Source organism: Zootoca vivipara, chromosome 3 (genome assembly GCF_963506605.1).
Source record: "Zootoca vivipara chromosome 3, rZooViv1.1, whole genome shotgun sequence".
NCBI classification, from domain to species: domain Eukaryota; kingdom Metazoa; phylum Chordata; class Lepidosauria; order Squamata; family Lacertidae; genus Zootoca; species Zootoca vivipara.
The window spans coordinates 32,593,280-32,665,368 of record NC_083278.1 but is presented as its reverse complement, the minus strand read 5'-3'; the positions used below and the strand labels follow the sequence as shown (position 1 = coordinate 32,665,368).

Here is a 72,089-nt window from a genome sequence, read left to right as displayed (position 1 = left end):
CTTGAGCATGCAGGCACTTCAAAAAGAGGCTCAGTGGTTGTTTTTCTTCATGGGCATTTATCAGCCTTTTCTGATATGGCATCCTCTTCAGTACTAGCTGACCAGCCACTCCCTACACAAACATACTTTGCGAAAATCTCAGCGACACAGTACCTTTCATTTTCTGATGAAAATCAGGCTTCAACTGTAATAGATGGTACTTCACAGCAGTATTTGAAGTGGACTGATAGTACAGATGAAGAACGTATGGCAAGTTCAGACATCCCCTTATCACAGTCACACAGCATGTCAGTAGTAGCTTCAACTGTCACCCCTTACCAGCTGACAATGTCTGGTGAGTTGCTGCTTTTTTTTCCCTTTTCCCTTTTACTTCTACTTGGTAGATATATTGTGGCCTGAAGGTTTATGGCTATCTCTTTGAGATGACGGTTCATATGAAAGTGTGCATAACATATACAGACCTGAAAGATCCGGTCATGTTTAAAATATTGGGTATTTTATATGTCATGAACAGTCGTTATTTTAGAGCTGCCATTTAAACCTCATTGTCATTCGGAGTAAACGTGGTACAAAACCAGTGTTTGGACTGTACTAATTTATACTTCAGTTGAGGGTTCATATGCTCCTACATAATTAGAAAACTAGACCTCAGACTTATGAATCAGTGGCAAAATATGCTAGAGCTGGATGGGAGTGGATTAACCTGGGTTGAGCACAAACTACTCTTAATGTAAACAATTTTTAAAATGGTAGAAAATGGCTCCTTTTGCAGTGATACTCCCCGTCCCCAGTATGTTTTGCAAATATATATACTTCTTTGATGTAAAGTAACAACACTTGCAATAAATTATATCTGAACCAGCCACATCGTGGGGATAGGAAGACAACCTAGTCTCCCCTCAGTGATTCCTACCTTATAGTAAATACTTGTTTGTAAAATACAGTAGATTGCTTTCTTTCGGGCTTTGGATTTCCTCCTGTTTCTTCTCCAAGTTTGTTAGTCCACATATGAGCTGGTGTGTGCTAATGCCTCCATTTTGGCAAGCCTGTACTCAGAATGGCTTGGTTTGCCCCAACTGATAAACTTTAATTTTTCTTTATTCTTCCAACCAGCAGACTTCCTAGACTTTTTCTTTCTATGCACCACTGCAATATATTCACCAAATGCCAACAAAACCAACTTCACTTCCCATCTGTAATGCTCATTATGTGTCCATTCCTGATTGGCTGAATCTCATTATATTGCAACCCCATCCAGTACATTATCCCTAAATATGTAGGATCTTCCAGGCAACAGTAAGAGTAATAACAATATGATAAAACAGTGGCTTCCAGGGAAAAACAATACCCTTTTGTTTCAGACTACATGTAAATTTATTACTCAGTTGGGTGGCCACACTGGTTCTACGCAGAAAGTGGATATGGTTGTTAGAAATTAAATGAGTTTGTGAAATAAATAATGGAATATTTCTTTATGTCTGCATTTTTAGGTGGGAGATTTTCACCTGCGCTTGCATTTTTATTTTTATTTTATTTGCAATTTAATCTTCAATAGATCCAAGTGTGAACCTTTAGATTTTGCTGCAAAGTTTACACAGATGGTGAAATGAGCACTAAGCAACCTGCTTAGCTCATCATCTAATAGCTGAGCTGGGCACTATATCACATGCAACAGTTTTTAGAAAGAATAGCAATACTTACTCATGGTGACATTGCCCGCTCCAGGTTTTTTGGCTCCCCCGCCCCCAAAGTAAAGCATTTTCAGAGTAACCGCCACCACTGCTGCTGATTTAGCTCAATCCCTACCAATAACATCCGGAGGGAGCAGGCAAAGTAAATGAGCAGCAACTTCTGCTCCACGTCCTCACTGCGATCACTGAGCAAAGGTGAATGTGCAGTAATGGCAGTGAGGAGGAGAAAGGCATTGGCATCTACAAGCTTACTCTCTTACCCTCTCAAAGGACAATGTGCCACATTGCTTGTGTTTATCTTTTCTAGCACAGTGTGAATGCTCTCTGTGTGTGTTTGTGTGGCAGAGTAAAGTTAGTACCTCTCTTACCGAATCCAAAACATTCAGCTAAATCAAACATTTGCAGCATCCTTTTGGCCCCAGATGTCATTCAACTACCATCATCTTCACCCAGCATGGTCAGTGGGCAGGAATTATAGGCGGTTTGGTCCAACAACATAAGGGGACCTAAGCTTGGGGAAGGCTGCTTTGAAGCAAAGATGTGATTTCTTGAATGTAAGCGTTGTAGATACTTTGCAAACTTATAAATAACAGAAAACTTCACAGCTCCGCCCATTCCTTTTGTTGTTCCTAGCTGCGGATACAGTTTCAGATTTTCATTTCTTCATGTACAAGTATTGTATGTAAAATATTCTGGGCAGAGATTTATAAGGGATATTTTCGCTTCAGTGACACCTTTGCCTTTTAATGCTGGTTTAACGCATGTTTTGTGGGAGTCAGCTTCTTTTATTACAGCTGCTATCACACTCGTTAGTCATTTAAGCCTTGTCTTTATCAATGCTGCCAGGTATGTCATTATTATTCATCTCATATTTAATTTTGTCTCCAGGAGCCATGGCCAGGTGCTTATTTTAAAGCGAGCCTTGTGTTACCTATGCTACACTGGCATTTAAATTCATTAATTGCCAGGATCAGCAGACAGCGTTTGCCTACACAAGTGATCGCTTTCACTCCCACCTGTCTCTGTCTCTCTGAGCTTGGCTTGGGTTTCTGGATTTCAACTTTGTAAGTTGGGTCATGGCCTCAATGTAGTAGGTTTACAGACCTCACTTGGAGCAGCCAACCTCCTCCGTGATATAGTGAACAGCTGCCACAGCAAAGAATAAAGCACTAGCCTAGCATGCTTTTACTTTGATTTAGGGAAGAACCGCTGCCCCAAAAGGCTTTTTGATGGGTTGTGGCTTTGAAGCACACATCACACTTCCACTGCTTCATCCTTAGTCTCTCTCAGTTTTACAAAGGACGCAAGTGTGGAAAACCATCTGATGCCCTTTGTTAACTATGGCCATTACACTAAAAATAGGATGTTTTTGCTGTTTTCAATTTTGAATACAGCCTGGCCTCATTTTTTGGGGGGAAGCACTCTTCTGCTTAGGGCCCCTCCAGGCTGGTGGGTTTTTTAATTTTCATTCTGTGTGTGTGAGAGAGGGGGGTATTATGTAGCATTTCATTGATATAACATTAGTGCATTAGTGATGGCCATATACTGGACGCTTCACACATCCTGCAGCTTTATTTGCCGGTTTGAGGTGCATTCCCAATATTACTGCAACGTTATTGTAATCTGAAAGGGCACTCTTGTGCTATAGTGCAACAGTAGTAGGACAAAGAAACCCATAACATTTGCATTACGAAAGCTTAAAAGATTTCAACAGGTTACAGGACAGGACATGCATCGATTGGAAATGAAGCAGTATGTCCACCCTGAAATATTTCCAGGTGGAAACAGTATTGGAAGTGGGACTGCATATAACTGTCCCAATACTATCATGAGCACAAACATCATGAATGTACAATGGAAAATATGTTTAGAGGGTTCCTTAGTTGAACTGTGTCTTCCTGCCAAACAGGCTTTGATACATTCAGAATTCAAGATCAGAGAGGCTTTATAACCACAAAAGAAATGTAGCTGAGCTTCTCCTTAGCCAAATATGTCTGAACATTTCATAGGTCATATACATGTGCACAATTTTTAAAGAGCAAGAATTTTATATGGAATATAGGTTTCACATGACTGATACACACCCAAGTACGTTCTTTGGTTGATTTCGTTAGCTTAAATTATTCTGTTTCTCCATGTTGCATGTGGACTGACATTTGGTGGTGTTTGGAAGATATGTTTGTAGTTAAATAGATACCCCCCCACATACAAAATGGATCAGATTTTCCCACTGTTGTCATTTATATGTTTAAATGTACCATTGCTCAAAGACCATTCAGCACATTGCAAAATCAATCTTCTGTTTTTACAGATTATATATATATATATATATATATATATATATATATATAACATGAAATATACAGAGTTCTTCTTTCTTCTTTTTGAGATCTATTTTACATTACCAGTGCTCTAGCCAACTGCACAGAAATCTAGCTCACCACTTTTCCACAAGCCTGTACTGCATACAAAATATTGTCTCACAACAAATGTAATTGATCTGTAGAAAACACAACCGGAAAAAGAGACAACACATGTGCTTATTTAAAACACAAAAATCTTTAATAAAAAAATATTTTTTTTTTTATTTTTTTTCAAGAGGCGAAACTTTGATTAGAGATGCTACTGAGTTCTACCACAGACAGAATTTAGTGACAAATCTTGGGTCATTCTGTTACAGTTCTGCAATTAATTACACTTTGCCACCTATATGCGAAGGCCCTATGTACAAAAGTGGTATCATCTGTTCTTGCATGAGATCCACAGTTATCATGTTGGCTCCTGGTTTGGAGATTTGAGGTGAGAAGCACGAGCATGAATTTTGTGGACTTAGGCACATAAGTAGTGAGTTAATCAAGAGCATTACAAGAAGTAAACCCAACAGCTAGATTGATCTATCAATCCCTTCACTTTTCCAGATGCCCACCTCAAAAACCTAACTAGGCACACCAGGTCTTCCCATTAGTCTTTTGAAGCCGTCTGGCCAAGTCATGCCCATCCGCCCAACACCTGATGTCAGATGCGGGACAAGTAGATATGTGGCTGAGCCAAAAAGTGGTTTGCTCAGGACTGGCATAGAACTATATGTAGTGCTTTGAAGCCCTGGCAATCAGCTGGTCAATGGGATGTCAGAGAACAGCTCAAGTCTATTTGGAAGCTCTGATGATCAGCTGATTGTTGGATTGCACAGTGATCTGAAGCCTCAGCAATGCTTGTGGTGCCAGGTAATCGTCAAGCTTGTCAAACATGGCCTGTGGGGAGTGCAGGAAATACTGGCTGGATCCACTTCCATACTCCTGCCCTATAAGAACTAAAAAGAGAAAACTCAACAAATGAAATGATGCATCACACTTCCCCCTACCCGAATGTCATAACATTCTCTTTGGTTTTATTATTTTATTTTAATCAGCCAGCGTGAGAGTATGCTATGTTCTTCAGTAAAATTAGGTCACTTTACCTTCACATCAGAAAAATATCCTTCTCTGGTTCTTTTTTATATATATATATTTCATTGAACAGAACAAAGAGCAAAGCACATCCAAATGGCACACAGTCATGAAAAGATTCCATCCGCCACATCTCTAGTATCTGTACAAATATTTAAAGTCCTTATTTGGATTGTTTCTCTCTCGGCACCTCTCTGGTGCTGGAGCTGCATTAAATATTTCCTTCTGTTCAAGGTTTTCAAGGTAGTTATTCAACAATGTTCATCACCAGCAAGAGGATGTGAATGTAGAAATATTTATTATATTAATTTTCTTGAGGATGGTGATGCAAGGGCAGGCATGCACATGTGTTTCCCCCAAAAGAAATAGAATGGATTGCTACTAAAGACAAATGAGGCATTTTCTGGCATAAAGGGAGAGAAATTTAGACTTTACAAGGAATGATAAAGTCTATAAACAATTGTGAGCACAATCCATCTAAAAACAGGAACATACGAATCCTATGAATCATATGATCAGTCTTTTCTGATCTTGGAGTACTGTCCCCATGCAGGGATAGGTCATGTGCTAAATTTGCCAGGACACGGCACCCTCCAGGTCTTTTCCTCTATTCTTCACCTTGGCTTTTATCCTTCCTTCCTTTGTCCTTCCCTTTTCTTTTGCTCTGTTCACCTCCTCATTCCTCCTTCCCCTTCATCTTACCCTTTTTATCTTTTCACTACTCTTTCCCCCCCCTCTCTGTCCTTCCGTCTTTCCACCTTTCTCCTCTGCCTCTCACTTTCCGCTCTTCTTTTCAGCCACTGCCCTTTCTCTCTGTGTACACACATTCTCTTCTCCTCCAACCAACAAAACATTGCCAGAGCTGACTGTCCTCTCCCACTTCTCCAATAAAGTATGTGTATTTACATTATTTTAGATTTGCAAAGGGACACCTGCATTGTGACTGTCTAGTCCAGGGGTTCCCAAACTAAGGCCCGGGGGCCGGATGCGACCCAATCACCTTCTAAATCTGGCCCGTGGATGGTCCAGGAATCAGCATGTTTTTATATGAGTAGAATGTGTCCTTATATAGTCCGGCCCCCCACAAGGTCTGAGGGACAGTGGACCGGCCCCCTGCTGAAAAAGTTTGTTGACCCTTGGTCTACTCCTTTTTCTGATCTTTGTAATCAACTGTGGAGGGGGGGAAAGGCAGAAGAGACAGTGTACAGGCCTGCTGGGGATCTTGCATACTGACTACTAGAGAATGTACAAAATTCAGTTGATATATGCACATTTCCCAAGGTCTGTTGGAGATTAAGGATATTGACCAGAAAATGTGCACAATTACATCTTCATGGAAACATGATGTGCACATTCTCCATGAGGCCTGGTAAATGTGCACTGTGGTTGGTTGTTATACACAATAACTACTCAACTTATTCCCCATACACACAGAGGGATGTATATGTGCATACACACATAAAGAGATATATATATTCCTATGGTTGTAATTCTGTGAATGTTTACTTAGGAGGAGTAAGTCCCACTGAAACAAGTGGCGCTTGTTTCTGGGTAAAAATACGTAGTTTTAGGCACACCCATGCAGTACTAGTCTGAGGCCTGAGGAGGGACTCTTAGAATAAAGTTATAAACTCAAAACTGGGGTGAGGTGGGCTCTGAGGCCTGGGCAAGTGTACCCAGCTGCCCCCCCCCCGGGCCTGGGTTTAGGTGATACATTTCATTTATCCTACTATTGTATTTTAAGGCATTAAGTGTCAAAAATTCTATTCCAGACTTCAAGCTTCTTTCAATCTCCACAGAAAATAGTAAGATAAAGTGAAAATATATTACCAGTGTCCCACGGGCATTTTTCAGGCTAGTCTTATAAGTTCCTTTGAATTTCCCCCCTCTTAACAATACAGTACTTCAATTATGTGTAAATAAGTGGAAACAAATGTGAACCTTTTGTGCTTGCGTTACAATATTATCTCCGTAATAAGGGAAATTGTCAAAACAAGAAGCAGCATAGGATCGTTTCTAAACTTTAATATTTCAGTGATACACGATCATTTACAATAAAGTCTTTTGGTAAATAATTTATGAGGAGAGCTTAACTTTACACCATTAATATTAATAATTACTTATACAGCAGCAAGCAAACAACCAGACTTCAAAGCAAATGTGTTGTTCCTCTCCATTTTCAGCTGAGATCTGACCTAGATTGTAGGTTAGAGAATGCTGTCAACATTAATACAAAACTAGGGATTCCAATTTCTACAAAGCAGCATGATGATCTACCATCTCCCTTGAAAGTCTGAAATAGAATACTCCAAGTGATGCAGAACCAGAAGGCAGTCTGTGGCTTATTATTACTACTGTACAGGAAAGGGCCTGAAATATGTATTGCTTCAGCTGGACCACCAAAGTTTTCATCTAGTGCTACGTGTATGTAAGGCCCAATCTAGCAGCTCCCTGGATCTTTCAGGAGCTTCTGATGTGTGCATGGAACCAGGAGTGGTGCATCTCGTTTTGCTACCTGAGGCAAAATAGGAATGTGTTGTGCCGCTGCTGAAATCTCTCTTACCTGGGTTATGTGGCAGCACCTGCATAACAACAATGGCGAAAGTGGGTTCTGCCAAGATGTCATGTGCTGTGCAAGATTTCAGTGACATCTTGCCAAAAGCTGCTGCCAACACTGCTTTGCCACCGGTGGAGGAGGGGACAGGGGTGCCACTTCTGGAGCTCCCACTGCCCAAAACCTCACCCCACTTCCTTGGCATGGAGCTTCCACTTATGGAGAGGCCTTTCCATTCACTGCATTATTAAGTCACCATCCAGCCTGCTTCAGTGCCTGAGCTCTTTGGTGAAACATGGACCCAACTGCACAGCGTGCAACAGGCATTGGGTTCTCCGGGGGGGGGGGACCTGCCTGGAACCCAAAGAGCCCCTGCCAGTCATTGAAGGCATTTCTGAGCTAGATGGGCCATTGGTCTGATTGGCAGTTTTATTTGTTCAAGGCAAGACTGCCTTGTCTGGTTTGGCTCTGGACTTCACGGCCACCCATGACAACAAAAGGGCTGTCCCAAAATGTCATTGACCCAACACACATGGCTGGAAACCCTTTTGATAGAGGGCAATGAGCATGTTGAAGCAGGCTTTCATGTGCATTGTTTTCCTGTATTAGGAAATGAGAATACAGTTGCACCTGGATCTCTGCATCTGGAAACTCAGAGGACCATAGACACAATTGGGCCTGTTGGAACCGGTTCACACCGGTTGGAACTGGACAAGACTGGTTGGAACCCAATTAAGACTGGTTGGAACCAGCCAAGACCGGTTGGAACCAGTTCAGGCCGGTTGGAACCGCTTCCGACCGGTCTTTGCCGGTTCCAACCGGTTTGAACTGGTTCCAACCGGTCTGAACTGGTTTTAACCAGCCTGAACCATTTCCAACTGGTCTTAACTGGTTTCCAACCGGTCTTGCGTCTGAACCAGTTCCAACCAGCCCAAGCCATGATATTACTATTTCCATAATATCCTTACAGTGGTACCTCGGTTTATGAACACAATTGGTTCCGGAAGTCTGTTCATAAACTGAAGCGTTCATAAACTGAAGCGAACTTTCCCATTGAAAGTAATGGAAAGTGGATTAATCCGTTCCAGACGGTCCGCAGAGTAACCGTTCATAAACTGAAGCGAACTTTCCCATTGAAAGTAATGGAAAGTGGATTAATCCGTTCCAGTCGGGTCCGCGGAGTACTTAAACTGAAGCGTTCATAAACTGAAACATGGGTGTAATTGGTTCCGGAAGTCTGTTCATAAACTGAAGCGTTCATAAACTGAAGCGAACTTTCCCATTAAAAGTAATGGAAAGTGAATTAATCTGTTCCAGATGGGTCCGCGGCGTTCATAAACCGAAAATTCATAAACCGAGGTGTTCATAAACCGAGGTTCCACTGTACTTCTTTTGCAGCCTGACTAGAAAAATGTGTTTAGGATCAATGGTGAACGGTTACCTGCCTCCTAATTTCTAAATTAATTAATGCCCAGTTTTGAAACTAAGATTTTAGAAGCTGGCTAACTAATAGTATAAAATTGCTGTGCTTTTATAAATGTATAGATAGGTATATAGATAGATGGTGTTTCTTTTTCTAGGAGTATTTATTTAATAGTAACTTGATTTCAATTGAACTTTTTTAAACAAAACAACAACAAATAATTATTCTTAGGACTATGGCTTAAAAGATAAGGCTAGCTTTTGGGTAGCCCATTCAATAGCTTATTGTTTTGTTTAAATAATAATAATAATTGAGAACTCAACAGTAGACAATGGAATGTATTGAGCTAGTGCATTTTATATGAATTCATGTATGGAACTGAATTGCAGGACTGGAGTGTGCAATTGCAATCCTGTTCGATTGTTCTGAAAGTCCCCTTCTTGTTTGCAATAACATCTGAACATTATGATGAAAGAGGGAATGATTTTTTGGTTTTACCAACATCAAACTCATACTTCATGAAATCACAAAAACTTAAACACAAAACAGCTTCTTTCCCTTGTACTACACAAAGACTGCTATTAATTTCACTCAACTATAGATAAATCATAAGTGAAGTAGAAATAAATATGATTCTAATGTTTGGGAGGTTTTTTATAAAATTAAAAATAATCCACATTTGATTCTCTCATTCTTGGTTATAAATGAAGACATTAGAAACAATTAAATACACTTACTATCACCACAAAACACCCATGCTTTCTCTTCCTGTCTTCATAGAAATGGTTTCTATGGCAATCATGTAGTGTTCCATTTGAAGAGGAAGTACTGAAAAGTGTACCAGTGTCTTTGCATTCTCCTCTTTAGAAATGCAAGAAAATTAAATATATTGTGTATGGGAAGGGCTGTAGCTCAGTAGTCGTATGTCCGCTTTGTATGGACAAGGTCCCAGATTCAGTTCATGGTTCAGTTCAGTCCATGGCTGTTGTACATATGTTGGTGTTTGCTTGTTCATATCTATTCTAAATCACTCCACTGAATCTGGAACTTCATGTTAAAGGACAACACATGGTGCCACATTGTGTGAAGGTGCTATGGAATATTTGAGGGCTCCATATCCTTTATCTCTCTCATATGGGGCAGCTGAGGGATGGAAGAGGAAGAAGTTTGAGTATAGCAAGAAGGGAGGGACATTGACATAATCCTCTTCCTTTCCCCCAAAAGGCCTACCCCCTCTCGCTTCTCCACAGCACTGCAGAATGCCCCCTTTAACTCCATCTTGTTTCATCTGCCACTCCCCAATTGCTCCTCCTCTCCAGCTTTCTTCCCCACAGTCATCTGAGCTCTAATTCTGTCTCTCTCGTGCACACCTCAGTTATGTCTGTCAACAAAATCTTTCTGCCTGTAAAATATTGTGACAAATAGGGTCACACCCAATGGTGTCCAGTGCAGGCTTCTATCGGTGAACAGGAAGGCAGGCGACCCGTGTGAGTTGCATGCAACACTGTTTCTGCTCTGCTGCATTTTGGCTTTCAACAAATGCTATATTATTTGCTTTGCTGTCCACTGTGGCAGAAAAGTTACATTATTATGTAACTGCATTACTTTTACAATATTCTATATCATTCCTTTTTTAATTTTTAATTTTAAAATTGAATTTTAACATTGTATTAATCCGCATTATAATCTAATTGTTTCTTTTATACTTGCATTGATATTTTTGTTGTTAGCTGCCCTGAGCCCGGTCTTGACTGGGAAGGGCGGGGTATAAATAATTTTATTATTATTATTATTATTATTATTAATGCAAAAGAAGCACAATGCAAAGGGGGGTTCATCAATTAGGTAGCATTTGTGCACTGAAAATAATAATAATAATAATAATAATAATAATAATAATAATAATATATTATTTATACCCCACCCATCTGGCTGGGTTTCCCCAGCCACTCTGGGCGGCTTGCAACAGAAAAATAAAATAAAATAATCGATTAAACATTAAAAGCCTCCCTAAACAGGGCTGCTTTCAGATGTCACTAAAAATCTGGTAGCTGTTTTTCTCTTTGACATCTGATGGGAGGGCATGCCACAGGGCAGGCGCTACTACCGAGAAGGCCCTCTGCCTGGTTCCCTGCAACTTGGCTTCTCGCAATGAGGGAACTGCCAGAAGGCCCTCGGTACTGGACCTCAGTGTCTGGGCAGAATGATGGGGGTGGAGACGCTCCTTCAGGTATACTGGACCAAGGTTATTTAGGGCTTTAAAGGTCAGCACCAACACATTGAATTGTGCTCGGAAACGTACTGGGAGCCAATGTAGATCTTTCAAGACCAGTGTTATATGGTCTCGGTGGCCGCTCCCAATCACCAGTCTAGCTGCCGCATTCTGGATTAGTTGTAGTTTCCGGGTCACCTTCAAAGGTAGCCCCACATAGAGAGCATTGCAGTAGTCCACGCGGGACAGAAAATACCCATGTTATTTGCTGGATCGGTTTCCATTACAGATATGGGATGAAGAAGTGAACACCAGCAATTTCTGCTTCCTTTTCAATCAGAGTTCTCTGGACACAATTATGACCCATGTTACATTTAAACATAATATGCCCTGCCACATGGACACAAAAGAAAAGTGGTGGGAAAACTTCTTTCTTGTGTTACCCAACACATATAGGCTTTACATCAGCAACTGCCACTTTCCCTTAGATTTAGACTGAGCAATTGCAAAACGGTTTTCTTCCTTACAAGAATTCTCCATTAGGGACCAAGTTGCTATTGAAGCTTCATTGCAATACATACGGTTAACTGTGAATACTTGAAATGATTTCAACAAAGGTACCTTTTTTCCTATTTAAGGGTAATTACTAGGTTGTTGCTATAGGGATTGCTAAATGTATTATGCACCATTTGCAGTGTAACTGACTGTGGGTACCATACAAATGATACAGATGTTCTTGTGCCTAATTTGAAAAAGAAGAAGAAGAAAACCTTGCTAAAGCACCGATTCCACTGACAATTTTAGGATATAAAGTGTACATTTTATATATGGAGGGTGTGTGATTAACATTTAATCTGCTGTATTGGTAATGGGAGAGTAATCAGAAGTTCCATTCCCTTCCAAACTCTAATGGCATAATTTGAGAGCAAGATAATGTAGTTAAGGGCACAGTGTTTTTGAAAGAAAGACAGCAGAGAGAAGGAATGGTCAAACATCACATCCCTCCCCTTTCCACCGACAGAATCCATCACTCCAAATGATACCAATGAATGCAACCCATAGCCCACATCTCTACTGCACTGTTGCCACTTCTCACACTGTTCTGAAGATCCCCTACCACTCCAGAGCAGATTTTGGGGTGCACTGGAGCTGCAAAGGGAGAGGAACCAGCAGAAACCATCTGCTTACATGTTCCAGTGACAAAAGTTCCCTGTCAGTACAAGACATCACTGGATACAACTATGTTTAGGGAGGAATCTGGCCTGTTCTGCGTTTTGGGGTGAACTTTCTCATTTCACCCCAATTTGAACTGTGCATGGATTGGAACAAAGTTTGGCAAATTAAGTGACTTAGAGCCCTGCTGGATCAGCAAGTGGCCTGTCTAGTCTGGCATCCTGTTCTCACAGTGGTCATCCATATGCTTGTGGGAAGCCCACAAGCAGGATACAGGCACAACAGCACTCTCTCCTATTGCAGTTTCCAGCTTTGGTAATACGGCGCCCTGAGCAAGGACAAAACTTGGCGCCATTCTCCAAAATATTTACAATTTTCACAATTAATTCCTTTTGGTACAGTTGCTTTTTAAATGGATCTTCTCAATAGGGCAAGCTTTGAGTTGGTACCTGTATAAATATAGGTGTTTGTTGTTGTATGCACCCCCACAGTTGGCGCCCTGTGTGGAAAAACCGCCTGTACTGCCCTAAGTCTGGGACTGTTCAGAGGAATACATAATGAATTGCACATGCATACACACAGACACAGACACATATAAAAAGATTGCTGATTGTATGTAAAATTCCCAGGCAACTTAACTTTTCTCTCTTTTTTCTAATATCCTTCGGAAGGGGGATTAGGATTTAAAAAAGAACTGGCATGGGACAGAAATATGCCAATCTGTCCATCCCTAGCAAGCCACAGCCAGTAACTCTATGGGTTGTTGTTGTTGTTGTTGTTGTTGTTGTAAAGTAGTCTGGACTAACCTGAAAGCTTAGATCTCTCTCGTGCCCTCCTCAAAATTCTCAAGGTGTAGATTGCATGTGCCTTAACAGCTAATGTCTTGGGCAACCCTCACTAGCTTTCTTCAACGTTGCACCTTTTATAAAATTTAGTCCAGGCATCCCCAAACTCGGCCTTCCAGATGTTTTGGGACTACAACTCCCATCATCCCTAGCTAACAGGACCAGTGGTCAGGGATGATGGTTTGGGGGTGCCTGCCTTAGTCCCTCCACTTCCTGTAAGCTCTTCCCACTTCCAGCATTATGTGAGCAGCCAGCCAGCAGTGAAGCAATCCCTTTTAAGGCTCTCCTATGTCACAAATCAGAGGGACACGGGTGGCGCTGTGGGTTAAACCACAGAGCCTAGGGCTTGCTGATCAGAAGGTTGGCGGTTCGAATCCCCGTGACGGGGGTGAGCTCCCGTTGCTCGGTCCCAGCTCCTGCCAACCTAGCAGTTCGAAAGCATGTCAAAGTGCAAGTAGATAAATAGGTACCGCTACAGCGGGAAGGTGAATGGCGTTTCCGTGTGCTGCTCTGGTTCGCCAGAAGTGGCTTTGTCATGCTGGCCACATCTGTACGCCGGCTCCCTCAGCCAATAAAGCGAGATGAGCACTGCAACCCCAGAGTCGGTCACGACTGGACCTAATGGTCAGGGGTCCCTTTACCTTTATGTCACAAATATATTACAAGACATGAACATGACAATGCTGAAGGCTCTTCAAAAGCTGTCAAATTTATACTTACACACTGGGGGCATTGCTACACTAAGTGGATTTTTTTGGGGGGGGGGGGCCTTAATTATCCTGTTGTTTCCCCACTCAGCAGATCTTTAATTCAGATTACTATATAAAGGTGGCAGGGGAGCATCCTTAATAATTCTGTGTTTGACGCTTTTCATTTAAAAGCACTTGATGGCTAACACTTAGCATTGTCTTCAGGGATTTCAATGAGCTTCTGGGTTGGCCTTAGGTAGAAGCAATGCAAATAATAGCTTTTAGCGACTTGTTATTTCCATGGTAACGCACTGGGAGCATTGACATTTCTTTTTAAGCCACGGGGTGCTCCCATTGCCATGGCGATGATGGATGTATACATTACCTGGAGAGATCAATATACATATTCACCCAAACTCCCTATGAGCAATAGGGATGGAAGGTGAGGCAGTTCTTAGAGCCTCATTTCCCAGAGCCCTAAAGGCCTGGGAATTATGATGCTGGCCACAAATGCACAAACCTATTTTCCCCCGGATGCCAGTTTGCAAGGCTGCTCACCTCAGGCATTCAGACTCTTGTGCCCTGAGTAAATCAAGCAGAAGTTTGACCATCCTAAATCATTGAAATACACATTGAGAAAAACTAGGTCTTTTAAAAGCTTGCTTTCTTGCACTTTCAAGACTTCCGAACTACAGACATGTTATATGTGTAGGCCTTGCTCAGAACTCATGACAGTTAGGGAAATGGCTTTGAAAAGTTTGCAGAACTGCCTGTAACTTGACCAATGCAAGTGGAAGGTCTCTTTCCATTCAACGAGAGAACTGGGATCCAGCAGAAGTGCATAAGGTATCCTCATTCTGGATCTGAAGTGCAGCAATCTTGCCCCGCTGAATGCCATACCCGTACACTATAATGGTTGGAATATCAGACTAGGACCTGTGCTCCTATCCCCACTCTACCATAAAACTCATGTTAATCCCCTTTAATTGTACTTTAATCTGGTAATGCACTTGAATTCCTCCTACAAAATACTGACAGTCTGGAGGTGACCATGATGGTGAGATGCTCAAGCTGAGTCAAGGCGCTCCCTTCCTTATTCATTCCAATGGGGAAGAACGGAGCACTGATTTCAGTACCACACCCTACTTCTCCAAACATTGCTGACCATTCATCATGTGTTGTGCATATAGTTCCTATCTGGTACTAAGGACACTAAATAATTGGATTCAAAGAATGTCATTTTCACAGTTTCCAATCCAGCAGTGTTTGTCTTCATAGAAGCCTGCTGCTGTATCAAACCTGGACAACTGGGACAAAAAAATGTATAGTAATAGTGATGCTTGGGACCATAGCCTGGTTATCTCAAGTTGGAATACTCAAAGCCCAGTTAAACAGAAGCAGACTATGTGTTTCATTCGCATATTAAAACAAAGTTATGGTAAGTTAATTATATATTCAACTTGATTGTTTAAAGCTGGGTTTTAATGGATATGCAGATTATAAAACCTGGCTTCTACAGGACAATTATGTGAAAATTTCTTTTATTATTGACGTAAATTACATTGTTATTGGTACATAAAATTTGCAGTATTTTTAATGTACTTAGAGGGGATATTTAGCCATTTAATTGGTATAAACCATTATTGCAGTTATAGTTAACTTGTACTATCAAATTCTAATTCTATTAATTTATTTATTGTATGCTCGGTAGTGTTATTAGCAATTTATTTAATTAGCTTGTTACAAGTATCCCGCTAAATCCCAGTTAAATATCTGAACATTCCACAGAGATTAGATGTCTTTTCGGGAATGTAATTACATTGTTAATTTACTGCTTATGTAACTTTGGGGTAATTAATTGGGAAGTCTGTTCTTTCTTATATTTATCTAATAAAACCTTAAGCAGTAACATCCCTTCATATACAACAATGTTAATATCCGAGTTTGAGGCCTTTGATAGCACTTATCAAAAGTTGGGTATACTTGCCCAAGTGTTCTCTCACTTTGAATCATAGTGTTTTAAGTGTAATGTGAAATCTGTCATAGTTTACAGTTGCTTGGAAAACGGGAAGACAGACATAAAGTGTTATTCCCAAAGTTTCCCGTCTTCCAGTAGAAAGCTCTTCCTCCAGCAGAAGGGAAAGTTTAAATGTAACCCCCCCCACACACACACACACAGAGAGAGAGAGAGAGAGAGAGAGAGTCACAGCATTGCAAGCCCATCTTTGGAGGTGACCTGACAGATGAGAATACCAAGCTTTCAGTATTTCCCCACCTTGCTTCCTCACACCTTTAACTGCTGTGACCACCTCCACCACCAGGAATAGCTCTGGCTTGAACAAGTTAATTAAAAACAAGCCCACACAACAACAGAGCACTTTAGCTTTCCAGCCAAAGGAGGAACAGGTAGGAGGAGGAGCAAACTGAATCAAAGGCAGGTGAGAAAGAGGCATGACTACTCCTTTGATCCAGTGTTTGATTCTCTGGTATGCTTGTATTTCAGTTTAATTGTAAAGATGGACTGAAGAATGCATTGACAGCTCTATTTTGATATTCCTCAGTCCTGGATGGCACTTGGCTCTTTGTACTGTATTCACCCAGTTAAGAGTGTATCAGTTGTCATTATAGGAGCTTGGGTCCTGATTTTTCCCCCCTCATGCAACTTTATAGAATGGAAGTTTATGAAGGTAATCTTGCATTTTGCTCAGGGCCGTCTTTACCTGGGTGTGCAAGGGGCGCGGGCCACCAGGGCGCCAAGTTCTGGGAGGCGCCCGTCGCTGAAGCCACCTAAGCTCTTAACTATCTACCTGTTATGAAACTATCTACCTGTTATGATCAAGCTAGAAAAACAAAATACATATATACCTAGGTATTACCAAAATACGGCAGTGTTTATCATTCACAACGGTGGTGCTTGACTCAATAACAGCGCTTGTCATTCTCAATGGTGCTGTGCACGCGAAATTAACTCTTACATCATAAGAGTTAATTTTGATCATAATAAAAGTTAATTTGGGGGCTAAACTAAATTTGGGGGCGCTGGGAGAATCTTTGCACCCCAGCGCCCTGCATACTAAAGACTGTAATGATTTTGCTACATCTGTTATGTAAGATCTGATTCCTAGTACAACTTGGCTTAGGTGAACAAAAACACATAGAACATTTTGCATATTTAGAAATGCAGTTCAGTGAAATCCCAAAGGAAATTCCCTAACCCTACTTTATTTATCCATTTTTTTAAAATAAAATAAAAATAGATACAAGGGAAGCAGGGGGTCTTGGACCTGGTGTACAACTTCAGTTTGTATAAATATTTTATGGATACACTGTGCCCTGGGATCACCAAGATGAACAAATGCTCTAAATAAATGACATATAAATACTAGCAAAGATTTTTCAAACATACCCTATAGCTTAAGCTGCAGAAACTGATTTTGGTGTTCCTTTCCTTGCCTACTTTTCAGTAAGACAATACTATACATAACAAGGTGGGGATAACCCATATTCAGTTCTTTCAAAGTTTTCATTTGTCAGACTTTTTTTTTTAAAGGAGGTAAACCATCTGTAGGTGTTTCAAATGTGGCAGTATAAAAAGATTTGGGGGTTTTGTGTGCAAAAAAGAAGCAGAGTGCTTTCCCTGAGCTTTAATGCACTCCTGAAAGAGCATGGAAATACTGTGTTCTATACCAACTCAAAAGCTCAGCTCAGTCCCAGGAGGAATTGAGTCTCTGTTGGCTCACATTGTGCTACATTCCACTCTGTGTAAACACAAGAGCACAGAAATAGACGGACAAACATAACAGCTTCTGGTGACAGGATGAACAAAACATTCCAAAGCCTCCAGCCTAGAGGTTTCTGCTATGGCATCTTCACCCCAAAGTGCAACTAAGTATATTCAGAAATGGGTAGTGAACACCACTACCTTGGCTCTTTGCAGATACGGGATCCCTTTACTTCTAGTTGTCATGCCGCTGCATTTGCTAGCTGAGCTCTTGTTCTGTTTAGAGACACCAGGATTTACATGCAAGGAAGTTCTTAGAATAGGACTCAGAATGCCATATTCTCTAGCATTCCCCACCATTCTTATTTCATGCAATTTTGTAATTGAGAAGTAGAACTTGGTGCAAGCAGGAAGAGCTGAGATTTCAACGTATGATTAAGGGCACTGTTGGGCATTGCTGGGCACATGAACAAGGACCCTCCCACTGCATGGCCATAATACCACAAGTCATCGCTACTTGGCATCAAGTAGTTTCCTGCTTGGCAGGGAGTTGGACTGGATGGCCCTTGTGGTCTCTTCCAACTCTATGATTCTATGATCACCACCTGTTTCCTCATCCACCTTTTTCCTTCAGTGATAGAGGGAAAAAGCAAGTGTGGACAAGGGAGAACATTTGTTGTCATCTGCTCATTAACTTATTGCCTGTTGCCTGGACAGGTGAGTAGGCAATGGTGGTTGGAGAGCAACAGAAGGAGGTGGTGGGCATGTAATCAATCTATACCCAACCTGAAATAATTTACTGAAAGTTTTTTGGGGGGCACAAGTCAAAGAGCTCTCTCCTCCCCACTTTTAACAATGAATAAGGATCCTCAGGGGAAAGCTCAAGATCCCTTGTTTGAGGAGCCCCGGGAAAATGAAGTTAAAATCAGGATTTGGCTAGGAGGGGTTGGAGTCAGGATAGGCAAGAGGAAGAGAATCATGGTTGGGGCAGAGTGTGACAGGATTTGACAGGATATGTGCAGATTAGGAGCTCCAGGGTCAGTCACAAAACAATAGACACTGCTTTGTGAAATGGACCGCCTCTCCCAATATGAACTGACCTGGACCCTGCAATTATCATCTAAGGCTGTTCTTTGTGTGCCTCCTGCATGACAGGCCCGGAGGGTGGCAACAAGAGAACTGGCCTTTTCCGCAGTGGCTCCCCACTTGTGGAATGATCTCCTCAGGAAGGCTTGCCTGGGTGCCTATATTTCATATCTTTAGGCGATGGACAAAAATATTCCTTTATAACTAGACCTTTGGCTGATTAACATTCCACAGCCTTTTTAATATGTTTGTGGTAGTTGGGTTGTTGGTTTTTGTTTTATTATGGTTTTTTTTTTGTATTCTCATTCTATATTGTTACGTTGTGAACCGCCCTGTGATCTTTGGATGAAGGGCTGTATAGAAATTTAATAATGAATGAATGAATGAATGAATGAATGAATGAATGAATGAATGAATGAATGCTCTCCCTAGGGAAACATTCCTGGCACCCACACTGTCAGCCTCAGAGACCAGGCTAAGAAAGATGTTTAGGTAGGCTTCTGGTGAATTGACTGGGGTTGCATGAAGTCTGTTTTCCATGGTGTTCATCTCTTAGCCGAGAGGGGTAGGCTGTGTACTTTTTACAACGTTGCTGGGTGAGCACCTCCTAGATGAAATCTGTTTGTTTGTTTGTTTGTTTTTATTGTATTTTTGATGTGTTTGCTTTTGAATATTTGTAAGCTTTTTGTGTATTACAGTGGTACCTCAGTTTATGAACACAATTGGTTTCGGAAGTCTGTTCATAAACTGAAGCGTTAATAAACTGAAGCGAACTTTCCCATTGAAAGTAATGGAAAGTGGATTAATCTGTTCCAGACGGGTCTGTGGAGTACTCAACCTGAAGCGTACTTAACCTGAAGCATGGGTGTAATTGGTTCCGGAAGTCTGTTCATAAACTGAAGCGAACTTTCCCATTGAAAGTAATGGAAAGTGAATTAATCCGTTCCAGATGGGTCCGTGGCGTTCGTAAACGGAAAATTCGTAAACCGAGGTGTTCATAAACCAAGGTTCCACTGTATAAAAAAGCTTTGAGACTTCTTGTGAGGAAAGCCACAAGTGAAATTAATAATAATGATACTATTAATTATATTTGTAATGTTGAGTCTAAAGATGGCAACCTTTTCTTCTCTCTTGACACCTTTACGTTGTGTAATTTGCCTTACTAGGTTGAAAGCCTGCTGGTAGGGCCAGGTCTGCTTTAATTTTTGCATGTTCAGGATAGTGCACGGGGTAATGATGGCATTGATTTTCAGTCCCTAGCATGGGCTACCTGCCAGAATGTGGTTTTATTAGTCAAAATAGCAGAATAATAGCCAGTGAGTGCTCCTCCTGGCCTTTCCCCCTACACCAGTTTGAAATTGCCTCTGCACTGTTATGCTCTGAGACGATCGAAAATCTATCTCATAATGCAACTTCTGCAAGAAAATAAAATATGAAACATTCTCTCAAGTGTAGAGCTAGACAAAATCTTCATACAAAGTGCCAGGTGGCTGCAGTTTTAAATTACACAAATTAAGCAAAAAGGTTAGGTTCCCCTGCCCTTTCTGAAGACTGCAGATTACAGAGTAAGTTTCGCGAAATAATACATCAGAAATAATACATGATAATGCTGCCTTCTTTTTGGAGTGTGCTTTCGTTGAAGGCACTTTCGAGTCTGTGTCATAATGCTTCCAGGAGAGCATAACAGGTTGGTGTGTAAAATCCTCAAGACAGTGTTTCATCACAGTTCCCATCAGCTAAATGTTTGTGCAGTTAAAGTAGCAAATACCAGTATCTTCAATATACAATGTTCCTAGTGGGCAAAGTCAATTACTTAATGGTCTAAACTGTATCCTACTGGTTTTCATCTCACCCATTGAGCTTGGTGACTTTCTTTTTTCTGGTAGGCTTCGTGTGCCTTGAACAGTTTTCTGACAAGCAGACATCTGCCTAGTGAACTCCATACTTGGCAAAAGTATTGCAGAATTAACATACTCTTCTGATGCCTAAGAGCTAAGACCATCCTCCCCTGCCCCAGTGTTGATGATTGGAGAGGGGTTTAGGATGCAGTACTGTTGCCTCTGCCAGCCTCCATTGACTGAGATTAGCACTGGTGATATGGGAGCTCCACTGTGGCAGAGGCCCAGCCTCTGCCTGAGCAGGCAATAATCTTCCACTTCCAATAGTCAGTGGAAAGCTCCAAAAGGGAGCATTTAAGGACAGGGCACTGGTACATGCCTTGGCCAGCAGTGATAGCAGTTTGAAAAAAACCTGTATGTGCCAGATATATGTAACATTGCGATGGGCTCATGTTTCCAGTACTGTTTTCTCGCTTCCCCAGTCAAACTGAAGAATACATGTTTGTTGTTGCAAGCAAGAGAAAATGGCATAGATAACATACATTGTTGAGAGTATTGATAAAGAGCTACTGTGTGTGCTGGTTTCAAGGCCTTGTAGAAACCACAATGGGGATGTTTCAGATATCTGAAACTTGCAAATGTCCTTTCTGTAGAACTGCCTGTACTGAGTTTGTATCCTTTGTTACACACTGAAAAAGCCTTGTACATTCATTGTTTTGTTCCCTTTGGTCTTAACAGTAGTAAGTCAAGGCCTAGGCAAACAGTTTTTCTGAAAACACTCAACGAAAATACAGTTCAAATGAACCAAACCTGGCCTTGGAATTATTATTTTTAAAGCCTTTGTTCTAATGCATGGTAATAAATACCATTAATTGATATTAGATTAACATTTGCTATGATGGTTTATTTTGTTCAATTAACTAGCACAAAATACAAAATCTAGAATCTAATGTTTATTTTCTTCTTAACTAAAAGGATTTTGGTCAATATATTGAAAACTTGCACAGTGCTAAAAAAGAGCAGTACAGGACCATTACTAATTAACTGATCAGGAATAGGACTGCATAGCCCATGTTCTGGTTGTTGTTGTTGTTGTTTAGTCGTTTAGTCGTGTCCAACTCTTCGTGACCCCATGGACCATAGCACGCCAGGCACTCCTGTCTTGCACTGCCTCCCGCAGTTTGGTCAAACTCATGTTGGTAGCTTCGAGAACACTGTCCAACCATCTCATCCTCTGTCATCCCCTTCTCCTTGTGCCCCCAATCTTTCCCAACATCAGGGTCTTTTCCAGGGAGTCTTCTCTTCTCATGAGGTGGCCAAAGTATTGGCGCCTCAGCTTCACGATCTGTCCTTCCAGTGAGCACTCAGGGCTGATTTCCTTCAGAATGGATAGGTTTGATCTTCTAGCAGTCCATGGGACTCTCAAGAGTCTCCTCCAGCACCATAATTCAAAAGCATCAATTCTTCGGCGATCAGCCTTCTTTATGGTCCAGCTCTTACTTCCATACATCACTACTGGGAAAACCATAGCTTTAACTATACGGACCTTTGTAGGCAAGGTGATGTCTCTGCTTTTTAAGATGCTGTCTAGGTTTGTCATTGCTTTTCTCCCAAGAAGCAGGCGTCTTTTAATTTCGTGACTGCTGTCACCATCTGCAGTGATCAAGGAGCCCAAGAAAGTAAAATCTCTCACTTCCTCCATTTCTTCCCCTTCTATTTGCCAGGAGGTGATGGGACCAGTGGCCATGATCTGGTACTTGCGGCCAATCTGAACATTATGTTAAATGCATGCTTTCAAAAATGCACATGGCATCTACTAGGCTAGGACAAGAGGCTAATAATTATCAGGATCACAGTATGCAGGGAGAGAAGATGTAACCAGATAATCAGGGAGAGAAGATAATCAGATATTGGCACTAGTGGATGATTTCCTCTCAGTTGAAACAGCATCTTCAGGGAACAAATTTCCTTCAGAATTGCAGCAGAGGAGGAAAAGATCAGTTTCCCCCTTTGGGTGCAACATTCATTTTTTAAAGCATGCACGTTAATTGCAAAGTAGAAGCATGCACATTTAAATACATGTGAAATCTAGTTTGGCCCTTAGTGTCTTGGCTCATTAAAACTTAGGCAGTCCTCTCTTAAGATTGGTCTTTTTTCCCTTTAGAAACTGAATGCCATCTTTAAGGAAGTGTAAAACGCTGGGAATAGCACACTGGGAAACAACACGGCCCATTTCCAGTACTTGACAAATCTTTAAAGGTTGTTGTTTCTAATAAGAGAAGCCTTGATTAAAGACTATTTCTAAGTTTGTTTTAAAAAGGTGAGACACACCAGGGATTTAATTTGACAAGTGAATGCAATTAATCCAGGAAATGTTGAAATGGAATTATTCAGACTCAATTGCAGCAAATCTTCAGCAATCTATAAATTTTGAACACACTTTTTTGTTCATTCTGACATTATTTCATAATAAGAGAAGTCAAAAATGTGCCAAAGGAAAAGGAAAATAAAATAAAATATGTACATATTATATCAGAAAAACCTAATGTTCTGGTTCATAGAAATGTAACTTCTAAAGCGTCTTGTCATTGTTAATTTATCAAGTAGCTGTTGTACCAGCATGCAAATAAGTTACTATTCTATAGTGCAGGTATATTCATATTTCCATCTGAATTTTCTTTGCTCATTGTGAAGCCATTATCTCAATTCAGGTTAGTTGCCTTTTAGGGCTATTTCTGCTATTTGTCCAGGGTTGTTAGCTTCCTGTTGCTCTTGTTAATTTCTTAGGAAACCAATGGAAATCTGTATTTTCATTCTTATGTGGAGAAAACAAGGATGTATCCTACATACGGTACATTTATTGCCCAGGCCTAATGTCTAAACATGAGTTTTAGTATTGATTCAAAATCCAGTAGTCCATGTGCTTGAACATCTAAATTATAATAAAGTATTGAGTAATCTTGTAAATTACCATCAGAATTGAGATTATCAAATTCCGGCTAAAGATAGATGTTTGGTTCTTTTTAATTAAACAAGCTTATCAGCACGCATAGCTGATTTTCCCCCTCCTTAACGGAACACCATATTTTCTGAAACCCAAATAAAAATATAAATTAGTCAAATGGTTGTTTTGCCATCAGATGAATACATTTGGCACATTATATGTCTGGTCACATGGCATTCATTTCTAAATGACAGAATTTGTTTTCTTGCCAGCTGAAGTGCACAACTTTGAGCAATAGTATTATGCCTATATATATTTATATTTATACCAGTGTGACAAAACACTCAATTCAGTGGTCTTTCTGCTAATTAAACCAGTGTGGGAGAGAGCCACAGCTCATTTTGCATTCTCTGGTAGGTTTTGGCAATATTCCTGGGGAACTGCTGCTAATTAGTGTCAACAACACCATTGAGCTGGTTTGGATTTGGTAGCTTTCTAGGTTCATATGTATGTTGTGTTTCAGAGCTTTTTTTTCTTTTTCCGTGTTTGTGTTTTTTTCCCATGGGTGCGGGGCGGAATTAGCTTTCATTTCATTCAACATTTCTAGTCAGCCTCAATTTGAAGATAAGCAAAGGTTATTTGCTTGACAAAAAGGCGAGCTTATGTGGCTCATTTCTCTGAAATGTACTAGAGTAGCATGGGACTGGGCCATAGCTGTCAAGTTTTACCTTTTCTCATGAGGAAGCCTATTCAGCATAAGGGAATTTCCCTTAAAAAAGGGGAGAACTTGACAGCTATGGACTGGGCCATAAGTAAAAAGCTGCCATGCAGACCTGGTGATGTAAGAATTGGGTCTAGGAAGACAGAAATTAAGCTTAATTGTTACATCAGTATATACACACTAAGCTGAGACTAAGTTCCATTGAATATAGTGGGACTCAGTTCTGAATAAACGTACATAGGACTACTTACCTTTTCTGTTCTAAGACATGTTTACATGCTTAATTGTTATACAGCACACTATGTTTAGCTCTTTATCATGCAGACAGCCTTAAAAAAGTGAAATGAGAAAAATAATAATTATTCTGTGCTCTAACACTTAAACTCCAGAGGTGACCTGGCTGGAAAACAGATGTGGAATGGCTACAAAGTGAAGCATTTGACATTTTCTGCACTATTATCGAGCAGTTTTCAAAGTATTTCTGTTTTCATGTTGAAAATGTCATCTCTTCAAGGTTGACATTTCTGACATTATGCTTAGGAATAAACGGCGTACTTTTAATTTTTCAAACAACAATATCTGCTGATCATAGCCACTTTAAGCATTTAGCTTTGTATAATTATCCCGGTCTGTGCTACCTGATCGTGAACATTTGCCCTACTTAACCCACCTCCAGTGCCACCATTATGACCCCTGCAGAGTCATGGCTGTTGTGCTGGTGTCGCAGTTGAGGTTGGTCTATTCGGGAGAATATAGTTTTGTGAAATAAAAATAAGAAGTAAAATAACAGACCATAACCGAAGTTTCCATATATTGTCATAGCAGATCTTATAGTTAGACCAATGGCACTGATCAGGAACTTCTGCTGTTTTAACAGTTGGCTATGTTTTGTTATTGGATTAGATTGTCCTGCCCCCTTCTCTTAAAAGCATCATCTATTTTAAGCCAGTCTTAATTCCTTTAAGGACAAAGGAAGAGTGTTAATGGACTACTCCAAGTGTTTCATGCTGCTCCAAAGCACTTTTTCCCCTCTTCCACCAACTGTAGCTGGGCCAAGTACAGGTAGAATCTTAACTTTGTGTATTTTCAACACAGCCAACTTTCTATATGTCACACTAGGTCACTTCATGCACTCTCAGATGTGGCAGATTCAGTGGAGGTTAACTTGCCGCCTCAGTAAACAGGTACCTGGTTTGGAGGTCCCCAAGGGATGGAAACTGTAGATAGCCCAGTTAGGAGAAAGGAGCAGATTGATAACCATCTCATGCATGGCCTGTGTTGCAACAACGGCCTGCATGTCCTATACCTGATTGCTCCTAAGCCTAATAGAGTGAACCCAAACTAACAAACCTAGCAGCATTCTGCTACACGCTGGAGACTTGTGGGGCATATAGACACTGTTTGCAGCTTTGCCCTGCTTTGTCGTTCACTAAATCTGATGTATTATCGATCTCTTCACATTCATACAAAGACTGTTTTCTGGTCTGAGAATCTCAGTGGGAAGCTGATGAGAGAGACTCAGGCAATTGTGAGTGGAAGTAGAACATTTTTTTTAAAAAAAAGAGAGTTCCAAAGCACTTCTTAAGGTGGAAATAAGGTTTGCAGCAGCCCCCTCCCCAAAATCTTTTGGAGAGGAGGTTTCATTTTGTCACTACTCATATAATTAACGTTTTAAAAAACCTTTTTTTTTTGCAAGTTTCATCTCAGCAAAGCCTGCTGGGTCAAGAGTCTCCCTTCAGAGTGGAGAGACTTAACTGGATGCAACCCAGCAGTCTTTATTGCCTTGTTAACTAATACAGCACTTTTCTTACTCTAACTTCAGCAACTCTTGAGTGCTCCAGAGAATTTAATTCTTTATCAAGTTTCTTGACTGAAAGCAAGGTACACATTCCTACTGAGTGGCTATATATCATTTAGTCATTTCAGTGAAAAACAGCCATTTCGGCAAGATTTAAAATTAAAGAAGTCATGGATTCAGGAACTTTGTGGGCCTCCCCTTTGTCCATAATGGATAAGAAAAAATGACTTTCTGATCTAGATGGAAGCACTAAAAATAGTGCTTTGTGCAATGGAAATTGTATAGTTATATATCTCCATCCTCTGACTGACACATTCAATTAGCTTGTCAGTTCTTGGTAGTAGATAATTCACCAATGAAAGCTTTATATTGGCCATGAGACATTTTTTCTTCTCTTTTGCTTTTGTGTACTTGTAAAAATATTAATAGTTTTCAGATCAATTAATATGTTCAAGTGCAAGATACACACATACATATCCTGTGGAACAAAAAAACGAAACTGTGCCATTAGAAGAATATACGGGTAGCTATAATAATATTGAAACATAATTATCCCTAACATGGTAGTTGATAGTGATGTTGCATGCAATATAAAAATGAGTAAAAATGTGCCACATTATTCATCTGCCTAGATCTGAATCAAGGACTGCAGTGATGAAAAATACTTTCAGAATCTCTTTCGGTTCTTAAGTTCCCTTCCCGAATTTCTTAGGAGCATTTATTTCTTTGCTGCAGATGGATATGTTTCAGCAGGGTGTAGGATTTATGGGGCTGCATTCTTGCACTGTATTAATATGGGCTTTTGAGAAATCTGCAAAGTATTTGCAGAATAACAGTTCTATTTCGCCTTTTGATGTTCATTAACTTGGCGCGCTTCCATCATATAGAAAATGGCATCAGCACTAATGTATGTGTCCCCCAGGATACTTGTCATCATGTTATTCGTTAGCTGCCTTTTTACAAAAGTTGAATGTACTCTACATGCTGCACTAAACAAAAGGGGGTATTAAAAAGCAATTAAACAGGGAGATCTTACATTTTAGAACTCCATTTTTTTAACTCCTCACTGTTCGAATGATTAGAAGCATTTTAAGTTAGAATTTCATGTGTACTTAGTACGTGGTTATAATTGTGAGTCGAGAACCCGCCACCCGCTTGGGGAAATAAAGACACACAGACACAATGTATTATAGTTAATGGGTGGAAAAGGCCACAACTTTATTGGTTACAGCATGTGAGTGGTATTGGCTTAGGCATTGGATCAGACAGACTAGATGACTCCCCCCGCTCAGCGTGGAGTCATCAACGGTTAGCAACCATAAGGTGGCGCCTGTTGATGCAAATACAACTGAAAGCTCCCCCTGAATGGAGATTGAGGTTTGCCGCGGCTGCAATAAGTGCAACTAAACACTGCCCCCAAGCCAGCCCTATTGGCTTGCTACCAGAGGCGCAGCTTGGCAGCGAGAGCAGGTAGGCAAGGGGCCGAAACTCCCCCTTGCCTACGTGGGAGCGGCTTCCACTCACAACCTCTCCCCTCTGTGAAGAGGAGAGACTCTACAACAACTAAACAGGGTTTAAAAAATAAAGTAAAGCATAGGGTGAAGGGGTCCAAAGATGGTTAAAAATCCTTGACCAAAACCCTGTCAGATCCTTTTTAGAAGGATTGGACTGAGAGTGGAGGAGAGCTCTTGCATCCTTCCTTCCTTCCTTCCTTCCTTCCTTCCTTCCTTCCTTCCTTCCTTCCTTCCTTCCTTCCAAAATTCATCCCATCGTAAATGTGTTGGAACATAGGAAGAGTCTTGCTGGACTCTGCCAAAAGCACATATGTTCTAGCACTTTGTTCTCACAGTGGCCAACCAGGTGCCTATGGGAAGTCCCCAAGCAGAACCTAAACACAACAGCACTCTGTGTATGAAGATAGGCTTGGAAGCATTCATAAATTCCAGATGAAACTTCAAAAGCAAGGGGCTCAGTGAGACTTAGTTGTCAGGAGGAAGAGCTTCTGCCCTTTGCTTTTCCCCATGACTAACAGCATCATAATAAATTGTAATTAATGCTGGTTATGGTAGTCAGCTTTCTTTGGTGTGTGTGTGTGTGTGTGTGTGTGTGTGTGTACTGTATATACAGGGTGAGTCCTTTAAGGCCCTGTGGATACAGAGTACACATGTTCCACGGGGGCTCTTTTAAAAGACTCACCCTGTGTGTGTGTGTGTGTGTGTGTGTGACAGGTTAGCAGCACATACATATATTAAAACAAGTCCTTACTACTCATCAGCCATGACTATTCTGCTTGAGCCTTTGACAAAAAAAATGCATATAATGTCCCAAATATGAGTAGAACTGACCTAAATTTAAGAAACAGTAGTTAGCCACCATATATATCGCATACAAATTACTGAACTGTGTTGCATAGTAAAAGCAAAAGCAGAAGAACTCTAGTCAATGCTCTTGAATCCATCAATAATGTCTAGGAGTTATTGCTACATTGGCAGACCACATTCCTTTAAACTGATCTCACTCACTCACTCACTCACTCACTCTGTGTGTGTGTGTGTGTGTGTGTGTGTGTGTGTGTGTGTCTGTGTCTGTCTGTCTGTCTCTCTCTCCCTCCCTCCCTCCCTCCCTCTCCCTCCTTCTAAGTATTTTCACACTTACTCAACTGTAAGAACAGTTGCCTTTCACTTTTTTTGTACAGTACTCAAAGCGTTAACAAGAAACTGAACATCTGTACTTTTTGGATCTATGGATTTTCTTAGACAAATTGCTGTATCTCCAAAGATTGGCATTCAGCATGCAAGCTGTGATGGATAAAGGAAATCTGTAGTTTCACAATTCTAAATAATTCTCCATCCTAAGCACTACAGAACATTGGCACACACGATTGTTGAAACAAATCAGGGATTAGCTTGGAAGAAAAGCATCTGAGACTCATTTTATCCTCAGCGGAGCAGATCAGACAAAAAAAGGTTTCGGGTTTTTAGATCAGAACTCCTGCCTCTATTACCTCATGGTAACTCTTTGCATAATTCTGAGCAATATAGATTCCTCTTCACTGCACTCTCATTTTCCTTCCTTTGACCATTATGAACATCAACCAGATTTGTGGTTTAAAAGTTGAATTTAATATGATCATGTTATTATGTGCTCATAGAACATGAAATAATATAATAATCTTACTATGTTTTGATCAACAATTTGTCCCTGTGAACTAGCGCGTCAAAACCAGTGTCAGAGGTTAGCATCATCAAGCATCTGAGGCCAACACCTTAGGAGGACCTCAGAGATGACCTTCAAACCCAGCCCCCACCCTGAATACCCAACACATTATGCATCTGTTTACACTACAGAGAAGAACGGAGTGATGACTTGTAAGGCCATTACGAATCCAGTCAGAGAAAGGATAATGATCACTGCCATCCTTCTGCTTTGTGCGAGGAGACAATGGTTCAGCATTCAAGTCTCCTCCAATTTCATACCTTTTGAAGGGTTGTGAAAAGTAGCGAGGGTTGTCATTGGAGCTCAGTGCTAGCCAGTATTGACTCTTCTGCTTGGATTCTAGTGCATGGGTACTGTTGTTGTTTTTTGTAATGGACTGACGTCCAATTAATTGAACCATTTCCTACAGTCTGAAGAGGTGCAGCGTAAGCACAGGTTTATCATCTCAATGAGAACAGAAGCCTCCACATCTGAGGCCTTTTTGTGTGTGTAAAGAACATTGGATTCTCATGATGCCCTTGAAAATGACAAATATTCTGCCTGACACGTTCTGAAAGACAGGCTTGGCTCTAAGATTGTTCTTTAAAATGGCATGAAGCCTCTTTGGGATTATAGGAAAATATCACTGATTTTGGTGGGTTTAGCTGACATCTTCAGTGGGTATAGAAGCAGAAGTTAAATGTCAGCTCTATTTCTGAGCTGCTGTTTGAACCTTCGTGGTTTCTCAATGTTCCTGCAAAATGTATAAATTCTAGCTGGCAAATCACAAGCAAACTGCAACAGTGACTGCAATGTACTGTCTTGTGCAGCTGCAAGGCTTTACAAATAGTGGGCTGGGTGTCGTGGTCACGATCCTGAACTGCAGTGTGGAAAGCTCCTTAAAGAAACTTACTAATGGAATTCTGTTTGCATTTAAATAAGAAGTCACCTAATTCACACTTCTCAAACCAATGCAGAAACCGAAACCCAACTATCCTTTGAAATTTGCACTTATCCTAATGTTGCAATACAGTTCTCCAACAAAACAGCATGTACAAAAATGCATATCTTTGGAGAGGGATGTGCATAAATATGCATCTATTAGTTAAAATTAACATACAGAAATACATTATATTCCAAATGGTAAGATCAATGCGTTTTGAAAGCAGAACAGCTAATGGAATGGAGGCATGGGTACAATAGCAATGATCAATATATTCAAAATAAAACTTGCATTTTCTGCTTCAGCATTTGTCCTCAGAGGGGCAAATCAACATTGTTTCATTTTGATCATCTTTTGTTTCTCAACACATTGCCGGGCAATTGAAATTAAGATCATAACAATCAGTTAACAATCAGATGCATCCATGGAAATAAAACATCTAAACCTAATTAATCAAAATTGCAGTTCATCTGGGAGAGTTCAAGGTTGATACGAGAAGGAAAAATACAGCTTCAGTAGCCTCTGTGGTAAGGAAATTAACAAGGCAAATAGATGAGATAGAGCATAGTCTGAATTGGATTTAGTTCATGTCAAACTGGCCATCCATTTCCCCACCCCCCCTTCCAAGCAACCAAGGAAAAGTTAATCACTTTCAGGTTCCCCAAGCATCTGACCAAACACTTTTAGGTTTCTCATGTCAATGGAAGAGAGCATGTGTGGAGGCTGGACTGAACCCTACATTTATTTCTTTAAGTACACTTCATATTCAAAAAAGCTTAATAAAATCACTTTGACATGAACATAGGGAACATCTGGTTGCATTCTGCATTTCCATATTGCTCCTCATTTGCAAATATAATAATAATAATAATAATAATAATAATAATAATAATAATTCCATATTATTAGATAAAATTTGTCCTTATTTCATGAATTCCAAATGGATTTATCCATCATGACTTTCTGTTCAAAGCTTGCTTCTGTCCTTATTTCTCTTGTACACATTACAATTTTTTCATGCCACTCTAACCTTTTTCTCAGTTTGTTTAAAAAAAGTTTCTGAAATGTAGCTCTATGCTTTTCAAAATCATTTTTATTATGCATGGCAGCTAAAAGTGCTCGACTCAAAGCACCTAGGTTTTCTGAGAAATACAGCCACATCAAAATCTGTTTCTATGCCTGGCTGGCAGCGGCAAAGAAAGTAGAAGAAAGGAACTGGCAGGTCCCTATTAAGATTAGTTCATTTCTCAAACACTAGGGATGGATGAATTTGTCAATTTTTGGTCTCTCGGTTTCTCATTTTTTCCAATCTTAAATTCAGTTCTCCACATTTCTGCAGGTTGGGGGACGGCACACATGTAAATTCATCAGCATATTACTGTGATTTTTTTCCCCTAACAAATAATTTTTGTATGCAACTTTGCCTAATATACACAATTTTGCAAAGATATTTCCCCGATATAATTCACTTCCATATGCTATTTTCATAGATATATGCATTTTATGCACACTTTACCCTACTTTATTTTTTTACTGGGCTGGGGAAATTAAGAGAAATTTGAATTTCAAAGGACAGTTGTGTGTCAGTTGATGTATTCTTGATGGTAGGTTCACCTTTAAATGCAAACTTAAATTAATTTCTTCACCCGCCCACCCCGCCATCTCTGTCAAATATTTAAAGAGATTGTTTTCTACTTCATATTGTTTGACCTAAATTTACTGACTAGAGAAACTAGCATGTGAAGTGTTATCCCATATAGTAAATGAGATCCCATATAGTAAATAAATGAAGATGATCATTTGCAGGGCTTTGAGACACAAAGGATAGAGCAGTGTTTCTCAACCAGTGTGCCTCCAGATGTTTTGGGACTACAACTCTCATCATTCCTGACCACTGGTCTTGCTAGCTAGGGATGATGGGAGTTGTAGTCCCAAAACATCTGGAGGCACACTGGTTGAGAAACACTGGGATAGAGCCAAGGCTATCCCCACCCCCTTTATTTGGGGTGGGGGTGTCTTTGATGCCACACAAAGAACTTTTTGTTTTCACTGGCTTTTAAAATCTTATGCTTGTTTAGCTCAATTGCTTTATTTTTTGCTTTTTTTAAAAAAATATTTCAAATCTTAACACAGAGTTGTTTCAAAGCAGTGTTATGCGTATTGTATTATGCATTTGGTGGTTGTTTTAATTTGTTTTATTTTGTGAGCCACTCTGAGAACTCTTTGGTTATAGGAAGGCAAATGAGTCATGTATGCAAGTAAGTTTTAAAAAAAATCAGTTCAGATTGTCTCAGATGACAGGGGAGATCTAAAACACCCATTGAAGCAGCTTCCCAAGCCTGACATCCTAATCACATCTACCATGGAGTAAGTCTCATTAAACTCAGTGGGAATTACTTCTGAGTAGAGGTTCTTGGAAACTGAGCCTTAAGCCCTGTCACATATTTGGAGAATCCCTTGATAAACCTTCTTTTAACTTCGGTTCTGTGAATTTTGGCTTTGAACTTCACAGCATCCATGTATGTTCATCCATTATTTCAACCAGAGAGTGATTCAGATTCTGTCTGATTAGGCCTGGTCTGGGGCTATGGCAGGAAGCGCACATTCATGCCCACACATTCATATCATTGAACAATATGGTGATTTATATCCACCGAGATATCAGTTGAGTTATGCTGCACCAGGCTGGATTGTTGCAATATGCTCGTGTAGTGCTTCCTTTAATTTGGAAACACATGCACCTTATGCTTGTATTAGAGTAAACAAGGAATCTTTACCAGCATACATGTACCATGGCATAGCTGTCAATTTTTCCATTTTCTCGCGAGGAAGCCTATTCAGCATAGGGGAATTTCCCTTTAAAAGGGGGAGAACTTGACAGCTATGTACCATGGGCACATGTGGGCACATACAGAAGTGCATTTTCTGAAACCCTGGAGAGCTGCTAAAAGTCAGATAAAACTGAGCAGACAATACTAAGCTAAATGAACCAATGATCTTAGTATAAGGCAGCTTTCTATGCTGCTGTGGCTCCACACCAGTGCAATGCATTACTGTCCATAAGCAGCAATTTAGTTATTTGTGTGTGGAGACCTTTTAACCAGGCCTAGAAATAAATTCAGACAGGACTCAAATTTTTGGTTTGGTTTTTGGCAGAATTTAGGCTACAACTTTTTTTGATTACAAAACAAGCATAGGCTCTGGTTCGGCTAGCTCCCTGCAGCCCCGCAGGCAGCGCTGACTCTGGGCACCAACCGTAAGTCAGCCTTGGGTGAACACTTGGGACAGAGACAAGCAGGGGTGTCTGCCACACCTCCACCCAGACGAGCCCTGAACTCAGGCTCAGGGCACAACCCCGCACGGGGAAGACCAACCATGAGTCTGTGGATTCCTTCTTAAAGGAATACCCAATGCATAGGGATGGCTAGGCATCCTGCCACCCCTATCCAACTGAACAAGAGCCTATCTGCAACCTTAGAAGTTGTGATTATTTGCTACGCGGCAGGTGAAACTAAAATGGCAGCAGCCAATCAGCCAAGTGGGGAAAATTCCTGCCGTGCCCCTGTCCCAATGACAGGCGACACACGACAGCATAGTAACGTCAAGCGCAAGCCCTAAATATAGGGAGAGGTGGGCAGGTCTTTTGATGCACTGGCCCCAAAGAGGAAGCTCAGGGCATGTGCATCGGGTTAAGTAGTGGTCCCACTAGCCCAATTGCTCCCAAGCTCATGGGACCACCATAAGGGTGTTGTGGCCGCTCCAATGTTCCCACCCACGACACAAGGCCTGATTGCCAGGTTGCACCCTTGTGAGGGAGGACCCGATCATTCCAAAAAAGAAAAGTACCCTGTCTCCTCCTTTCTTCTGTGTGCCATGGCAAAACAGGAGGTCTCTGTTCCTGATGATATAATACCCCAAAGTTCTACTATGTGTCTTCAAGTACTGCGTGGCCTATTGATGCTCAGCATTTTTATTTTTTTTAGGACATGATTTTGCTTTAACGCTATATTGTAACAGTTAAATTAACTTGTAGAGAATGAACAAAGATAAACAGACAGGTGGACAAATGGGAATAACTATCAGTGAATCTCTTTATTTTATGTTCTCTGATTTGTGTTCTGAGTAATGCTTTTGTATCATCCTGGGCCTTGGAGGAGCATTTGAATGCTTCTAGAAGTTAATAAATTTTATTGCTTGTTTAAACAGCACCCTTGCCATTATGAGACCTGCTCCTGTAAACTACACTGAGGAAATCCATTAAAGAAAATCCATTCAAGTGCAGATTGTAAATAAACTCTAATTTTCTCTTGAATCAAACGCTACAATCTTATTCCCGTTAGAGTCTTCATTTTCAAGTTGGTGATATCACCGGACAACACTTGTTTCTTTCACTGCAAGCTGAAAGGGAACAGATGTTGGGAATATACCACTCTCACTCTAGAATGGGGCTGAATTTGACACACACACACACACACACACACACACACACACACACACACACACGGGTGAGGCCCTGTGCAGTTTATCCTGGAACAGAAGCTGTTACGAGGGAGATGGGCTTTAGCATCCAGCAGGGAGTGGGTGGCTGCCCTGCAGCTGCTTCTTCTCTTCTATTCTGGCAGCACCTTCCCTCCCTATATAGTGTAGGCTTTGCTAGTCATTGTTTATGGGGCTCAGTAGGAATTTTGGGGGGGAAGCCCCTGATTGGCCTTTGGAACTCCTCCCTTTTTTTTTTACCTGCATCACACTGTAGGGTAATTCTAATTGGCTTGGAGTGGCTTCAGTTGGCATGAGCACCTGAGAAAATTTTGATTGGTTATACCCAAGGTATTATTTGGTTAAGGGCCCTCTATGGTCACCTCCCACAGCCTTTGGCTTAAGTATTCTTTCGGGGTGCCCTTTAGGCATGTGCTGAATCCTGATACAAAGATATAACTAGTGAAGCTGGCATGAAACAGTTATAATATTACCTGCCTTGGTTGTACCAGACAGTAGCCACTTAGCTTCTGCATTCTTGATAAATTTGATGTTTTATTTTTTCCTTCAAAAAAAAATACATCTTAAACATGGCACACAGTCAGGTGTGGTGTATATTATAGAAAAAGGCAAGTAGCTTTATGTTTCCAAAGCCCACATGCTTACTATGGGGAGCCAGGCACAAACATGGGGTGCCTGCATCTGATGCACACTGGTGTGGACTTGTGAAAAACCAGCAGAGACTAACGCTGCAATCCTATACCCACTTCCCTGGGAGTAAATGTATGGAACTCAATGGGTTTGTTGAACTCATTGAAGTGCTATATGTAGGCTTGCACTGTAAGGCTGCAATTCTATGCATGTGACCTGGAAGTCAGTGAGATGTACTTTTGAGTACACTGTATTTTGCATCTCTCCTTGTCTTCTGTAGGGATTAGATTTGTGGAAATAGCACACAAACCTCCTTAACTAGAATTGCCTAGAAGTTGCTTTGCACACTGATATTGCATCTCTGCACTGACATCTCTTTCTGCAGTGTCAGCATAATGCTGTTATCTTTTGTGATGTCGTGTCAGCACAGGTGTCTTTGTACTCTATCTTTTATACATATATAGTCAATCCTAGGTGCAGAAAAGTGTATCTAACTTCTTTATGGTACTTCCTTTGGTCTAGTTAGTTCAAGTGCTCTGGCACAGTCAACAGAGCAAATACTCTTATGTCACTAGATTCGTGCATACAATTAATGGAATTCCTCAACATAAATTGTTCTAATTATATTTGAAGTAGGAGTCTATTACAGTTGGCTTATTTGTATTTTGTGTGTATCTTGAAAGGCATATTGCAATATTGCATTCTGGGTGGTATTGGTGAATAGTCTACCTTAAACTAAGGCTTGTGTACAAATTACATTACCCACAATCCAAAGGTACCCTGTAGTTTCTTGTGAAATATTGCTGTTTATCGTGCTCCCCACCCCCACCACCAGATTTCATCTAACTTGAAAATTGTAGCCATGTTGAATTTGCAGTAAAGCACAGGGGTGTACATTTAAGAGCCTGACCTTTCCTTCCAGTAGACGATGTGTTCAACATTGTGTCCACCCAGCTGCTGGCATCCCCACCCTAGCTGCAATCCATGTCGCCCCTTTGGCTCTGTTAGTGTCAGAACCCTGATGTTGGTTGGGCTAAAGTTTCAGAGGATCAAGAAGTGGCAGGGGTGGTGGTTAATATCCAACACTGGATTTTGATCTCTAAACTCCATCCCTGATGTCATAGGATAAGTGATTATAGAATTGCAGCCTCAATCACCATGATAATTATGGGAGGAGTAGGAAGAGGAAGGGGACGAAAGAGGTGGAATTACCACAGTTTTCTTTTCCCTGATGTCAGAAATGGAGATCCCATCTGTACTATGGCCCCCGAGATGCTTTTCCAATGACTTTTGGATGACACCTTAAATTTCCAACTAAACTCAGACAGAATTCTGTGTACGATTTTCCATAACTTTCAGTGATAACCCATCATTTCTTCATTTATTGGTTATTCCTCTTTTCCACAGCAGTTAGCAACAATTACACACACACACACACACACACTGTATATTCCTGCGTACAATACTACTTTTTAACCCAGGAGAATCTTCTCAAAAGTCGGGGGTCGTCTTATACGCCGGGTCGTATTTCTTATACGGCGAGTGTATCTTGACTGGAAAAGTTGGGGGGTCATCTTATACGCCGGAATATACGTGTGTGTGTGTGTGTGTGTGTGTGTGTGTGTGTGTATATATATATATATATATATATATACATACACCAACCCAAAGCATAAGGTGGCATTTTGCATAGCAGGACAACAAAATGCACAAGCTCCTTTTGTCTTTGTTTGGCTGTTTAAAGCTGACATTCCTGAACATGGGAAGTTTTTGTTGAAAACAGTCATTGCTTATTTTGTATAAACAACCCCCTAGAAATGCTTGTGCGTTTAAATGGTCTAGCAGTAATGCTGAGCTGCAAGAAAACTAAATAGCAAATAAAAAAAGCAATAAGGCTTTAAAATCTAGTTCGGGGCCACCCTCTGAGCTGCAGACAGTACAATATTAAGGCCAAACTACATATTATGTGCAAGATCTCTGATCTCCCAACAAATGTATTTTCACTAAGCAGCAGCCTTAGAGGCGCCAAAATTGGATTGAAGCAGCAGTGCTGGGAGAAAGGGATTTAACCCTGTCCTATGTACTGTCTAAATCCCCCTCAGCTGCTGTGTAGCCCACTGTGGGAAAATACAGGCACCTGCATTTTTCTCCCCGAGGGGGCGAAATTTAGATTCAGAAAATGGCGGGGAGGAAAGGTTGCCCTTCCTTCCCCCTGTAGTGCTGCTCTAATCCAATTCACACAAAAACCTGCACACACCTGCACCTACCCAGCAACACACCACCAGCATGACTGTGCTAGCTTTTAAGTGAAAATGACACTTTGGGAGATCAGTCAAAGATATCCTGCATAATGTGAAGTTTAGTGCCTTCCAGTGAAGTGAATGAATTAGGATACGCGGGGAAAGTTAGTGTATCTCACCTTCCCAGGTCGGTTTTTTGTGTAGATTCCTTAAAGCTTTCTGCCCAGCCTGGCAATGTGAAAGCATCTAACCCTTCCTAATCTTGCCGCAGCTTTCTGTTTCTCACACGAAGTCGGCTGGTGGTTGCTAGGCAACCGGAACTGCCAAGTTCCATATGGAGGCTAGATATTAATGGCCATTACACACTTCCCTCGCATCAAAATTAATAGGGAATAAAGTGTTACAGCAAGGTTGGGTTTCTGTGTGTATATATGATAGAGAATTTGTGAACCGGGCAACAATAATACTGGCCAAAGGGGTTAATCCTGGCAAGAATGTTCCTAGTTTTGTGTGTGCATAAGCCTGTGCCACTAAGAAACATTGGGGAAAGATAAATAGCATTAGGTCAGAAAGATTTTATTTATTAGTCCTACATATCTATATTGATTATTGCGGCTTTTGCGGCCTGTCAAGAGATAACTGACAAAAATTTGCATAAAAACATGTTTAATAATAATAGCAGCAGCAGCAGTAGTGGTGATGCTATCATTTCTATTATTTTGCTTAATGTTCCTGCCTGTTTTCAAGAATTAAATGGGAATGAAAACATATTTCAGCACTGTGGAATAGACACTTTCACTAAGGCTCCATTACCAGACCAGATAATCTGGTAAAGCAGTTAGATAACTCTTAACTAGCGAGAGGTGAACTGAGTTGAGATTACCTTGCCTCTCTAACAGAAGCTGGTAGTCATTCTGTCTCTGTGATGCAGTTTCAGAGGAACCAAGTCTCATTAAAGCAGGGATGGTGAATCTCAGGGTCAGGGGCCATATACTGTCCTCAGGACCTCTCTATTTGACCCTCAGATGGCTCTCCCTAGTCCACACATCCAACATCCACTGCACTGCCTACTTTTGCATTGGGACCTAGAAGCTGTTCCTGATGGAACTGGGACTGAAAAAGGGTCCCCATCAGTGTATTAGAGTTTTGCTCCCAAGAAGTCGGGAGTAATAGAAACCATTTACAAGAAAGCTGCCCTATTCTGAAAGTTCTACCATTGTATGCTCTTTCTGACTTATCCCATTGGCTTTTCCCACTTAAAGAGTAGTGCTGAACTCTGACTTTTTGGCCTAGTTCAATTTACACATGTCATCATTGGACACTTCCCAAGGCCCACCCTCCAGCAGAAGACCCATTACTGCTGGGAAGTTCATTGTAGGCAATACAGGCACTGTATAGTGCCATACTGTATTCCAAATGTGTATGTATATTGAAATTGTCTTGATTACCTTTTGGAAATGTTTATACCCCCAGGATTGTATCCTCCTTAATCATGGATTATTTTCAAATGCTGAAGAAGTAAGCCAGAAGCTATACTTAGAATGGGAGCTATTAAACAATAAGTTGATAAAGAATTATCTTAGACACTTTAATTTCTATATTGTTCAATTAACCAAATAATTTCAAAGTGTTTTGCATCCACTTATGCAAATATTGCAATTTCCATATATAACAGCAAACTCCCAAAACTTCCTCTTTCTTAAATATTTCTTATCTATTGATAATTATTTTTTTGTCTTTCACCCCGCAAGGTATGGAAGGATCTTCTCATCAGTGATTCAGCTGATAGGTGGTGGGATCTGCCAGTTTCAGTACCCTCAGTTTCTCATTTTCCCAGTCTCTTCATTGTGCAGCAATATGCATTAAAAATAAATAAATCCTTAAGGGCTAAGGAGCAGGACTTTTTCTTTGATAGCAACCACTCCACAGAATCAACAGCTAAGGGGAAACATTTATCTTCTTTCACCAACCAGTGAAAATTTACCTCTTTCTTCAAGCTTTTCCAATATCAGTCTGATTTTTAAATTATTATTACAGTTGGTATTTGCTGCGTTGTTCGTTTTATCTATTTTTTTAAAAAAAGTATTTCATTTGCTGCTTTATTGTATCTTTTGCTTTGTGTGACTATATATTATTATTTTTCCTGCACAAAAGCAAACAACAAATTCAATCAATAATAGTGAAAATATTATTCTTCAGAAATATTATAGGAATGTAGCAGTAATGGATGACAGAATTTTCTTCTGCGTTTGTGAGCCTAGAGACAATCTGTTTCTATTTTGGTAAAGCATGATGTGAAAGAAATATTATGTTGCTGTAAAAGAAAAAGAAAAACGTAGGTCTTGGTTCTTTTTGCATGCTGCTTTGTCCATTTTTATATCTTACGAAAGCTTTCTGGTTATCCTTGCTATGCAATATTTAAGAAGGGACTAGGATTTTGATTTTATTTCCCCTCCAGTAATCTTCATTGGAACACAACAGAGATAAAGAGTTTCTGTGGCTTACTTTCTCTGTGTGTTTCATGCAGATTCTTTTTTTAAAATCCAAAAATAAGAGTTAGTAGTTGAGGGGCTCTGTTTATCAGCTATTTCAACATAAATTAATCTACATCACTATCAGCCAGTACCACAACACAATTAGGACAAACCATTTCACTTAAGTCTAATTTAATCCTATTAAATCCAACAGAAATAGAGCATTTTGAATCAACATCTCCACCAACATCCAAACTGAATGTTCAAAAAGAAAACCAGTTGACAGAAACAGCCTCCCCTTCAGTGCAGTCCCCTTCATTTAAACAGCCTGTGCAGCCTATTCCACAGTGACATTTTGCTGCATGGTTGTGGAGCTGAAAGGAGAAGCTGTAAGGGAGTCAGCCTCAGACCCCAGTGGTGATGGTAGACCACAGAAGCCCATGTGTTGGTAACCCCAAGGCTGCCCTTGGGCTTGGTCTGGAAGCTCCAGCTGGTGAAGAGTGTGTCAGCAAGACTTATAATGGGGGCACATAACTGCCAACATGGGGCACCATTGTTAAAACAGTTGCACTGGTTGACCATCTACTACTGAGCCAGATTCATTAATTTACGAAGGCCAAGTCAACTTAGGTTATCCCAGCTCAGTCACTGAGACCATCTGTAGGAGCATGGCTGGTTATTCCATGAATTGATCAGGCTCATGTGACATCAACATGAAACCAAGCCTTCAGAGTTATGGGAAAAATGTTCCTCCAATAGAGATTCAGCAGGCACCTTCTGTATTGACTTTCAAGTGTTTGCTGCCATGCTTAAGCAAACAATTAAGAAAAAAACATTTTCCATAATAGACAGCTGGTAATGATTTGTTTTTATTATTATTTTCTTTACTCTTACTGCGTTTTAATGGTTGTGAGAACCACATTGATTTTTTAAAAAAATGAAATTGTGGTATATAAATATTGCTAATATAAATAAATAAAACAGGAACCACATCTGCAGGCTGACACAGTGCAGAAGTGCTATATGTGAGCTGAGGGCTCATTCTCAAGTGGGGCAACTGGTGCATCAGCTGAATCCTGCTCAGTCCAACAGTGGGCCCCTCAGGAGATGGCATGGCAGAAATGGCCTAAGCTGCCTTTGCATTTTTTATTTTTTTATTTTATTTTTTTAAAAAAAACCAAATCAAATTGTTTCAGCATTCCTTTGTTTGGTTTTTCTCTTCTTCTTACTAACAGCAAGTTGTAGACGGAGCCTTCATCAGCATATATATGGCTCTGAAGCCTATTGAGTGTAATCATGGCTCTTATTGTTCTTCTCTAAGAGAAAAGGGATAGAACTCCACATGAGTTTTTAAAATGGAGAGGTTCATTTTCCTGCAAGGCAAATAAGATATGTTTATTCTATGGCAGATATTTGCATGGGTAGAAAGGCACTGTGTTGCACAAGGCAGTGCTTTTCTTCTGGTGGTACTCAAGGGTATGTAGTACCAGCAGCACCTTTTTTAAAAGGTTAAAAGTGAGCACCTTTTCTTTCTTTCCTTCCTTCCTTCCTTCCTTCCTTCCTTCCTTCCTTCCTTCCTTCCTTCCTTCTGAAATGGCACAAGGTAATAACAACACCCTCAGTGCCTTAGCAGTCTCTGCCATCTCCCAAAGTCTTTGGGCTGCTCTCGGTTATGATGAAGTGAGTGCTAAAGAGGGTTTATTCTTTGCCCAAGAGCTCCTTATGGGCTCCACTGAAAGCAGTTCTGGGTGTTAACCACACTTTATTGTTGGCATAGCATGCCACATTAGAGGACATTTCAACTTTGTGAAGATAAACACAACCATAACTCTCAGCACGATGTCACGCGGCACAGACTCCTCTGACAGAATAAAACATAGGTTCCTTGTAATTCTGGGTTCATTGTGTGGAACCGAAGGTGAGGAGTATTATATCGAAGTAGTGCTGTGTCTGGAAACACGAGATTCAATTAAGTTTCAATCCAGTATTATTAATCCAAAGAGAAAACAATAAGAGAACCATATACAAGTGCTGACACAGGAGCCAAAATCAAACGTTAAACAGATAGCATGTACAAATTAAAGGCAAACCAGTCTTTATAGTCTTTGAGGCTATATAGCGGTCAGCAAAGTGGCAGCAGGTCGAGCGAGGTGTCAATGGTAGTAGACAGGCTGCCGGCATTTTTTTGCCTGTTTCGCCCATGTGACGGGCTTCTTCAGTAGTTTCTCCTTGTGCTTTTATGTTTAGTGCATTCAAATTTCAAAGGTTCTCTCATCGGCTTAGTCAATACATGCTCAAACCAAAAATATTTTGAATACAAGAAATTGAATATGTAAATGAGAGAACCTTTTGAAAAAAAACCTGAGCATTGTGGCCTAAGCCAAGATAAGTGGTTTCATACAAATTTGAATGCACTAAACATAAAAGCACAAGGAGAAACTACTGAAGAAGCCCGTCATATGGGCGAAACAGGCAAAAAAACGCCGGCAGCCTGTCTACTACCATTGACACCTCGCTCGACCTGCTGCCACTTTGCTGACCGCTATATAGCCTCAAAGACTATAAAGACTGGTTTGCCTTTAATTTGTACATGCTATCTGTTTAACGTTTGATTTTGGCTCCTGTGTCAGCACTTGTATATGGTTCTCTTATTGTTTTCTCTTTGGATTAATAATACTGGATTGAAACTTAATTGAATCTGGTGCCTTTGCGTGCTGCTTGTTTTGTTTTGGACTTTTGAAGAAATTGGCAGCATTAGCCCATTATCTCTGTTTTTGTTGTGTCTGGAAACACAGCAACTAAGGACCATTCCACTACTTTTGCGTGGACAGGCGGAGTCCCCCCAACCCCAGGTGACCCCCTAGCAGAATAATGACTCAAGACAACGTGCTATGGGACTTAAATTGGCCACCACTTTATTAAGTTTCAGATGTAGGGAGACCTTGGCTCAGGCATTGGGCGTTTATCCTTCCCAGTCCCCAGCCGGGGATCTGGGAGACTTCAGAGTTATCCAGAATGTGTGGGGATTGGGCTGGCTCTGGAGAACATATGTTCAAGCAGAGACCCTGTCCCCTGTTTTGCCACCATCGGAGGGGAGAGCAATGACAACCTCTCGGCGTATGGCCAATGCCTCCCCCCTCAAGACCCCTTTAACGGGGAACCCTGGGATCACCACCGCAAGGGGGGGTCACCGCTTCTCACACACACACCCATTTAGGAAGATAGACTTAAAGGATTCCACCCAAGGCCTGAAACAGCCAAAGTTGTGATGTTTTGCTACGGGAAAGGCAAAACCTGTCAATGCAGAAAAATTCCTTCCCAGCCCTTCAACAGCGACCCTGTTGTAGCTTGTGTACCTGTGGAGAACAGGTTAACCTGCAAAAGAAGACTTAACTGAGGGAGGGCAGGGTGGGAGAAGCTCTGAAGCTAACTGATGCTTCACAGGTAAGATTCACCTTCCGTTGTGTGAGCAGGGTGGTCGCTCCCCTTACCTGGCCGATCCCCTGGCAATGCCTCCCCAGGCGGGATTGGGCGATTGGCTGAGGTAGGCAGAGACCTCCAAGTATCCAGCCTGGGGAGGATGAAGCCAGCCCAAACTACCAGGAGCCGCACTGGGATCCTGGAGGCTGCGTGCGACCACGCAAAAGGCGCCGCCCCCCATTTGATGTGGGGAGCGGTCATTATGTTGTAAAGCAAGAGGCTATCCTGAAAGCAACCTAAGAATTCAAGTATAAGCCATAAATAAAGGGGGAAAGGGGGCATGTTCCAAAGTGATTTGCATGGACTTCTGAAAAGTGGATCCACAAAAACCATACTTTGCACCAATAGATGTTTGAGCAGCTGTGAAATATGCATTTTCAATGCCCATCTAAGAATGTTAGAAAGAATGTGGATTTCTTTGCACTTTTTGCTATTTTGTGTTTCTTTAAATTTATTTGTGTGTGAGAAGGAAAGAGAGAAAGAGATCTGTATTTTTGCAATCTGGAGATGGAATAGCTGGTTCTTTGCTCGAGTGCCACATTCATCTTCATGTGGGCTCCCTTTACAGCTATAACTAGCCTAAAAGGTAGCGCGGGGGGGGGGAGAGATTTTGATGCTGCAGCATTTAGTGTGCAGCCCAACTGATGGGACTTACTCCCAGGTAAGAGACTATGAGATCTAGTCAACCGGTTAGAATAACAACAACAACAACAACAACAACAACAACAATTTATTATTTATACCCCGCCCATCTGGCTGGGCTTCACCAGCCACTCTGGGCGGCTTCCAACAGAAGAATAAAATAATCGATTAAAGATTAAAAGCCTCTCTAAACAGGGCTGCCTTCAGATGTCTTCTAAAAATCTGGTAGCTGTTTTTCTCTTTGACATCTGATGGGAGAGCGTTCCACAGGGCGGGCGCCACTACCGAGAAGGCCCTCCGCCTGGTTCCCTGCAACTTGGCTTCTCGCAACGAGGAAACCGCCAGAAGGCCCTCGGCGCTGGACCTCAGTGTCTGGGCAGAACGATGGGGGTGGAGACACTCCTTCAGGTATACTGGACCAAGGCCATTTAGGGCTTTAAAGGTCAGCACCAAAACTTTGAATTGTGCTCGGAAACGTACTGGGAGCCAATGTAGATCTTTCAAGACCGGTGTTATGTGGTCTCAGCGGCCGCTCCCAGTCACCAGTCTAGCTGCCGCATTCTGGATTAGTTGTAGTTTCTGGGTCACCTTCAAAGGTAGCCCCACGTAGAGCGCATTGCAGTATCCAAGCGGGAGATAACTAGAGCATGCACCACTCTGGCGAGAAAGTCTGCAAGCATGTAGGCTCTCAGCCTGCATACCAGATGGAGCTGGTAGACAGCTGCCCTGGACTCAAAATTGACCTGTGCCTCCGTGGACAGCTGTGAGTCCAAAATGACTCCCAGGCTGCGCACCTGGTCCTTCAGGGGCACAGTTACCCCATTCAGGACCAGGGAGTCCTCCACACCTGCCCGCCTCCTGTCCCCCACAAACAGTACTTCTCTCTTGTCAGGATTCAACCTCAATCTGTTAGCCGCCATCCATCCTCACACGGGAGAATTGTTTCACTCACATGCAAATATTTTTCAGTGTAGGCTGCTATCCTGTGCTTACCTGAAATCACATCCTGTGCTTACCTGAAATTACATCATGCTCTGGCACAGGAGGGGGGGTGGAGAGCAGGCGGTAGCAGGGCTGGTGCGTGTCCTGGGGGCGGGTCACGCTGCCACCAGGGGCGTGGTGCACATTCTGGGGGCAGGGCGCACTGCCTACGGGGGTGGGGCACCCAGCACGGGCGGGGGGGCAGCTGCGATGGAACCCTACTGGGATCACGCTGCCAGGGGCGGTACGCTCTTCCCACACTCCTTTTCCTCCGCCAGTGCATAAGCTTGCCTAGGGTTATACTGCTAATGGATTCACTGTGCAGGAGTAAGTCCTGTTGAGTTCAATAGAGCCTACTCACTCTATAGTAAGTGTGCTGAGATCTGCACTGCACAGCATGCAATTAACTGAATAAGATTTCCTTTACCATCTGAGAGCCCTAAAGCCACTCTGGAATACTATGAAAGTTAGAGAAACATGGGTTGTATTCAACATAGCACTAAGGACATTGTTCCTTCAGTGCAAGCATTTATGCTTGCTGACAGAAGAATCTCCCCACTCCTTTCCATGTGAGTTGTTCTGTAGGGTCTCTCAACCCTCTGGAGAAGGTTAGGGGATTTGGGGGGGAGGGAGTCCAGTTGACATAGTGGTAATAATTGCACTGACTAGTGCAACAATTTATTCAAATGCAGTCCTTTGTTGCTTTCAGTCATGTATCCATAAAAAAGCAATAATGGCATGTGGTCACGACTAGTAGTATTCTACCCACTGGTAACACTAGGATTACAAAGAAAGAGTTCATATATAAATGTGATCAGAAATGCTTTTATGGTCTAATTGAAAAAGTCTTGATAATGCACTTCAGGAAAAGAGGTGTTAAAACATTTAAAAGTAGAATTCTGTGATCTGATAAGAGGGTGGATGTTATATATCACTCTAGACCTATTTTGGTCTTATTTCTATATATTTATTTTTTATTCAGATATTTTGCTTAATTATATCAAATGCAACAAATATTTCTGTGGCATTCTATAGTACTTCTTTATCCTGGGAGCTATTTATTTCCATGGACCTTACTGAACAGTTTAAAGTGCAGATGAAAAGCTTTGATGAACCTGTTGTACCATTATGAACCTCTTCTTTCCCAGCACTTCTTCTGCTCTGAATTAATAATATTCATAAGCATGTTTGCAACTACTACTCAATCAAACTGGTTCAGAAGCTAGTTAAAATGATTTAGAGAAAAGCACTTGTTTAGTACACACAGGCCCCACTCCCTATTTGCATATGATCTGCAAAGAGACTGCAAAAATTATGAATTGTTTACTAAAGATTGATTGCTGGCTTGGCGCATGTAGACTATTTCCTGCCCTTGTTTGTGTTGTGTGATTGCTCAAGTCATCTCATTAACATGGTGGCCTTTTTCTTCCATCACTGAAAACATGGATGAAACGTCTACAAATTTGAAGAGGGAAGAGGGTAGCCAAAGACATTTAACAAATGGAACATGGTAACACTTGCAGCACATGTTCATAAGGATATTCTTCATGCTGCCCAACATAAATAAGTTGGAGATGTCACTGAGGTTTTTGTTTTGTTTTGTTTTTTGCCTGAAGCGATGTAATATTTTGTGGCATTTGACCTTCTTCAGAACCACTAAAATCTTACTTTTGTGTAAATGGAAACTGATCTGTGCTTTGCATCTGCTTCTGTGTAGAACCAAAATCTGTCTGTGCACAACCATGTTTTTACTGCTGAGGCTTAGATCCACAGGCTTCCACTGAAGGAACATGATAGTTGTACAATGTAACTCAAGACAAGTTTGAGGTTGTCATTTAAGCAACAAAAGCAACCATTCATTGGTAGTTTACATTCTTAAAGGTCTTAGTAAAAGGGAATATTTGATTTAATGTCAGTCATTCGACTTTAAAGCGCGTGCGCGTGCGCACGCGCGCGCGCACACACACACACACACACACACAGCCTTTTGTGAAGCCATTCTATTTTGCATCATACTCTTTTTGCCTCTAAAATTTAACATAATCTGACATACACTGTGGGCCCACCAAGCAGAAGACACATATTAGCAGCCACATATTTCTAGCCTGTTGCGAACGTCACAGTCTCTTCCCCCTTCCCTCCTTTTTGCAGTCCCCATTGTAATGGGGTCCAGTGAGCTCGATAGTTTAACTTTTAGTGTAGATCTCATGAATGCCATCATAGTATGCCAGCCCTGTATATAGTGCTATCTGCAGGTTAGGAACGCAGCAACACCCCTTCCCTTGGTTCATTTAGCTGAGTCTGCACTCATTGGCAGCAGCTCTCCAGGGGTTTCAGGTAGGGCTTTTCCCTAGTCGTACCTGGAGATGCCAAGGATTTAACCTGAGACATTCTGTATGCAAGGCTGGTGGTCTGCCATGGATCTATGGCCCTTTCCACAGCTTGAGAGGGCCCATGAGCCTGGTGTCTCTGGTGGGGTCTTTGCTGCTGCTTCTGCTGCTGCTAACACCAAATTGAGCCCTTCTTTGCCTTTGGCCCCACTCCACACCATCACCCAGTGCGAGAGGGTATGGTGGGCAGGAGATTCTGCTCCTTCTCCTTGCTTCAGTAGGGCAGGAGAAAAGGCAATAGTAGCAAGGAGGAAGGGGATCAGGAAACTCCGGAGACCTATGGTGCATCCCTTGCTGGGGGGGGGGGATCTCTGCACATGATCAACGATGCCTACCTGTGATGTTGCTTTGACTGTAGCTTCCTGAACTCTAGGACATTTAGGCATGGCAACTAAGTATGGCACTGAATGCAAGGAGCCCTGCATGGCTAGGTTTTCCCTCCCCACCCCATGTGGGGTTTAAATCAAGCTGTGCCTTCTTCAGACAGTGGCAGTCACTGCTACCAGCTGTGTTGATGGCCACCAGTTAATGGTCTTTTAAAGAGGATTAGATAAATTCATGGTTAAGTGTTTGTTTTTTACTCCAGTGATTTTATTAGACCTTTCAGTGGCTGCCGATCCAGGTTGTTTTTAGATCAGCCTGGGAGCCGGGTGTTTCCATGGCTTCCAAAGTGTTTAGTATCAGGTTTTTCTGTAGGTGTGTTGAAAATGGGTAGGGTGTTTAGTTTGAACTTCTGCATGTATGAGTTCCGAAATGCCCAATTGGCTTTATTTTGTGAAGTCAGTTTTTTATTCAGTTTCTATCCAGTTTCTTAATGACGACTGGCAGTAAGAGTTAATAATAGATAAAAAAAACGAAACTCCACCGAATAATAAAAACAAAACTGAAAACTAAAGAATTTCATGTGTGAACCAGCTAAGATAAAAACTCTTCTGCTGAAAAGAGGAGGGCATGCTTATAGGGCTACGTCTATATTTGTAGTTTTTGTGTTCTCTGGTTTTAAGCAAAGTGCTGTTTCCTCTCCTCTTTCCATTTGTAATCTACTCAAGTAGAAGCAGCTAGGTTTTTGAACATTTAATGTACTGTGAAATTCTGCTCAGTACTACTTGGGTGACTACAATCCATCTATGCTTTTATCAAGCACCTTTCACGTCCTCCTGTGATATGGGGTGCAAGAAAATTAAAATGTCAGAATAAAAAATTCGTTGTTCAAATAGTCATGAAGCGTGAGCCAGGAAGCCACTACTTCACATCTCATATCAGTCATAAACTTGGAATGTGGTTTTAGGCAAATCCGGCTTCTGCAGCCATTTGCAATCATAAAAATGAACTACCTTACAGGGTTGTTGTATACTTAAATAAAGTATGTAGAAAACATGCATGGTATTATACCAACAATGAAGGCAGTGAAATTTCATGTTGGAAAAGTCACACAAAATATTCAGCTCATGTAAAATCTTTCCAAGGGTTTCAGTTTTCAAAAAAATTGTCCACAAACACTAAGGGAGATTATTATTTTTTACATATTCAAACACTGTACCAGTTGATCCCATAGAAAAACCACGTAGCTGTTCTTCTGAAATTTGGGGAGACTGATGCCCCCAGAAGAGGCAACATTGCCTGAAATCTTACTCTAATTCCACCCCCAAATTTTAAAAAGTTATGGACATTTCCTTTTTTAAAAAGGACATCCATGTCTGCACATTTCATCAAAAGAAAAAAGACTCTAGCTAATTTTCAATAATTCCCAGTAGTGGAGAAATGAAGCAGCCTTGCATGAACCCTTAGCTGAATTGGGCAGCCTATGAAGCACCTCAAACCAAGGCAAACTGCTTCCCAATACACCAAATCAGGGTCCAAACAATATATTGAAGTCTGTGCACACCTCTATATCTGACATAAGTCAATATTGTCCTGGGCAAATGGACTTATCCATGCACCATTTAGCTGTTTTCCAGTGTTCCAATTGTTTTGTTCCAGATATTTCTTTTCCTTGCTCCAAGCTACCAAGTGAGAGTGCTATGTAAAAGGTTAGAGGAAATGCTAAGGGTTTTGATATGTAGAACAATAAACTCAAGGGCTTGTTGAGGACAATTTAGAAGCGATTAGATGCTACTAGAGGGCAGGGCTTGTCAACCTTAGACGCTGTGCAGAAGGAGAAATTGCAGCAGGTGAAGCTTGTAATTGCATAGTCCTACAGGGCTGAGAAAACCTACTGAAATTCCCTTTTCTGAACAACTATTATGGCACAGAAGCCTTTGAACTTATTGGAGCTCTTTTCTCCTTGCTTTGATGCTTGAGGGGAGCTGAGACTGCCATTTGATTCCAATGTATACATTGGGTGATGGCTTCAATGATGTGAGTTCTGAAAGCACAAGGATGTGTCTCTTACATTTGGTTGGTTTGTTAAATACCAGAAATACTTTCATTGTGAAATCCAGCTATGGGCTGGATCCAGAGTAATCCAGTTGTGGACAAGCTGAAAACAGCCTCACCATTTCATTGTGGTTTTCACAGTTGGTGAGCAGGAGACTCAGAGAACACCTGTGCAGGCACAACAAAGTAGTGAGTAGTGAGGGTAGCATCTACATTGTGTAGGGATCATAGGAGCCAACACTCAAGGGCCAATGTCCCTTCGGCCCCCACAATAAAATATTAGAGGGGGCCAGCCCCCCCAAGTTGATGTCATTGCCATTCAAATAGAGTGTGTGTGATTGATCATCTTGTGATTGATTATGTGGGGTGGGGCTTACCTGCTCCTCCCCATTTATTTGCGTTAGCACCCCTGCTAGGGGTTGCAGTTGTAGGTGGGTTTCAGAAAATGAAGGAAAGTTGTTGTCCACAGTTTCTACATTAGTATTTTCCCCATCACATTTTTGCCAGCTCTGAAAGCATGAGTACAGTTTCCCTATCTGTCCTTAGGTATTTTCCCTCAGTTTGCCCTTACATGGGGCCTTATAAAGTTAACTGGTTGGAGAACAGGGAGTGGCATTTAAACCATAATTCTTTGTAATTGAATTTGGAACGAAAAGGAACTTGCCTCTGTGTTGCCTTGCTCCAGACTCTTGGCATTGCTGCTCTAAAAAATTTCATCAGTGTCATGTTAGAACCAAATGTGCTGAAATCTGTGATCTCCTTTGAAGCCCAAAAGCAAGACATGCCCTTCAAAAAGCAGTCAAATTACAGTGTCACATGTTGAAGAGGACTCAGTTAAATTCAGGACCATTTTTATTTATGCATATGTATACCATACCTCATACATAGTGGGATTTTCAAAGATCATAGGAATGAAATGTATGAGGAAATGCACTGATACATATTTTCAGAACATGAAATGTTCTTTCTATTTTGTTATCTTTCAGCAACCCTTGAACATTCTTTGTGAAAAGATCTAAATAATTCTAATTCTGTGAAATGAGAATATTTCTCTGCTTGAATAAGCTGTTAAAGTGATCATGACTGGCCCATTGACCAACTGATACTTAGTTGCTTAACTCAGTGGTGTCAGGTCTGAAGATGTGCCTGACTATATATGTGGCCAGGTCAGTGGTTTCACTGGTGGTATCAATTTGACATTTTACAAAAAGGAAAAGGAAACATTTAATACTATGGATGCTCACATTGGTCAATATCCACAGTTGCTCAGTTTTCTCACATGTGATTAATGGATAATTCAGTACCAAAGGAACCCTATTGCGTTCACCTACTGTGTGCAACCACCAGGAACAGGCAGCTCAGGGCAGGTAGTCCAAGAATGTTACAATGAGTGCTGTCATCCTTGCTGCATAATACCGGTAGGCAGTAATCAGAAGGTACCATTCTTCCCCATCGTTGAATTTCTCTGCTTGTAAAACAATCCACTTGCTGATTCCTGCCTGTTTTTCAGTGTTGAATGCACAGGAACTCTGCCAACAAAACCTTTAGAGTCCTAGATTCTATTTCTTTGCCTCAGTAGTAGGTAATCAACTAATGTGCATTCTTAATTTTCCCCCTTCCTCAATAGATTCTAGCTATATCCAATACCAAGGGAATTCTTACATGGAATTTGAGGGTTTTCATTTGCAACCACAAAACAACATCAGTTTAGAATTCCAGACCTTCAGCTTCGAAGGAATCATTCTTTATATTGAACAGAACCCAAGAACAGTGGGACATTTCGTTATTCAACTTTCTGTCAGACATGGGACCTTACAGGTAATGTTTCAAATTATCATTTAAAGTACGGTTTGAGCTTCCCCACACCACACCACCAGCAGTTCATACATTTGGGTACCCATGGATGTTATTAAGTGTTTAGAAACAGTTCTTTTAAAATGGTGGTGGTGGTGGTGATGTCACTGTTTAAATTGCCCCCTTTCCGAATCCTGTTACAAGTGATAATTATGACACCTGGGGATAATATTCATGCATGATAAGGGAGGGAAGCTATGTGGGCATTGATAACAACAGTTCACATGAAAAATGTACAGGAATAGAATGTGGCAGAAGAATGTGGTCCTGCTTCACGATTGCTAGTTCATGGACTCTCAGATGAAAACAAAATACCAGTAATGCACTGAGTTAACCTATTAGGTACATCATAAATATATTAAAGTCCTCAATATCCCAATTATTCAAAGGTTTAATAAAAAGTACATCCACATTGTTCTAATGACCCCCCCCCCAAAAAAGCCCATCTTGTGTGCCTTAATGGAACTATCATTTCCAGGACTCCCTTATGGAGGAACCAAGACGGACAAACTGGTTTCCATTTCTAGTGTGGATTTGCCTAAGACTGGCATTACCCGATCTGGTGCTCTCTAGACATTTTGGATTACACCTGGATGGCACCAGTTTGGCCTAATTGATCATGTAACAAAGGGGTTTTTTTTGCATTTGCATTTGCCAGAACACAGAAATGTACACTTTTTTCATATCATATACACATTTATTTCTTCCTGCACATAATCCACTAAAGGGACTTGCTTTAAAATTATCTTGCTGTGCAGCAGTAGCTATAGCAGTATTTATTTGGAGTATATTTTTATTGCACAGTAAATGGGTAGAATTTTCAGTTTTCCTGGACTGAGACTAAAAATCATGTCTTCTCATAGTTCATACGTATAAGAACTGCTCATTATCTTGACATTTATAATGAAAAGATTAATAAAGAAATAAGCCCATGTAATTGCGGAGATGTGGCTGTTCTAGAAAATTTTGAATTGAGCGAAATTTTGTATCAGAAAACTTTCAGATGCCGCAGCAAAGAAAGCTAAATATTTGACACTGCTAAGCTCGCCTGATATTGAAGTTTGTCATCAATTCATTGTAACCCAAGGAAGTTATTCCTGTGAGAAAATAAACCCCTAGAAAAATGTCTGCCTCATGTCACTGCGCGGATGTTAAAAAAGGAGTGTGCAGTACTGAAAAACACATAAAACCTACGGGAAGCTCCCAGTGTGATTTGTGTCTGTATGAGAAGAATCATGGCTTCCACAAGCATTGTGTGAAGGAAGAGCCTTCAGTCCCCAAATCCTATTTCAGAGCACTTGTGATTTACTTATTGGCACACAGACTAATAGATCAGCTCCTGCTTTTCATTAATTCACATTAATGGATACCACAGAGTGCAATTAAAGGCATGATTCTACACAGCACGCATTGCCCAATGCTTTCCCATTTGCACAATGGGGCTTCTGCTTTTTCCTTTCCCAACCAACTGGAGCAGATTTCGAGGGCATGCAGCGGGAGCTGCAGAGGGGAGGAAAAGGAGCAGGCAGGTGCCCACTTGTGCTATGTTTGCTTTCAACCAGTATATACAAATAAACTATACACAACACAGGTTTATAAAGTGTGGATTAGCAAGGGCGCTGACTTTCAGCGCCATTAATGTTGAAGGTAATAGCCTACGAAAGGATCATCAGAAAATGAAGCTGATCTACTCATTCCTAATCTTATTTGCAGCAAAGGAATCATGGATTTCCTTTTCAGTTACTGGCTTAGACATCTAATAGCAATATTTATATTTTGATCAAAGTTTCTTGGTGCTAGCTGGCATGGCCCAGAGTTGCATATGCACAGGAATTGTCCTTCTCTGTCCGTTAAAAATATGAGCTTCAGTGTGCATACAAGCATCTGCCACTGAATGCGCAATGCGGTTTTGCCTTCACAGATGAACAAGAGAAACCCCTGCATGCATGTCTGCCATGGGCCATGGGAAAGGGAAGCATTTCCTCTTGTGTCCTGATTTCACTCATTCATGTTTCAGCTTTTAAAAATTACTGATGCTTTGCAATTACAATAAATTATCTCCCCCTCCCCACTTCCTTTATTCAGTACCAATTTGTATGCGACAGCGTAGGAGAAATTAGAAACATCAGTACTAATGTGAGAGTGGATGATGGACAGAAATACAGAGTGCACATTAGGTAAGTTTATTACTTATTTCTTTGTTTTGCTATTCACAGTGTCTGAGTTCATCTTGGAGGATAATGAGCCAATTGATCAGTTCAGTCTGCAAGGTTATCCTGGTTTACACCCTGAGATGCAGACCTAACATTAATGAAGTCAATTGAAACTTGACCTCGACTTCAGCAAAGTGCAATACCAATTATCATGGGAATGATGTAATTAATTAAGATTTGTGACTTGTTCCCATCCCAGAAGGATCACAGCAAGAAACAGTTATTTTCAAAGAAACAATATTCCGCTTGTAGGCTTATCTATAACCTTCAGCGGCCACTGGCTATTCCAAATAAATGGGCAGTTGATGTGCAAGAGTTTTACAGCCCTAACTAGGATTTCCATCCAAACCAGCGGTGGGAAACCTGTGGCCCTTCAGATGGCGTTGGACTCCAATCCCCAAGTGCTGCAGCCAACATGACCATAGTTCAGGGCTGATGGGAATCACAGCCCAGGAATACCTGGAGGCACACAGGTTCCCCACACCTAATCTATTGTTGTTGTTGTTGTTGTTGTTTAGTCGTTTAGTCGTGTCCGACTCTTCGTGACCCCATACTATTGTCACTATTGTGACATCTATACTATTGTCTGAAACCAGGTCTTCAAGTAGATTTGCAAACTCTGTTTTACTTGTCATTAACCATTGTTCAAGTTGATGCAGAACACTGAACTGGGGTTAAAGTATAAAGCCAACAATGGAGAAAAGGGACAATGTGCTGCACAGAGGGGAACAGAGGAGCAGAGGAAGCAAAGGTTTCTGAGGCTGGCTCCTGATGCACTAGCACTATGCTTGCACCAGACCACAGTGTTGAAGTCCTGCTGACAGCTTGGTGCCCCTTCCCCACAATTAAGCACATGGTGTCACCTTATTTATTAACCTGGGACAGTATGGTACAGTGAATTCCAATGGAGCAGAATACTTAAAAATTCAATAAGCAAGTTAACTGAGCAATAAGATAGGGCAGGAGCGTATTGTTCATTTTTTAAAAAATGGCAGTGTTGGTGCCTTAAGACTGAGACCATAAGGCCAGGTGCCTTTCTCCACCACTGCTTATCATTAGTAGACACTATCACACACCATGAAGTTTCTTATTGGAATTATAAAATGTTAATTTTGAGAGAAAGCGTGCAGGGCAGATAGAGCTAACAGCTTTTAAAGGTAAGACATGAACTCTGTCTGGTTAGATTAAAACCATCTCTACTAGTTTAAAAATGCTAATGTTGGTACTAATGGGTTTCGTTCAAAAGAATGAAAAAAGCTTATACTTTTCTTTATAAATTTGCTGCTTGTGTACTAATGCACATCTCATCCTTGATGTTGCAATAGCCGGTTGCCCAGACAATGAGCACAGTGATATTTAACACTCTGCTTAGGGGCAAATCTCAGTTTCTACTTATGTGTCCCCAAACCATGGCTCCTCCTCATACATTCTGGCGCCAGGTAGAGGCAACTCTCTTCCCCCAGACCTTTGAGTAGCTTTAGTGACTATTTGAGAAAGCAACGACAGACAGATGAGTTAATGCTATGCGTTGAGTGTGGTTTATTGTTTCTACATTATTGCTTCCCACCCCAGGATCACTTGTGAAGAGAGGTGAAATATAAGTGTTACACAGTTTCTAAAGAATAAAGAGATATATGTGAATGGTTATCTCCGACAATACAATTACAGATACCTAGTTAGGAGAAATCCTCTCTGAAAGACATTCAGGCCTTCACTATCATGTGATAGTGAAAATGACCAAAAGGACCTACTATGGGTGTGTGTTACTAACCATTCATCTGAGCACAAAATCCAGCAAGCTCATGTTCTGGCAAATGCACATACAAAAAAACTAAGCTGGATTGAAACCAATTAACTCTCTCTGAATAGTGCAAAGTCATTCTTAGGCAGGCTATGGACTCAGCCACTGGTCAGTCAAACATTCAGTCCTCTCAAATATCAGAAATGTGTTTCCCACCAAACTGAAATACTGTAGATGGAATACCACAGGTTTGCCAACTGAAAATGGTAGCCTTCACATGCTTACAATGTGTAGCTATGGAAACATGGCGAGGGGCGGAGGTGACCCTTCCTTGAGGTGGGGAAGAAGCAGGTGCCTCAGGTGGCAGATGTGCAAGAGACAGCACTCTGCCTGCCCGCCCGCCCCTCCACTCCTGCTACTGGTGAAATGCCCCCTTTCACCGGGAGTGTTCCGTCAGGCTACTTTGCCGCTCATCTTTAATGGCCCTGGGATGGAGGAGGCGAAAAAGCCATGGTGCACTGGTTTCATGGTTTCTTACATCTGAACATGGAAAAACAGTTTAAAACTTATAGTCTGTACTTGATGCTCAGGAAACATACCGGTACAGTATATATACAGCACTTCAAATTGTTCACAATGCTCCACTTGCATTGTCTGGGTAGTGTTTTTAACAGCACAGTAAGGGTGGTCCGTATTTTTTCATTCACACAATGCAGATGGGACAGGGAGAGAAAGAGAGAGAGAGAGAGAGAGAGAGAGAGAGAGAGAGAGAGAGAGAGAGAGAGGGAGAGGGAGAGAGAGGGAGGGAGGGAGGGAGGGAGGTTTGCCTGAGGCCAGCTGGTTAGGTTGTGGCAGAGCTGAGATTTGAACAGGGGCTCTCCAGATCTGCAGCTCACTCACTTAGTCACCATGCTAGACTAGTCTCATGACATCCATGTAATGCAGTGGATTGATGCATAATTAGACTGATAAGTGTAATTAATTTGGAGTCTTTCTCTAATTAAGCAATGGTTTAAATGGATTGACGTAGAAGGTAAATAAATGAAAGCTAATATATTCTGGGTGTGCATCAAGATCAAATGGGAGCAATCAAGGAAGACGGTTAACTGGCTTTTTAAAAAAAGAAAGAAAGAAAGACGGCTCAGAGCAGCTGGTTCTTTCAGATTATAGTACAAGAAGAAAACTTCTGCTACAAGGTATTGCTTTTATGGCACACAGGAAAATTATGGCACATTATTCAATTTGATGTGGCATTATCATGTATGAGAATTAAGCTGCAATATTATCTGGGCATTAAACATGCTAATACCAAAGAGAAATTGCTGTGAAAGGGCCTTCAGAAAATCATGATAACCAAGTCCCTTTATTCCCAATATGTCTATTTCTATATTTTCAATTGACTTGAATAACCTGCGGAGTAAATTTTGGAAGTGTTATTTTGATCTTAGTCTTTTTTTTTTCACAGATGAATGGATTGGCAGATGGGCTAATAACCTCACTTCCTGGGGGTAATGTCACACATTAGTAAATGTCATAAATACTTCATCCTCCAAGAATAGTTTCAAGTATCTTTTTATTGGGGGTTGGTGGTGAGTGTACACAATAAAGGAATTGGATTTAATGGCACAAAACCCTCAAGCAAAGCCGTTGTTTCACATTATGCTGATTTCCTGAAACTACCCAGTCCTTTTTTTTAGAAGTGTTGACAACACACCAGTAACAATGAATTCAGGGTTACCAGAGACAAATAACCATGGGACAGATTGATTTGGGAAACAATGTAAATTCCCTCACTGTGTCAATGTTATCTGATGCATAGCTCGCAAATCTTGACGCTCCTGGGAACATTTTTCCACCGCCAGTTACACGGCACATACATCCCAGTCCAGGTCGGCAGGCTATGTTGGCACAGTTCCTTCAGTTCTCAGATTAACAGAATATATGAGCCCCCATTCACACTTGCTTCAAGCACTGTCAAAGAGTTTACTTCCTTGGGATGTCTTCCTTTGGCACTCCTCTAAGCATTTTAAGACAGGAATCATATTAGTGGGGTCAGAAGTGTGGTCCTTTCAGAGTTCATCCTCACTGGGTCATGAAAGGGACCCCGCTCATCACTGAGCATCTGTAAATTCAGTGCCTCCCCCCATAGTACAGTCCATGGTTTGCCTTAAGCCGTTTCTTAGTATATATCTTTGTGTATGTATTCAGTATACATGCATTTTAAAATATCCACTATACAGTGGAACCTTGGTTCTCAAACAGCTTAGTTGACGAACAAATCGGCTCCCGAACACCAAAAACCCGGAAGTAAGTGTTCCGGTTTTCGAACGTTTTTCAGAAGCCGGACGTCCGCTGCAGCTGTCGGCTATTGTTTTCGGGGCACCTGTGCCAATTGGAAGTCGAATGGACTTCCGGAATGGATTACGTTCAAGAACCAAGGTACCACTGTATAGGGGTTTTAGGCAATGCAGAATAAGATATGGTGATAGCCTTGATCCTTGAGAACAGTGGCAAATTGCACACCCAATGCAGTGTGTGAGGATCTCCCTGACTGACCAGAAGTTCAGTGGTTATCGCCTTTGACAGTGCTCACCTTACATGATAGATGACGGGAGGGCTTGTGAGGGGAACAGAATACAGTTTTATGCTACTAAGCCTGATTCATAGTATACTGATTGAAATTAATGAACCTAAGTTAACCCTGTCTATTAATTTAAATGGGTCTATTCTCAGTAGGTAAAGGACCCCTGGACAGAGGTGGAGCTTCCTGCTCCGGCACCAGGGGGCGGAGAGCAGGTGGGGCTAGGGTTGGCGCACGTCCCGGGGGCATGGTGCGCCGCCCACAGGAGCATCGCATGCCACCTGTGGGGCATGGCACCCCACCGGGATTGTACTGCTGGGGGCAGTGCATTCCCCCTGCACTCCTCTTCCTCCGCCAGTGCCCCTGGAGGGTTAAGTCTAGTCAAACTTAACTATGGGGTGCAGTGCTTATTTAGCTTCAGCCCAGGGGAGCCAGCATTTGTCCACAGACAGCTTTTTGGGCCATGTGGCTAGCATGACTAAACTGCTTCGACCACAATGGGACACCATGACGAGTTTCAGAGCGCACGGAAACACCATTTACCTTCCCGCTGCAGCAGTACCTATTATCTGCTCATGCTGGTATGCTTTCGAACTGCTGGGTTGGCAGTAGGAACACCACTGGATACAACCTCAAACACACTTGAGACCAGACAAATTTGAGGACTGATCAGATCTATACTGTGGCCCCTTGGACACCTACCCAGGACCCAGGCCTTAAAAATAATGCATCTCAGTATTATTCAGTTCCACACTTTCCACCCAGCAACTCCCACACCCTTGTTTTCTTATACTATATGGTTCCAAAAATAGTCTTTTTAAAGTGCTGTAGGGATTCATTAGAAGAAAACCCTGTGTGTGGAGTGCTTTTTATTATCATTATAATATCCCATAAGTAATTATTGGGAAAGTTCATTTGAGTTGAGGAAGAACAAGCAATTTCTATTTCTACAAACTTAATTGAACAAGATGTATGTAATTGCATTTAATTGATCATAATGGAGTTAATAACAACCTAATAATGCCAATTAGTTGATACTATCCATTGTTTTATCGCCTTTCGAAGATAAAAGCTTAATGAGGCTATTATGCTATATTTTGACACAAATCACGTAATAGATCTTTTACAAATTGGGAGCATCAAAAGAGGAGTTTAGGCCTGAAGATTCAACATCATCATCAGAACAAATCTTTAGACTAGCATATATATTTTTTCTGGTTTAGGATTTATCATTGAGAATTAACTCACTACTGGAATATTTCTGTCATAGTTTCAAACTTTACTTTGTATCAACGATCAATAATTCATTTATATTATAATTAAAGTTCTGCCACTAATAATAATGATTAATATGCAAAAATATGAAATTTTTGTATCATTCAAGAATTTCAGTTACAGATTTATCTCTGCAAATGTTCAATTAGGTTTCATTTTGTCATTCATAGCAAATTACACTACCTTGGATCAGAATGCACAATAATGTCACTTCTTAGTTTTCTCATTTTAATGGACAAAAGAGTATTGTCAGTATCCTGTATGTTAACAGCAAGGACTCAGTTACATTAGTAAAGAAAAAGCATTTTATATATGTTAAACCGCTGTGACACCAGATGGCGCTGTGGAGTTCCATATTTTGCCAACGTGATTTCCCACTGAGCTTTACAACGCGTTTTCCTGAATCACTTTTTTGATGTGGCTAGATCCAGCCTAAATATGGATCCTTTTTTGCATTTACATCCCATTGAAATGAATGGGACACTGCTACCTTAAACATTATTATTATTATTATTATTATTATTATTTATTTATTTATTTATTATTTCAATGTCACCAAAAGTGCAAATAACTTCATTTGGATTGGGACAACACTGTGTAGTGGATGGTACTTCAATAACATTAAGCTAACTTTGGTGGCAATATGCTTGCTCTATTTGCCCATAAGCATAGTTGAGAATGTGAATGACCAAGAAAAAATAAGAACCAGTTTGGTGGATCATTGGTTTCCTTTTTATGGATTCAAAATGATATTCTATTCCCAGCATGAGTAACATTTAACAAGCTTGGCAGTAAACGAGATCTGTTTGTTTCATTACCTTTTAAGCTATTTTGCCAGGCAATCCAAAAGATGTTTTCAGTCATTGCTGTCAAATGTCACTCAACAATAGAATGACAACACACGCAAGAGTTTGGGGACAGTTGCAAATGTACAAATGTTATTGTTGTGTTAAGTCACCCTTTATCCCTGTGGTTCATCAACTGATTGTCTGACCTTTCCATCCATCCAAATTTGAATGGCTTTGGGCACCAAATCCTGCTCTACACAGACCGAGCTCATCATCCAGGTTGCAATTAGCCAGCCAGTTTTTAATGATTATACTTGTGGAAGCACAAAGGATAAAATGACACAATTGCTACTGGGTTGGGCTGGGACATAATTACCAGCAGCTTAACCACCCAGGGGCACTTGAATGATTGTGCATGCATTCTACATTTACAATTATGCAAAAATGGTGTGTGTGTGGGAGAGAGAGAGAGAGAGAGAGAGAGAGAGAGAGAGAGAGAGAGAGAGAGAGAGAGAAGGAAAACCTGTCTTCTCACTTGACCTTTAAAACACCCTATGTGCTGATTGTAGAAAAAAGCATTTACAAACCTTGATGGAATATTTATACAGTATATGTACTATCAGGCAATTGTGTTAGCAGCAAATGTTAAACAATAATATCTTAAGGTTGATATTTTAATTTAGCCAGTCCCTGGAAGATTCAATCAAGCACAATCAAATGGTGCACGGCGGCACTCTTAACAAGCACAAGGTGAAAGCTGCTCACCAGCATGCTGAATTGCTAACAACTTGTCCTGAAAACATAAAACACCAGGAAGCTATTCCAGAATATTATTAGCTCATCGGCAAATGCATATATAACAGCTGTTATGGTGGGAAGTTATCATGCCAATGGCTGTACCGTGTTTCTCATATTATAAGACACGTCTTATATTTATTTTTTCCTCAAAAAAACACACTATGGCTTATTTTCAAGGGATGTCTTATTTTTTTCCTCCTCCTCCTGCCGCGGCCGGCATTGCTGCTGCGCCTATCACTATGTCTTATTTTCGGGGTATGGCTTATATTCCTTGAATGCTTAAAAATCCTGCTATGGCTTATTTTATGGGTATGTCTTAAAATATGAGAAACAGGGTATCTTATATCAATTGGAGGCCTGCAATTGGAGGCCTGCAGCCAGTGTCTGGCTGTCGATCCCAACCCTCCTGACACCGCAAAGCACGTAATCAATAGGATCTCTCTCCATTGAATGTTCGCCCTTTCACCCCCACATCGCTGTTTCCCTCTCTCAGTTTCTTAAGGGTTGCTGCATACATACTGTACATTTGTCTCGCAAATTTCTTCTCCCTTTCCCTGCCTCTTTCTCCCACTCATTTATTCCTCTGTCTTTTTTTGTGTCACTGCCCTCTGTCCATTCCTCTTCCCAGGCTGACCATGTATTGTTTGTGGACTGGGTTCAAGCAGCATTAAATGGCAATACTGATATGTTGAGGGTTATCAGTGCAACTTTAAATCCTTCAAACATTAAAATGCCAGAAGCTGGGGAAGAGCTTCTTGGGAGGATTGGTGCCTTATATCTCCAGATTCAAGGTGACTTCAGCCAACTTGCATCTCTCTCTTTCTCCCCTTCCCTCCTGCCACAGCCAACTTGTTTTTCCAACCCTCTCTTCCTAAAACTACTATTTTTCAAGCACACCTGCCCACTCCCTCTATCTTCTCCAAGCTCTGATGGCTGTGTCTTTGAAAACACTGATGAAAAGACAGGGTGAGGCATCAAGAAACAATCATTTTGTGTTTTAGGGAGGAGGAGAAAGGAATCATGATTTTGTTTTGTTTTAACAGTTTTATATTTCATAGCTACATTATTTCCCCCCTCTTTTTTTTAACAATATCCACAGCAAGCACTGTCTTTCCTTCCTATTGGCCTGTAAAAGATCAAACAGATGTTGGACTAGAATGCACTTTATTAATCCATTCATTCAATCAATCAATCAATCAGTCAATCAGCAGCGTCCATGTGAAGGACACTTTACAGAGACCAATTCTCTGGGTAAAGGAGCTTACAATTTGGCAAGGGACCTGAAGCTCTGTGCCAGAGGGTTCATGGAAAAGGTGGACTTTGAGTAGGAATTCAAAGGAGGTTGTGGAGGTGGCATGTGGCACAACAGGATGGAAAAGGTGCAGTCTTTCAAGGGAGAAGGATGCCTTTGGATGAAAGAGGATAGTGCAGCTCAAAGAACAACACTTTCTGTGTTTCTATGATACACAGGGGGGGAAGCAGTAAATTTACATCACACACATACTTAAATAATTGGAAAATCTAAGGCTGTGCCTGCAGGACTGGACTAACCATGTGCCATGTTGAGCTGTGTGGATGAAATGATGGATGGGGAAGTGAAGAGGATTGTACTCCCATACATTACCCACCCTCCCAGCCAGTAGATTGGCTGGTCACCATTGCCACCACAGCTTCCCTTCTCCTGCCCACTCATTGCTTCTGCTGCTGATCTCCCTCCAGGCCAGTTGAAGATTCCTGGCTGCTGACAAAGCCATTGACGCACTAAGCAATCCCTCGTTTTGAGGTATTGTGGGTGAGGCCTGTGCTGCTGATAATGAGCGCTCACACCTTACACTGTGGGCACCCTTTGTGGGGTCGCGCGTGGCACTTCGGGCTCCTGGGGACCTACCGGCTGATTGGGCTGGCCTGCATCTCGGTGCTATGCTTTGGAGGTTCCTGCCAAACCTCAGTTAGTCATTTAGCACTGCTGGAGGTGGGGCCAGTTGCATAAATAGGAGGGAGAGTCGGCAGCAGCCAGGCAGTTGGCTCAGGAGCTTCACCCACCCAACCCTCCCTTAGTTTAATGTTCTTTTTGCAGGTTAACCTTTTTCTTCCTGTTTATCAGGTGCTGCTACAGTCTTTGACTGGTAGCTGTTGAAGAGCTGGGAAGAAATTCTCCTGCATCGGCAGGTTTTGTTTTCCCCATAGCAATTCGTCACAACTTTGGAGGTTTAAGGCCTTGGGTGGAATCCTTTAGTCTTTTCTTCCCTATAATGGGGGGGGGGCATGAAGTGATGACTCACACACACCCCTGCGGCGGTGATTCCAGGATCCCCTCTTAAAGGGGTTGTAAATAGGTGTCTCCGCCCATACATTGAAAGGTATGCTGGGAAATGGAGTGGGCTGCCTGCATACACATGGGTCTTGCAGTGCACCTCCCATATCCCATTCACCTTGAGGAGCCCCAGTTCCCCTGGCTGCGGGGCTGGGAGGGATACACACCCAATGCCTAAGCCAAGGTCTTCCTACATTTGAAATTTTAATAAAGTTGTGGCCAAAATCATAATTCCATAACACGTTGTCATGGGTCATTATTCATTCTGGTGGTCTCTGGGGGCTGGGGGGGGGCTCCGCCTGGTCAAGCAAAATACTTTTTCAAACAACACTTTAAATTATAATAGTCTAAATTTTTCAGTTTTTCTAAAAGAATAATATAATTATAACAACAACAACAACAACAACAACAATAATAATTATTATTATTTATACCCCACCCATCTGGCTGGGTTTCCCCAGCCACTCTGGGCGGCTTCCAACAGAAAAATAAAATAAAATAATCTATTAAACATTAAAAGCCTCCCTAAACAGGGCTGCCTTCAGATATCTTCTAAAAATCTGGTGGCTGTTTTTCTCTTTGACATCTGATGGGAGGGCGTTCCACAGGGTGGGCGCCACTACCGAGAAGGCCCTCTGCCTGGTTACCTGCAACTTGGCTTCTCGCAATGAGGGAACCACCAGAAGGCCCTTGGTACTGGACCTCAGCATCCAGGCAGAACGATGGGGGTGGAGACGCTCCTTCAGGTATACTGGACCTGAAGTAATTTGCACCATCATGGCAAAATGGTGGCACAGGTTTTCTCTGGGTGTCTTTTCCCACAATGCCTCACTCTGAGAAAGGACCCCCTCCTCCGGGCAAGGAAGAACATGCTTTGTCAGCAATGGAAAGCAGCCAGGTAGGGAAGACAAAGATAAGAGGGCAGGTTAGGCAGGAAGAACAAAGTCACTTCATTTGCCGAACAGAGATGCCATATTGTCTTGAGCATTTAAGAGGAATTCAGTTGTGCTTCAATGAGGGTGAGGATTGTGGACAGGAGGCGACACAATGGAATTAAAAATCCTCTCATGAGTTGACGTGGACAACCAACTAGGGTTACATCCACACCATGTATTTAAAGCACTCTTATACCACTTTATCAGTCATGGAGGATCCTAGGAAGTGTAGTGTGTTAAGGGTGCTAAGGTCACAGAGCAACAGTTCCCAGCACCTTTAACAAACTACACTTCCCATGATTCTCTGCAGCATGAGAGGGCTTTCAATGTGTGGTATGGACCAAGTGGAAACTCTGCTGTCCAAAGGCGACTGAATTCACACCTTATTTGCTCACAACAGCCTTGGTTACGTGGCAGGGCCTTGTTTCCCCTCAATAATTTTATTTTACTTTATTTTGGTTACTGCTTTTACTTAGACATCCTGTTGCTGCCAAAGCGTAAGAGTCTGAATCTTTTTTAATCATCCAACTGATCAAGCTTTAGTGATTTGACCTTGCTCTTAAGCAGCCCTCTGCTTTCTTGCTGTGCAGGAAAAAGGATAACCATAATGAAACACCAAACAGAGAGGCTGTTGCTTGATTTTCATGGGTCCTCACTGTGTTTCCTTTGATTAAGGGAGAACATTTCATGCGAGCTGGCTCAAGGAACATGAATTAGAGTTGTATTATAAAAGGAAAGAATAAAAATCACATCATTTGCCTTGTGCCAAGCGTTTTCAGTGAAGAGTGTTTGTATGTTTGCCCCTTAGCTTTAAGCTGGAGCATGACACACATTGTTCTCAGGTATACATACTAAACAACTGCATATTAAAGTTAAATTTTAAGTTAAGAAAAATGGTTTACAGAACGGATGAAAAATATCCAGGAGTTTTTTTGTACCACCCATCATCAAAAATATGTCAGGGCAGCATACAGCATATTCATATTATATTATTCTATGTTAGTGGCATAGAATAATATAATATTATTATATTATTATATTATATTATATAATAATATAATATAATAATATAATATTCCTGCCAACCTAGCAGTTCGAAAGCACGTCAAAATGCAAGTAGATAATAGGAACCGCTACAGCGGGAAGGTAAACGGCGTTTCCATGTGCTGCTCTGGTTTGCCAGAAGCGGCTTTGTCATGCTGGCCACATGACCTGGAAGCTGTACGCCGGCTCCCTCGGCCAATAATGCGAGATGAGCGCGCAACCCCAGAGTCGGTCACGACTGGACCTAATGGTCAGGGGTCCCTTTACCTTTACCTTTACCTTTATGTTACTGGCATAGCATGGGTTGCCAGTGCCCGGGGCCACACGGATGGGTGGGTGAGAAAGAGGGAAATGAATGGAGTCTGCATGAACATTCAATGGCCTGACTGCATCCACATCACCCAGGAGATTGCAGCTGCAGAGATAAGAAAATAAGAGTTGTTCCGTTGTCTGGAGAGGTCACTTCCTGGTTCACATGGAGAAGCCGTTTTTAACAGAGCCCAGTGATGGAAGTGTGCAGCTTTTTTCAGGCAGCACCGGCTGGTGAATTTTTGCACCCCTAACAATTTTGGACCCGGGGCAACTACCCCACACCCCACCACGCTATGCCATTGTTCTGTGTGTCTCTTCATTTTCTATTTACAGCCACGTCGTTCCATTCCTCCTCGCAATGAAAGTCAGTTTATTTATTTATTTATTTATTTATTTATTTATTTATTTATTTAGGAATATTCATACCCTGACTACTGACCAAAGTTCTTGAGGCAGCTTGCAATATGAAATAGACAATGCTGCAATACTCACCACAGAAGTTCCCCACTGCACCCACCTTTGTTCTCAGATGTTCCAGCATATGCCATTCAGCAGCTGAGTCTCCTGAACTAGGACTGACTGTTGAAGTGGCTACCGTAGATGTTAGTCTCACAAAGGCCAGGGGAGAAAGCACAGGGCAAACACAAATGTTCATAAGCCCTCACAGATGCTCCACAACTGAACTGCAGCCCATCCCCTAACAGAGAACCTTAATCTCCAATATGAAAATATACATTCTAATGGTATATTAATATTTCATTTAGACACATTTACCAAGGAACAGCTACATAAGCATTTTATTTAGAAATATTTATTTAAAGAATGACTTTGAGTCGTTCCCCCTTGCAACCATTAAGGAGCTATTCTGCGCTTCTCTTTTCACACAACGATTTCATTGTAATTACAACTGCACCCCAAAGACATGCCAGCTTACAGCCTGATCATCAAACAGTTTATGTTTATGGGGTTCAATATAAGATGAGCTGCTTGCCTCGTTTTCGTTCCTCCTTGACTTGGCAGCACTCCAGTTTGTTTGCCTGAGAAGCGTTTATACAATGCATGACTCATCTGCAAAACTTTCCCTCTTTCTATATTTACGCAGGCAAGACTTGGCAATGTGCGAGGCTGAAGTGACTATCCTGGGAGTAGCTACAAAAGCAAGCATGTCCAGCAACCATTGGTCGACTTTCATTTGGGATGCAACAGGACCAATATTTGTTGGTGGTTTACCGCATCCTTATGCAACAAAGCAGGTACAACATTATACATCTTGCTGTTTCAACACAGTCTCTGGGCTTCCTAGCTCAATTCTTCTAGGGGTGAGTTTCAGCACTTCACTGCGGTTCACCTAGAGTTCCCTGTGAAAAGGAGAATTAGACTGTTAAGCTACTCTGCAAACTGTAGCTCTGAGAGTGGGACTAGGGCGGTGGTTCCCAACCTTTCTTTGGCCATGCCCGACCTAAGCATCCCTAAAATCCTGGTCCCCCCCCCGCCCTGTAACATATTATTATTATTATTATTATTATTATTATTATTCAAAAAGTGATCTCATATTCATGTGGAGGAAGCCTAAAAGGCCATTAATTGGTCTAAGCAAGTTTCTAAATTGCCTCCCTTAAATGTTCCCCACGTTGGGAACCGTGGGACTAGGGTCTCCTAACAAGGCTTAGCACCCTTAACAAACTACAGCTCCCAGAATTCTTTGGGGGGAAGTCATGACTGCTTAAAGTGGTATCATGGTGTTTTTACATGCATGGTGTGGATGTGGTCTAAATGAGACCACTTGTTAGGAATTCATTTCAGGAAAAAAAGGGAATTGTTTGCCCCTCTTATTACTGAATCGTATCAGGGAAGATAATAGTTTAGATTTACATTAATTTTGATTTTTTTAAAAACACAACTGAACAGACCTACCTATTGAATATTATGGTTTTGGTTTTGTGAAAGTTGTATGTGAATGCCTCTCCATCTGTTCCAGCAACTCATTTGCATTCCCCACCTCTCTGATGTAAGCCAAACATCTCATGCACAACTTGCTGGCTTTCAGAATGTATTCCCACTTCTCCCTCACATCTCCACCAAGGCCCTCAAGGACAGAGCCAAGTACAGGAAGCTGGCATGCCAGTCTGCTGAGGCAAAATGAAAGGGGCCACCTTCATATAATTATTTATCCTCAAAGATGATCTGTGTATGTGCAGCCAAAGGTATACCTACCTATCCTGCCAAAGGGGTTACTGATGTACTTTTAATGGGTTTAATTTGGCATAGTAGAGGCAGCTGCAGTACTGGCAAGCCAAACATTACATTAGATGCAACAGCAACTTGTTTCCAAAGTCTTCACCCAAGTCTAACTCACGTCGTTTGTGTGCCCAGTGTCCCTGATTCAGCTACAAATGCAAATCTGGAAGGAAACTCCTCAAATTGATGAGGCTCCTCTGACAGAAAAAAAAAAAACCCTGAGCCCTTCAGTTTCAGCAGTTTCAGTCCTGTGCAATGCTCTGCCATCAGAGATTCAGCAGGTGCCTTCCTTTTCAACCTTCAATCATCTGCTGAAAATTGTTCTGTGCTGCCAAGATTTATGCTGGCAGTTAAGAAAATATCCTTCCGCAATAGTTAGTTGAGTTCTGATTTTATTTTTTTATTGTATGGTTTTACATATGATTGTTAAAAACCGCTCTGGTGTGTGTGTGTGTGTGTGTGTGTGTGTGTGTGTGTGTGTGTGTGGCTTAATTTGCACAATGATCCCTTGCAGAGCTTCCATATGAGTGGCAAGAGCCAAATGAAGTCCATAGGATCCATAGTATAGCATGCCAAAACCAGGTCATATATAACCCTGTCAGTCCTTTGGGGAGATTTCTTCTGTACCCCTTTTTAAATACAGTACGTTTGTTGCTTTTGGTGCCTCTAGATGTATATCGAAGCCCTGAGAGGGATATATTTGTTTTGGAAAATGAATCTTCATGGAATGCTGGGTTGGTGGCATGGGCTGTTCTGAGTAACGGGGCTAATTTTATTTTGTTTGCACCAATTTAACTTTGCTGCTCCTTACACAGTACATCACACTGAACCGCACTGATGTGTGCCAGCAAATAAACACAGGGGAAAATCTTTGACAAAGCATATGTACGGTATTAGCCAATTAAAACAACAAGACACCTCCTCAAGAAAACAAAAATCCTTAGCAATTTGATATTTTGTGATAGTAGAGTTCTTCATTAGTGCAGTTACAAAGCTGCATAGAACTATAGCAGGTCAATAGTGCAGTCTTGGTGGCCAAAATCATATTTCTGATGCCCTTGCAGTATTCTCACCCTGTATCCACTTTATAGAAAAAAATGAATCCTACTCAAACCATTCCACGTATGAAAATAAGAATTGTAAGAGGTGCCAAAACTCTCTGTGAATGCCTCCCTTGTTATCTTAGAATGACAATGGCACCCACGTGAGAGGGGTGCCGTAAATGAGCTCCAGTGAGTTCTAGCTGGGGGAAAAACATATCCTGCTTCTGCATCTTGGGAGAGGGGCCTACATGGATGGAGCAGACTCTGCTCTACAGACTTGCACCCTCAAATGTGGACAGTGGGAGGGCAGGGCTGGTGGAGACATGATGACTGGATACAAGTGCATCAATCACACAAAGAAGACTACCTTTGAATAGGCTTTTCCACTTCTCAGTATCTAGATTTGAAAAACATCTAAGAGAGATCTTGCTGCCCAACGTGGACAGAGCAAGCGACGCACATTAGCAGCGTTTCCTCAGCACCGTTCTTTCAGCAGTCACAATGGGTGTCGGTGTCGGCATAAATATTTTCAACAGTTATGATTTATAGTTAGTGTTGAACAGTAAAAGTGGTTTCATACAATGCAGGAAAGTAGTGGTGAGCTGTAGGAATGCAAGACAAGGAATAGTAGCCGTGTGGAACATACTCAGGCCACATAGCTTGAAGACTCTTAAGTCCTAACCCTCCCCTGCTCAACTGGGATTTTTCACTTCCACACCCCTCTCAGCTGTTAAAATGCATTTGTTTTTTGGAATGGAAAATAAATTAGCCATTGGAGTCATTACAATTTTGTTGTTGTTTAGTCGTTTAGTCGTGTCCGACTCTTCGTGACCCCATGGACCATAGCACGCCAGGCACTCATGTCTTGCACTGCCTCCCGCAGTTTGGTCAAACTCATGTTCGTAGCTTCGAGAACACTGTCCAACCATCTTGTCCTCTGTCGTCCCCTTCTCCTAGTGCCCTCAATCTTTCCCAACATCAGGGTCTTTTCCAAGGATTCTTCTCTTCTCATGAGGTGGCCAAAGTATTGGAGCCTCAGCTTCACGATCTGTCCTTCCAGGGAGCACTCAGGGCTGATTTCCTTAAGAATGGATAGGTTTGATCTTCTTGCAGTCCATGGGACTCTCAAGAGTCTCCTCCAGCACCATAATTCAAAAGCATCAATTCTTCGGCGATCAGCCTTCTTTATGGTCCAGCTCTCACTTCCTTACATCACTACTGGGAAAACCATAGCTTTAACTATACGGACCTTTGTCGGCAAGGTGATGTCTCTGCTTTTTAAGATGCTGTCTTACAATTTTAAAGAAATCTAATCATGCTAGCATCCAAGGAAATGCGGGGGGGGGGGTGGACAACATTGTGGTCAAGGGCACCTTCAAAGACTCCTAAACTGCATTATTGTAGATGCACATTGTTTACTTTGCCTGCTGTCCAGAGTATCTAAAGCAATAACAAGGGCAAGAGGTCTATGGCTGCTCCTTGAGACAGAACCTCATTTGTTGTTGTTGTTCTGTTTGAGACATGTGAGTTTCATTTAATGCATGGGAATGTTACTTCAGTTATGGTGGTCTCAAAAAAAAATTGACCGCAAGTTATGATGCCAGGGATCTGGTTTATTGTGTTTCTTTTTCTGGGGGAGACTTATTAAAATTTATTCATGTTACATCATTGGGCATGCTATAGGCACGATCACTGCGCCCTCTCCAGGCTGGCAGAGCAATGTGCTTGCCACCTTTTCCACCTTAGGGTTGTGAATCCTCATTCTTGTTAAAGGTAGAGCATGGAGTTGAGATAGAAAGAAATATGCACAAATGTGTCTAGCAACAAATAATACGGGAAGCTGCAACAGGGTGAGCGGTTCTAATCCTGTGGGAAGGGAACCATAGAGAATATGAGACATGGGCTTCTGGTTAATACTTTATCAGAATGCCATATATTTGCTGCACCTTTCATTATGACACTAAGCTTCTCTGCTGGTAAATAATGTAAATTCTCTGCAGCTTAGTTTCCTGGTCTGTAAAATGGGGAGAAGAAACGCTACCCCCCCCAAAAAAAAACCTCACAGTGATGTTGAAAATACCTGAAGATGTTTTAATATAGCTTGGTGATGAAATGAGTTGTGCAACAGCAATAATTTCTAGCTTGACTGGAAGGCAAACACCCACGCTACCTTTAGCATCACATGTTTCTCATTTCATCTTATCCCCTCACTTTCAACAGAAAATTACTACTGCAGCACCTGAGTTTTCTTTTCTTATGAAAGATTACATGTTTGGTTTCATTACAAAGTTTAATTGTGCTGAGGAGTGGAAGGGTATGAAATAATGACAGTTAACATCTTCAGTGCTGTAATAATAAGAAGCCTAGGCATATAAATTACTGCAGCAATTACAGCAGCACAAATAACACTATTAATGCAATCAACTGTTAGTGTGAGTATTTGACAACAACCTTTAATCTTCCTTCAGGTGCAGCTATTTTACATTCTCTGCACCAGAATGAAACCTAATTAAATAATTAATGGTACCTTAGTTAACATGAAGGTACTGCGCTGGAATTTCAGAATTCAGAAATAAGACATTGCATGCTTTAAGCTGGTATTCAAAAGAACATTTCTCTTTGTGTCTGTTCATTTGCACCCACAGAATATTGAATGTGTGTTCAGGTACATACATTTAGAGGGTGTGTGTGTCAAAGGTTGTTAAATAGTTTGAGGATGTGTTGCCAGGCAAAAGTAATGAAAATTGCTTCAGATACCAGAGGTAAGAAAAGCTGGTTGGATCAGGTCAAAGGCCCATCTAGTCCACCATCCTCTTCCACAAAGGCCAACCACATGCCCATGAGAAGCCCACCAGCAGAACCTGAAAACAACAGAAGTTGTGGTTACTAGGAGGGGAGAGCCTTCCACCTTCACAGTTCCTCTGAGCTAGGCAGCATTAGCAAGCTGTTTCCTGCCTAGCTTGA

General features: G+C 41.4%; 1 protein-coding gene across 1 annotated transcript in view; it reads left to right on the top strand.

Annotated features, from left to right (window-relative positions):
• The window catches only part of LOC118082769 (protein eyes shut homolog), a 5,807-nt gene extending 5,408 nt beyond the window's left edge, over window positions 1-399 (top strand). The window contains exon 3 of the mRNA XM_035110601.2: window positions 1-399. This exon is cut by the window's left edge and continues 1,355 nt beyond it. Within this exon, the coding sequence (XP_034966492.1) occupies window positions 1-399 (399 nt within the window).
• Window positions 400-72,089: the final 71,690 nt, after the last annotated feature.